General features: G+C 40.6%; 1 protein-coding gene and 2 long non-coding RNA genes across 3 annotated transcripts; 2 read left to right on the top strand and 1 right to left on the bottom strand.

The window, feature by feature from the left end:
* Positions 1–9,658: 9,658 nt before the first annotated feature.
* On the top strand, positions 9,659–39,016 carry LOC135749837 (sialic acid-binding Ig-like lectin 14). Its single transcript, XM_073813896.1, has 8 exons — positions 9,659–9,695; positions 10,220–10,579; positions 10,766–11,095; positions 11,180–11,446; positions 36,284–36,577; positions 38,513–38,609; positions 38,713–38,731; positions 38,804–39,016. The coding sequence occupies exons 1-8, from the start codon at positions 9,659–9,661 to the stop codon at positions 38,894–38,896; spliced, it is 1,497 nt and encodes a 498-aa protein (XP_073669997.1). The 3' UTR covers positions 38,897–39,016.
* Positions 12,574–14,739, top strand: LOC135749869 (uncharacterized). The gene is made up of 4 exons (XR_010532494.2): positions 12,574–14,048; positions 14,130–14,276; positions 14,366–14,431; positions 14,509–14,739. It is a non-coding gene; the product is annotated as an uncharacterized lncRNA (long non-coding RNA).
* Positions 23,302–25,454, bottom strand: LOC135749872 (uncharacterized). Its single transcript, XR_010532495.1, has 4 exons — positions 23,980–25,454; positions 23,752–23,898; positions 23,597–23,662; positions 23,302–23,519 (listed from the first exon to the last, which is right to left on the bottom strand). It is a non-coding gene; the product is annotated as an uncharacterized lncRNA (long non-coding RNA).
* Positions 39,017–52,529: the final 13,513 nt, after the last annotated feature.

The raw sequence follows: 52,529 nt of genomic DNA on the forward strand, positions 1-52,529 counted from the left end.
AGAGCGCATTAGTAAAATGCGCCTATACACGGGAGGACAACGCGGGTTTGCTTATCACAAGGTACATGAATGCGCAGCAGCACAAAAATGCTTTTAAATATGAAAGATTAAAGGATTGAATGTAAAAGATTATTATTGAGTCTCTTGGACATAAATGAGGACTAATTATGAGACGTTAGAAGGCGCAAAGAGCTGCTTCACCTGCAGCCTGGTAAGTAAATAAATGCTTTGCTTTAAACAAATGCGTCTGTTTTTAAATGTTGTTTTTAATGCTACCTCACGGATTTATTGTATATGATGACTCTGTACCTGTGGATATGGTGAGATGAGAAACATTTTTAAGTAATGCTTAAAAAAACTCTTTGCTAAAAAAACCGCTGTCCAAAGTGCTGAAACGTGAGGAGAGCCGTTTGTAAATTCTTTATCTCCTGTTTGTTACAAATAAAGTATTTTTAGAGTACAAACCTTATCTTACATACTTGTAAAATATTTTTTGATGATATTGGATAGCCATACATTTAAAGCAATTACAAGCCTGCTTTTTACTTCCATGACTAAAAGAAAACGGGTTTTAAAGGTTTTAATAAAAAATAACAATTTCAATACAAGTGAAAAACAACACAATTATTTAACATTAATCTTAAACTGGGGATCTTCTTCCTCCGCTTAGTTTTTCAGTTTACAAAGTCCGTCATCTAAATAGGGATTAGACATAACGCCAGCGCAACTGGCTTTTAAAGGGGATGAGAGCTGTGACTCTCATTGGTTTACTGCACGTTACGCCCAAAATACTCCCATTACAATAGGACCAACCCTTTTCGACCATGCGCTCGGCGCAAAAACCATTTTTCCCGTCGTTAAATTAGCAAAAGTGGATTCGGACACGCCCATTTAGACGTTGCGCTGTGCGCTTTAGACAATGCGCTTAGATCGTTAAAATAGGGCCCCAAAAGTTTTTAAATGCACGACTGACATTATTATGGCGCTCGGAGCCTTGGGGCCCTATTTTAATGATCTAAGCGCATTGTCTAAAGCGCACAGCGCAACGTCTAAATGGGCATGTCCGAATCCACTTTTGCTAATTTAACGACGGGAAAAATGGTTTTTGCGCCGAGCGCATGGTCGAAAAGGGTAGGTCCTATTGTAATGGGAGTATTTTGGGTGTAACGTGCAGTAAACCAATGAGAGTCACAGCTCTCATCCCCTTTAAAAGCCAGTTGCTCTGGCGATGTCTAATCCCTAAGACGGACTTTGTAAACTGAAAAACTAAGCGGAGGAAGAAGATCCACAGTTTAAGATTAATGTTAAATAATTGTGTTGTTTTTCCACTTGTATTGAAATTGTTATTTTTTTATTAAAACCTTTAAAACCCGTTTTCTTTTAGTCATGGAAGTAAAAAGCAGGCTTGTAATTGCTTTAAATGTATGGCTATCCAATATCATCAAAAAATAATTTACAAGAATGTAAGATAAGGTTTGTACTCTAAAAATACTTTATTTGTAACAAACAGGAGATAAAGAATTTACAAACGGCTCTCCTCACGTTTCAGCACTTTGGACAGCGGTTTTTTTAGCAAAGAGTTTTTTTAAGCATTACTTAAAAATGTTTCTCATCTCACCATATCCGCAGGTACAGAGTCATCATATACAATAAGTCCGTGAGGTAGCATAAAAAAAAACATTTAAAAACAGATGCATTTGTTCAAAGCAAAGCATTTATTTACTTACCAGGCTGCAGGTGAAGCAGCTCTTTGTGCCTTCTAACGTCTCATAATTAGTCCTCATTTATGTCCAAGAGACTCAATAATAATCTTTTACATTCAATCCTTTAATCTTTCATATTTAAAAGCATTTTTGTGCTGCTGCGCATTCATGTACTTTGTGATAAGCAAACCCGCGTTGTCCTCCCGTGTATAGGCGCATTTTACTAATGCGCTCTTTAAATAACATAAAACACATTGCACATTGGTCAATGGCGTAGTCTTTTTTAATTGCCTCAAAATAGCAACGCGCCAACAATGCGCCTGAACACACCTTGTTTTCAGACCAGAACGCCCATGGGCGCAAAAGGGGGCGCAAATGCATTTGCTATTTAAACAACACAGCGCTAAACGTGAAAATTAGGGTGGAAACTAGCGAAAGACACTTGCGTCGCGCATTGCGCTGCATTGCGCCGGGTGTAAGATAGAGCCCTTGGTGTTTAAGAGCTGCCTTCATGAAGCTGTTCAGACTGTCAAAGCCAGAATCATTCCATGTCCCTTTACTCGTATTAAAAAGTAAACACGGCCAACAAAATAACTTCTTGTGCTGGGGCAACAAGATCGCGTGTATCTGCAACAGCGGATGTCATTTTCTTTAATAATAACTGAATTTCGCGCTCGCTTTGGAAATTGATGACAGACGTAAGGGGTAGCGCTGGGCACGTCGCTACACCCAGAGGATGTGCTGTTAATAAACATCAAAATTTGATTGGTTGATGTTTCTGTCACTAATGATTGTAACAAATCAGATGTGTTGTCCTTCAACACAAGCCTAGCAGTATCTGTAGAGCTGGCCCCAGCTGAATAAGCTGACTTTTATGTGAATTTTTGAGGGTAATCCGGTTCAACCTTAACAAAACTAACGGATTTTGTGGACATTAATGGAAAAAATAAATAAATGGCATACTAAAGAAAAACATTTAACACTTTAAAAATATATATTTTTATTTTTTATAGGGCCAGCAGAGAAGGCCCTGCTGGTCCTGACGGCCCACCACTGTTAGACACTATTTGCAAAACTCATGGCCTTTTGCAAAACACAAGCTTCTTACTTACAAAACCACATTTCACACTGCAATACAGTGGTGTTTAAAAATGCAACAGACCACAAAGCTGAACACAACTACAACACAGTTTCATAGAGTAAAGACAACAACTAAATATTGTTTATACTTTTTTCTAATAATTATTTTTGTACCAGTTGTACACAATATAAACCAGCTGAAAGTGTACTGGTGTGTTGAGTTTTTATACCAACAATGGATAGAAACAATCTGAGAGGCAGATGAGAAAGAGTAGAGGATGATGAAGATGTGGTGGATTAGGAGGAGATGTTGGATGAGGAACAGTATGATGAAAAGGTGGTGTATGAGGAGGAAGAGTATGAGGAAGAGTAGGGCCTCAGAGGAAAAGCAACTGGCCTGTGGTGTGGTAGGTGTAGATTTTTGTCTACAGTTATTATATGTTGCTAAAGGAGTGTCAGCAAGAGGAAGACCCCTGAGTAAAGAGGAAGAGGAGTTCAAAACAATGAAAATACAATGTTTTGTGTCATGACACCTGTTTGATCGGTAGCATGTGTTATGTTACCTTTGTTTTGGTGACGGTCCCTTATGTGTGCACTTGCCCCTCCCTCTTGTTTTTCTCATTGTCTGCCAGCCGTGTCTTGTCATCTTTTTCCTATTTAAAGCCTTTCTGTTTTGTCCTGCTTCACGTGCTCGTTGTCTCCGGTAGATCACTGCCTCGCTGCCAGTCCAGAGAGTTTGTTTATGTTTGTTTGCCGTGTTTCACGCTCTTCTTGTGTTCTCGCTCCCAGGACCGGTCGCTGGTTTCCGGACTATTTGTCTCTGCTTCAGGTTTCATTATTCCTGTTGCTTCAGTTCTCTGTTTGGATTTAGTTCCTGTTTGGACTCCTGTCTTCACTCTTCGGCCGGTTGTTGGTTGCTTCGTTTTTAGGCAGTACACCAACAATCGCGCCGGATTGCTTTGTGGCTCGTGATTCGCATCGGCTAACGTGTGTGGATTACGTCAGCGAACGTGTGTGGATTACGTCAGCGAACGTGTGTGGATTACGTCAGCCATCTGTGTGGATTACGTCAGCGATCGTGTGTGGATTATTGCTACGATCTCTTGTGGATTTATTTCCTCTCCAGTGGACTTGTGGGGTGCTTTGACTTTAAGCAGGAAGCCTACGGACACTGGCTGTGAACATTTACTATTTGTTGCACTCTTTCTCTCTTAATAAATTACTCACTTGCATTAGACTCCGGCTCCTGGTATTTTCCCCTGACAGACGAGCACGTCAAGATGGAGTCTGCGAGTGAGGAGAGTTTGAACACTTTGCATTCTGCACTGAGCCAGCAGGGGGCAGTACTAGACCAACATTCCACCTTATTGGCTTCGGCCTCTCATGACTTTCAGCTCCTCTCTGGTCGGCTCACGGAGCTAAGCGACCGCCTGGAGCAAGTTAATCTGTCAGTCAGAGAGCATCAGCTTCCATCACCCAGCGAGACTTCTCCCAGCACTGATCGCGAACCTCATACTGCTACACCACCCACCTATGACGGTGACCCTAACACCTGCCGGGCCTTCCTAGCTCAGTGTTCCCTGGTCTTCGCTCTCCAACCCCGGAGGTTCGCTTCACAGACGTCTAGAGTGGCATTTGTCCTCACGTTGCTTACCGGGAGAGCGAGAGACTGGGGAATGGCTGTCTGGGAGGCCCAGGCCCCGTGCACGACCACATTCGAGACCCTCAAGAAGGAGATGGTGAGACTTTTTGATCGGTCATTGCAAGGCGACATGGCAGCCGCTGAACTGGTCAGATTATTGCAGCGTGGGTCTACTGTTACGGACTACGCCATTTCTTTTAAGACCTTGGCAGCCACCTGCGGCTGGAATGATGCTGCACTTCGCGTTCAATTCCTTGAGGGTCTCGACGCCCACATCCAAGATGAGGTTGCCGCACAGGATCTACCCACGTCTTTAGAGTCTGCAATCGATTTGGCGTTGAGAATAGAGACCCGACATCGTCAGCGAAGTCTCCGCCGATCGTTTCGTCAGGCCATCTTGTCTCCACCCGAGGCTCCAGTCACGTCGTCTTCACTCGAGTCGGAGGGGGAACCCATGCAGCTGGGCAGGCTTCGTCTTACCAGCAGCGAGAGGCAACGTCGCCTGTCCAATGGTTTATGCCTTTACTGCGGCAAGGCGGGGCATATGGTTATTTCGTGTCCGGTAAAAGGGGTTGCCCGCCGGTAGTTTCGGGAGTATCGGTGGGCATTTCATCTTTTAACAAATCTCCCGTGAGCCGCACCTTGTTACCTGTTATTATCAAGTTTAATAACTCAGACTTCTCCTCACAGGCACTGCTGGACTCTGGGGCCGAGGCAAGTTTTTTGGACGTCAGTTTGGCTGAGTCCTGGGGCATTCCTGCCATTCCTTTAGTCTCTCCGCTTTCTGCCTGGACATTAAAGGGTCAGCACATGGCAGTGATCTCCCATCGCACACCCCCTGTGAGTTTGTTTGTTTCTGGCAATCATCGTGAGGTAACTGAATTTTATTTATTAAAATCATCCCTTTCTCCCATCATTTTGGGTCATGATTGGCTAATAAAACATAATCCTCACGTTGATTGGCAGAACAATATTGTCTTGTCTTGGAAATCTTCGTGTCATGTCTCGTGTCTTGGTCCTGCTCCTTCTGCTTCTGTCTGTTCTACCTTTCAGATTCCTGCTGCTGATCTCTCAGGGGTCCCGACGGAGTATTCTGGTCTGCACCGGGTGTTCAGTAGGGCTCGGGCTACCTCCCTACCTCCTCACCGGTCGTACGATTGTGCCATCGATCTTCTCCCAGGTACTTTTCCGCCTAAGGGTCGTGTATTTTCCCTTTCTAAACCAGAGAGAGAGGCTATGGATAAATACATTAATGAAGCTTTAAATGCCGGCCTCATTCGCCGCTCCTCGTCTCCAGCAGGTGCTGGATTTTTCTTTGTTAAAAAGAAAGACGGTTCTCTTCGTCCGTGCATTGATTATAGAGGGCTAAACGACATTACTGTTAAGAATAAATACCCCTTGCCTTTAATGTCTTCAGCTTTTGAATCATTACAGGGAGCACGCGTGTTTACCAAATTAGATCTGCGCAATGCTTATCATTTGGTACGTATTAGGGAGGGCGATGAGTGGAAGACAGCATTTAATACTCCATCTGGACACTGGGAATACTGCGTTCTGCCATTTGGTCTTTGTAACGCTCCAGCTGTCTTCCAAACTATGGTAAATGAAGTGCTGGGAGACATGATTAATAAATTTGTCTTTGTGTATCTCGATGACATTCTCATCTTTTCTCCCTCCATGCAGATACACACCCAGCACGTTCGCCAAGTTTTGCAACGGCTTTTAGAAAACCAACTTTTTGTTAAGGCGGAGAAGTGCGAGTTCCACAAGGAGTCGGTTTCGTTTCTGGGGTTTATAATTGCGGAGGGAGAGATTCGTCCTGATCCCGCAAAGGTTAAAGCGGTCGCCGAATGGCCTGTCCCCGACACTCGTAAGGAGCTTCAGCGATTTCTGGGGTTCGCCAATTTTTACAGGCGTTTCATCAGAAACTTTGGTCAGATCGCTAAACCTCTTACCGCTCTCACTTCCTCTAAAGTGTATTTCCGTTGGAATAGAGAAGCTCAGGAGGCCTTTGATGAATTAAAGTCCCGTTTCATTTCTGCTCCTGTGCTCTCTATTCCTGACCCGGCTAATCAATTTATAGTGGAAGTGGATGCATCTGATGTCGGGGTAGGCGCCGTTTTATCTCAGCGGTCGTCCATTGATGGGAAAGTGCATCCATGTGCTTTTTTCTCTCACCGGTTAAACCCAGCAGAACGAAATTACGATATAGGTAATCGGGAGCTGCTGGCGGTCAGACTTGCGCTGGGTGAGTGGCGTCACTGGTTGGAGGGAACCTCGGAGCCCTTTCTGGTCTGGACGGACCACAAGAATTTGGAATATATCCGTTCAGCCAGAAGGTTAACATCTAGACAGGCTCGCTGGGCACTTTTCTTCGACCGTTTTAACTTCACTCTCTCGTACCGGCCCGGCTCTAAGAATATCAAACCTGATGCTCTCTCTCGTGTGTTTGGTAACTCAGAGTCTGAGCAGGCCGAGACCATTCTTCCGAAGGGGAAGGTGGTCGGTGCTCTCGTCTGGGGAATTGAACAGCGGGTGAGAGAGGCCGGCCGAGAGGGTGAAGTCCCGGAGGGGTGCCCGGCGGGTCGTCTGTGGGTTCCCGAGTCATTACGTTCCGATGTCATCCGGTGGGGTCATGAATCCAGGTTTGTCGGCCATCCTGGGGTTCGGAGAACGTTGGCTGCCGTCCGCCAACGTTTTTGGTGGCCCTCTATGGCTACGGACGTCAGACAGTTTGTATTAGCCTGTCATGTTTGTGCTTGCAGTAAAGCCTCCCATCAAACACCTGTTGGTCTGCTTAAACCTTTGCCCGTGCCCTCCCGCCCCTGGTCTCACATAGCCCTTGATTTTGTCACTGGCTTACCGGCATCTGAAGGTAACACTGTTGTTCTGACGGTGGTGGATCGTTTCTCTAAAGCGGTTCATTTTATTCCCCTACCTAAACTCCCTTCTGCCAAGGAGATGGCTCAGATTCTGATTAATCACGTTTTTCGGTTACATGGTCTTCCGACTGACGTGGTGTCAGATAGGGGTCCTCAGTTCATCTCTCGTTTTTGGCAGGAGTTTTGTAGACAGATCGGCGCCACAGCCAGCTTGTCTTCTGGTTATCACCCGCAGACCAATGGGCAATGTGAACGGGCTAATCAGGATCTCGGTCGAACTCTCCGCTGTCTGTCGTCTCGATATCCGAACTCTTGGTGCCAACAGCTTCCGTGGGTTGAGTATTCACATAATTCTCTTCCCGTCTCCTCTACTAATTTATCTCCATTTGAGTTGTCCGTCGGTTTTCAACCTCCCCTGTTCCCTTCACAAGAACCCGATGCAGCGGTTCCGTCTGCTTTGGCTTTCGTTCAAAGGTGCAAACGCACTTGGAGGAGAGCTAAGACCCTTTTATTACAGACTTCCAGGCGAACCAAGGCTGCGGCTGATCGCTACCGGCGACCTCCACCCCGTTATATTTGTGGACAGAAAGTATGGCTTTCCACCAAGGATTTGCCTCTCCGTGAGCCTTCTCGTAAGCTGGCTCCTCGTTTCATTGGGCCATACAGTATTGTTAAGGTCATCAGTCCGGTAGCAGTTAAGCTTAAGTTGCCACCTACTCTTGGTCGGGTTCACCCTGTTTTTCATGTATCCAGGGTTAAACCAGTGATTTTTGCCCGTATTAATACCCCTGTGTCTGCCCCTAAGCCCCCCACTCCACTACTAGTGGACGGTGCTCCTGCCTACACGGTTAGGAGATTACTAGATGTTCGTCGCAGGGGCAGAGGTCATCAGTATTTAGTGGACTGGGAGGGTTACGGTCCGGAGGAGAGGTGTTGGGTGCCGGCTCGTGACATACTGGATCCTGGTCTGATCGAGGATCTTCGTCGGCGACGAGGTGAGCCTCCTCCGGGTCCGTCTGGTGACGGTCGTGGGGGAGGGGGTACTGTCATGACACCTGTTTGATCGGTAGCATGTGTTATGTTACCTTTGTTTTGGTGACGGTCCCTTATGTGTGCACTTGCCCCTCCCTCTTGTTTTTCTCATTGTCTGCCAGCCGTGTCTTGTCATCTTTTTCCTATTTAAAGCCTTTCTGTTTTGTCCTGCTTCACGTGCTCGTTGTCTCCGGTAGATCACTGCCTCGCTGCCAGTCCAGAGAGTTTGTTTATGTTTGTTTGCCGTGTTTCACGCTCTTCTTGTGTTCTCGCTCCCAGGACCGGTCGCTGGTTTCCGGACTATTTGTCTCTGCTTCAGGTTTCATTATTCCTGTTGCTTCAGTTCTCTGTTTGGATTTAGTTCCTGTTTGGACTCCTGTCTTCACTCTTCGGCCGGTTGTTGGTTGCTTCGTTTTTAGGCAGTACACCAACAATCGCGCCGGATTGCTTTGTGGCTCGTGATTCGCATCGGCTAACGTGTGTGGATTACGTCAGCGAACGTGTGTGGATTACGTCAGCGAACGTGTGTGGATTACGTCAGCCATCTGTGTGGATTACGTCAGCGATCGTGTGTGGATTATTGCTACGATCTCTTGTGGATTTATTTCCTCTCCAGTGGACTTGTGGGGTGCTTTGACTTTAAGCAGGAAGCCTACGGACACTGGCTGTGAACATTTACTATTTGTTGCACTCTTTCTCTCTTAATAAATTACTCACTTGCATTAGACTCCGGCTCCTGGTATTTTCCCCTGACAGTTTTGATTGTTTTGTCTTTGCTGTTTTATGTTTACAAAAAAGTAAGTTACAGAGAACCACAACATCAACTTTGATTTAAAGCAAATATTTAAAGTGGGGAAAAAAATCCCCAAAATAATATAAAAATCCCAGTGTATATTATTTTTTTAATAGGGGACTGAAGTATATGTTTGTTGAAGTAAATGCATTTATGTATTTGACAATTATTTACCTTACTTACCTTAATTACTTACCTTAACATTTGCTTTTGAACAGAATGTGTGTTTAAGATGATACAGGAAGTACAGGATTAGTACTGATCTCATATCAGTAGCACTGACATCACACAGCACAGTTTTACTTGGTTTCAAATCATCAGCAGTTGCTTCAGTACAGAATCTACAGGATCCATGAATGAGACATTTTAACAATCTGCTTTCATCAAAAATATTACACTGGTTAAACCAATTTTCTTATTTCTTATTTCTGGTTTTGCACTTTAATATATGACATTCATTTGTTCATTTATTGCATATTTACAGGTGTGTTTTTCTCCAAAGGGCTGATCTTATTTTAATGAAGAGATGGATAAACTCATTCTTTTTATTTTTTTGTTACAAGGTTTGTTATTCTTAATTTTTTTAGCATAAATGGTTTTCACTAACAAAAAAGTGTGACATGTTTATTGTGCTGTGGCAATGACATCAGTGAGACGACCGAGCTATAGCTGTAAATTCAAGTGCTAAATCTAGCCTATGTTTGGTGTAAAAAATACATATTAAATATTACATATACATACAAATATTTTAACTATGAAACTTGGATATAATTTAGAATAAACAATTTCACAACAATATTTATTACAGCAGTTTAAATTAAAATGCACAAATGTATTTTATGTGAGGTAGATTTGACTGCAATTGAATGTTCTGTAATTTTTTTTACAAAATATATAATGTATTATGTTTGTAACATTTATAAAGAAATGCCTAAATAATAAAAACAGATGGAGGTTATGTTATGTTATGGTTATGTTATGGTTATGTTATGGTTATGTTAAATTATATTGGTGTGTTTAAATGCTTTACACTAGTAAAAACTATACAGTATTCTAGTTTGTTCTTCTCATCATTTTTGTATTGAAGGTGTTTGGTGTGGAGATTGGAGCATCAGTCTGCCAGAAAAGATTGAAGCTCTGAGTGGATCCTGTGTGACTATAAACTGCACATTTACTATTAATAACACATATGACAAAGATCTCACTGACAGTGCTGCAGGAGTGTGGTATAAAGATGGGAGTCAAGACAACAAAAATATTGTGTTTAACTCCAGAAAGTCCAATCTCTCTTTTAAAGGGAACATAACTGGAAAATTAAAAGACAAGAACTGTACTACCATCTTTTATAATGTTACTTCAAATCATGCAGGTACATTTTACTTCAGGATTGAGGGTAATGATGGACTGAAATATACCTACAAACAAAATTCTTCTTTAGGTGTGATCGGTAAGTGACAAATCTAAAAATTATTGTTAATATCAAATTGTAAACTTGTACAGTAAAAAAATCAGTTTTTGCATATGTAGGCAAACAATGCAGAATGCTTAGATGGGGAAATAACAAGCTGGAGTTGAGTTAGCTTAAGTTTTTTGTGACCTTTTCTAATATGAAATACACATCTGTACTTTTCAGACTCTCCCCCTAAACCCACAGTGCAGATGTTTAAGGATCAGATGAAGGTTCAGGAGGTGTTAGAGGGGAGCTCTATGTGTCTGCGCTGCTCTGCTAAGACTCTCTGCTCCTCTTCTCCACCAACTCTCACATGGAGCTCCACTGACAGACTCCACCTCAATGAGAGCAGCAGACTACAGCTGGATCAACAGAAACAAACTGAGATCATCTCTGATCTGAACTTCACTGCTACTCACCTTCAACATGGAGTCACTTTCATCTGCACTATAACCTACCAGATACAGCAGAGGATCACAACAGCACAGAACAACATCACATTACGTGTTCTGTGTAAGAGGAAATCAATTTGAACTCGCTGAACAAATTATTGTAAATTACAGGACATATGATGCTCTAAATTTGTTTTTCCATCAGATGCTCCTGAAAACACATCAGTGTCTGTTTCTCCATCTAACTCTGTACTGGAGGGCAGTTCAGTGACTTTGATCTGCAGCAGTGATGGAAATCCAGCAGTGTTTAACTACACCTGGTACAGAGAGAATAGAGGACAGCTGGAGGAGCTGCAGACTGGATATAATCTCACCTTCAATGTGACTAATCGTACACACACAGGACGCTACTACTGTCAATCCAGAAACCAGCATGGTACCCAAAACACATCAGTGTTGCTGGACATTCAGTGTGAGTACTAACTATCTAATTTACTTCTATTTCCCAGCATGCACTGTGACATGAATGAATTATGCAGCTGCATTTTTACTGTTTACATTACTGGTTCTCACCTTGTGTTGCTAATGTCACATAAACCATGGACAATACAACTTGGGTGCAATTAGCAACAGCTTGTGTACAGCAGGGGTGATGCCAGAAATGTTTTACACATATTTTTACAATATAGTGGTTAGACGGATTACATCATGTTTTTAGAGTCATGGATTCACTGGGTTAACACCAGGCACATATTTTGACATGATGCTTGATGCACAGGTTCACATGACGCAGCAAACACATATTTTGACATGACGAGCCACACATACACATTTTGCAAGCTAAACAAGCTAAACATATGGGCAACATACACATTTTGCAAGCTACACATTCGTGCCTCCCCAAAAGAGAAGTCACCGCACACCACTGGTTTTAAGGTACACTCTGAGAAAGGTTTTGTTTCATTTTCTTTTGTTATGCTTTAAACACATTATAGGGGTCTATCATACACCTGGCGCAATGCAGTGTCTTTTGCTAAATTCAACCCGGCGCAATTATAATTTTCACGTTTAGCGCCATGTTGTTTAAATAGTATAAATGCATTTGCGCCCAATTTTGCGCCCATGGGCATTCTGGTCTGAAAACGAGGTGTGTTCAGGCGCATTATTGGCGCGTTGCTATTTTGAGGCAACAAAAATAGACTGCGCCATTGACCAACAAAAACCTGGTCTAAAGTCGCAAGTCAGTAGTGCAATAGTGTTTTTGTTATTTAAAGAGGGCGTTAGTAATATGCGCCTATAAATGGGACGACAACGCGGGTTTGCTTATCATACACATGAATGCGCAGCAGCACAAAAACTCTTTTAAATATGAAAGATTAAAGCATTCAAATATAAAAGATTATTATTGAGTCTCTTGGACATGAATGAGGACTAATAATAAAATGTTAGAATGCGCAAAGAGCTGCTTCACATGGAGCCTGATAAGTAAAAAACAAATGCATCTATTTTTAAATGTTTTTTAAATGCTACCCCAAATATGATGACTCTGTACCTGTGGATATGATGAGATGAGAACCGTTGTTAAGTAATGCTAGTAGTTATATGGGACCACCATTCGTCAAACTTTTATGACCCCCTCCCCCACCCGGTGACAGTTGCTGTCTGACAGGTCGTTTTTATGACCCCTTGACAGATGGCGTTTTATGACCCCTTGACAGATGGTGTTTTATGACCCCATGACAGATGGTGTTTTGACAGGTTGTGTTTTATGACCCTTAACAGATGGTTTTATGACAGTTTGTGTTTTATGACTCCTTAACAGATGGTGTTTTGACAGTTTGTGTTTTTATGACTTGTTTGACAGGGGGCGGGACCATCAATCAAAATCTGTACAAGTTGTCAACTTTAGACAGAAAGTATTTAATGGTTTTATTGCCGGTCATTTAGAGTGATTGTTTTTCCTGAGTGTGTTTTATGTCAAGCGTATGGTGTCATGTTTAATGACGGCTCGTGTTTCGACATTTGCTGTTTATTGACATTTGATGTCAGATCTCAACCATCCTCCCTCCTTTCGCACAAGACATGCATTCTTTCACAGGGGTGCGTGTTGTAAAGCGATTAAAGATTTCTAAAACTCAATGTTGGTAAAACAACCCCCCATTACGGTGTCAAAAAGTAAATGTTTATTTTAGATTTAGACAAATCATGAACAATGCTACGATTAAAACTTTTGATTGTAACATCACAAGTTATTTAATTAAATATTCCGTATACGGGTATAGTTTAAGCAATGATCTGAGCCAATACTACAATCTTTAGACGATAGTCTAAACTAAATAAATTTTTAAACGGTTCAGGAATTCCGTGAATCTTTTCATAACCTGCACTATAGTTTCACGCGTATTAAAGATCCGGCGGTGCCTGACAAAGCGCCGGGTGAGCGTTCATATCTGCCATTTTAAAATAATGTTAATAAATGTAATTCTGTCCACTATGGCAAAATAGGATTTTATTTTAGATTTAGTGGAATCTTTAACCAAGTCTCTGATTAAGACATGTGTATACGTGCACAGATGGTGACAGAGAAACTTATATATGACGTTAGTAATCTTTTAAATGTTTTTAAGACGTATTCACCCCATTTTGGGGTTTTATTTTTAATTAAAGGCTTCTTAAAACATGTGTGAATATGTGTATATTATACAAAGAGTCTTATATTGTCTGCTCTGACAAAAATAAAGTATTATTTTAGGTTTAGGGGAATTGACTGCGTGTGTCTTATAAATACAACTTGATAATACGTTTGTTTTGTAAAGAGACTTCTTTAAAGTCACGCAAAAATAAAATATTTTAGTTGTAACTGGTTAAACTTAAAGCCGATATTTTCTATCGAACTAGTCTATTTTCTGTTCAGACACAAAGTTTTCTGATGCTGATATTATGTCAGTGTGTGTTTGTGTGGGGGTCGTGTGCTGTAATCTTTGAAAGTTTATGACCGAACCTTTATTGGGGAGCGACAAGAGATCTCCGGCATCAGTTTGGATGGAGCAGAGCTGTTATACTCAAGTCTATTGGTATGTATGTGTTTCGCTGTGTTCGTTTCATTATTTTGTCTGATTATTTAAAAACTAAAAATTCGATCTCTGGTCTTGCAGCGAAATTGTCTAAGCTGGTATTTACTATTCCTGGTAAATCGCGGAGAAGAGTGGAATGAACAAAAAAGTCAGACCGTGACTAGAACCACCAGCAGCGTAACAAGGAAATCTTGGAGCAAAGAGACGCCGAGTGGCTCGTGTTGTCCGGTGTGTATTTATTTAATCCTGTTACAATAGATTTAAACAAACTGGTTTGTTTTAATATTTTCTAATAACATGTGTTATCTGTTTTAAAGGTTTGGATATCAGCGGCAAAGCGAACGTTGCGTGTACTATTGCAAAATATATAGCGGATCTCCACGGTACGTTTATATTGCATAAGAAAAAAGTTGTTTTATTTAGATATTTGTCCTAATAACTTGTTTTTATCTGTTTACAGGTTAGGATACAGAACACAACGCTTTGGACGTATCTTTAAAAAAGAGAAAAATCAGAGACTTTTTGGATTTGTCTGGGACATTTTAAACATTTTGTGGCAAATTGGATTTAAAACGTTTCGGATACTGGATACATGTGTTTGATTTGTCCACAGAGCTTGTTTAAGACATCTTCACCTCATTTTAGGGTTTATTTTTAATTAAAGGCTTCTTAAAACATGTGTGAAAATGTGTATATTATACAATGAGTATTATATTGACTGCTCTGACAAAAATAAATTATTATTTCAGATTTTAGGTCAATTGACTGCGTGTGTTTTATGTCAAGCGTATGCTGTTATGTTTAATGACGGTTCGTGTGTGACAGCTCGTGTTTTGGCATTCGATGTCAGCTCTCACCCTTCCTCCCTCCTTCTCACAAGCATGCATTCTTTCACAGGGGTGCGTGTTGTAAAGCGAGTAGAGATTTCTAAAACTCAAAGTGGAGTCAAATAATTCCCCATTACGGTATCAAAAAAGTAAATGTTTATTTTAGATTTAGACAGATAATGAACAATGCTATGATTAAAACTGTTTTTTTGTAACATCACAAGTTATTTAATTAAAATATTCCGTATACGTGTATAGTTTAAGCAATGACCTGTGCCATATCCTTCGGCGCCGTCAATACTACAATATTTAGACGATAGTCTAAACTAAATAAAATTTTAAACGGTTTCAGGAACTCCGTGAATCTTTTCATAACCTGCTCTATAGTTTCACGCGTATTAAAGATCCGGCGGTGCCTGACAAAGCGCCGGGTGTGTGTTCATATATGCCGTTTTAAATTAACCTTCATAAAATGTAATTCTGTCCACTATGGCAAAATAGGAGTTTTTTTTTAGATTTAGGGGAATCTTTAACCAAGGCTATGATTAAGACATATGTATACGTGCACCGATGGTGACAGAGAAACTTATAGCTGACGTTAATAAACTTTTTAAATGTTTTTAAGACGTCTACAACTCATTTTAGGGGTTTATTTTTAATTAAACGCTTCTTAAAACATGTGTGAATATGTGGATATTATACAAAGAGTATTATATTGTCTGCTCTGACAAAAATAAATTATTATTTTAGATTTTAGGAAAAATGATTGTGTCTATCTTATAAATACAACTTGATATATACGTTTGTTTTGTCAAGAGACTTTTTTTAAAGTCACGCAAGAATAAAATCTTTTAGTTATAATTGGTTAACATTAAATGTACTATTATCTATTTAACTATAAGCTATATTTTTCTGATCAGATATTTTTCTGTTTCTGATGATGGTCTTATAACAGTGTGTGTGGGATGATGATGGCTGTTCACAGCAGGTGGCGGGATGTAAACTAGGGTCTTTTTAAAACTGTAGTGGTAAAAATGTAATAGCACACTGACAAAAATAAAGCATATGGTTGTAACAAATTATTTAATGAAATATTCAGTATGTGTATAGCGATGAACGGTGTCAAAATCACCGGGGACCCAACAATACTATAGTCTTTAGACTAAAGGGTATTTATTTTAATATAAATAAAATCTTAATCTTTTCGTGCACAATATTCTGATCAAGCCATTAGATTGTGTTCCAGCGTTTACAATAGAGAACATACGCGGATGCGTGTTCATATACACCGTTAAGAAACTTTAAAACGATTAAAAAATTCATATCTTCGGGGTTTTGTTTTAAATTAATGACATCTTAAAACCAACTGGGAATATGTGTTTATTACACAATAAAATGTAATTCTGGCCGCTCTGACAAAATAAGGGTTTAATTTTAGAATTAGGGAATTCTTTAATCAAGTCCCTGATTAAAACACATGAATGCGCGAACCACAGTTGCCAGAGAACGTATGCTGAGGTGCTCTTATGGCGTTAAGAACCTTTTTATTGTTTAAGACATTTTGACCCCATTTCCTGGTTTTGGTGTCCGCTGTGGATCCCATTCCCAAATCTATGTGTTTATTATACAACAAATGCAATTCTGTCAGCATTTCTAGTTTAGAACGCCTCTGATTTAAACATGCGGGTTTTAAAATGAAACGGCCATGTGACTTTTATGACAAAAGCTATTCGATCTTAATTTTTTGTTTTAACATCCAAAAGTTTTTATACACATTCCATAATTAAACATCTAGGTGTGTATGAGTAAGTTTATATCTAATGTCACACGAGCAGCACCAAATCGCGCTTGTGTCTCTGTGTGTGCATACAGGCTGTTTATGTGGGGGCGTGTTTATGAGCCTGTGTCTTTGCAAGGTGTGTGTGCGTGCGTGTGTGTGTGTGTGTGTGTGTGTGTGTGTGTGTGTGTGTGTGTGTGTGTGTGTGTGTGTGTGTGTGTGTGTGTGTGTGTGTGTTTGCATGGGGGTCTATGATGTCTCTGTTTGTTACTAAAGTTTTGACATTAAGTCTGTGTCCTCATTGACAATAAGTAAGGGTTTTTAGATGTAGGCTTCATTACACAGATACTGATTAAATCATGTTATCCATTATTTGCGATTTAAAGAAACTTAAAAGGTTTAAGACATTTTATCTCACATTGTGGGGTTGTTTTTAATTAATGTAACCTTAAACCCCTCTGTTATCCATTTAGGGAACAATAAAATGTTAGCAAATATTATTTATCAAAGTTGACGATGTTATAAGCCAGGATGTCACTAACGTGACAACAAACATTTATTTAAAGACAAAACATTTTAACAAATTGCCATGGCTTACAGAGACACACTAGACTTAATAATAAAAATAAAAATATACTATTCGAACATCCTAACCTGATATTAGGTTAGATTAGGTTTAAGGTCAATCAGCGTCTTTAGCTTTACAACTTACAGCACAAAACCCCCCCCAATGACAGGATTTTTATGAAGTGAAGCAGACCCTTGGTATGCCTGTGGGGTTAGGTTCAACTAAGGTCAACATCTATCAGTGCATAATAAGCAAACATGAAATTATATTTTACCTATGGTTTGTTAATGATGTTGCTAGGTTCGCGTATTTTTTCTGAAACAAACTTTTCTTTTCAAACTTAGTTAGGATACACATGTTGTCGCCTCAAACACCTGATCAAAGTTTTTCTTCGCTAGCGACAACTAATGACAGAGATTTTGTAAATTCATCAGATGGTTTTACGTGTGTATTTCTTAAACAAACATGTTGCTTTTCAATCTTAGTCAGAGTTCATACGTTTTGTTTTTTCATAAGTTGTTCATAGTTTTTTCTTCGCTAGTGTCAACTAATGTCTGAGATTTTGTAAATTCATCAGATGTTTCTTACTTGTGTATTTTCTTAAACAAACTATTCTTTTCAATCTTAGACAGTCTTCATACGTTTGTCTTTCGATAAGTTGTTCATAGTTTTTCTTCGCTAGTGGCAACTCATGGCTGAGATTTGTAAATTTCATCAGATGTTCTTACATGTGTATTTTCTGAAACAAATTTATGCTTTTCAAACTTAGGTAGTCATCATACTTTTGTCTTTCGATAAGTTGTTCATAGTTTTTTATGTGGAAGTGTCAACTTATGTCTGAGATTTTGTAAATTCATCAGATGTTTCTTACGTGTATATTTTCTTAAACAAACATTTTTTGTTTTTCAAACATAGTTAGGATACACACTTTTGTCGCCTCAAACACTTGATCAAAGTTTTTTCTTCGTTAGTGTCAACTAATGTCTGAGATTTTGTAAATTCATCAGATGTTTCTTACTTGTGTATTTTCTTAAACAAACTTTTCTTTTCAATCTTAGACAGTCTTCATACGTTTTGTCTTTCGATAAGTTGTTCATAGTTTTTCTTCGATAGTGTCAATTCATGTCTGAGATTTGTAAATTTCATCATATGTTCTTACATGTGTATTTTCTGAAACAAATTTATGCTTTTCAAACTTAGGTAGTCATCATACTTTTGTCTCTACATACATTTGTTCAAAGTTTCTTGTAGCTAGTGTCAACTAATGTCTGAGATTTTGTAAATTCAACAGATGGTCTTACGTGTGTATTTCTTAAACAAACATGTTGCTGTTCAAACTTAGGCAGAGTTCATACGTTTGTCTTTTCATAAGTTGTTCATAGTTTTTATTTGTTAGTGTCAACTAATGACAGAGATTTTGTAAACTCATCAGATTCAAACAAAACTCATTCATTTCTGTAGTTTATGTAACACCTTGTCAAACTCTTAAAGGTAGTACTAACTGTTTAAAACAACAATGCAAAGTATTTTAGATTTACTTGATAAATCTTTTACATCAAAACAAACTAGGATAGCAATATGGCTGAATCTGTAACAGGTGATACCACCAAAAGCGTGTTGTACATAACAAAGTTTGCAAAATAATAAAGATTGATTAGGTTTTTATTTAGTAAACCTTTTAACATAAAGTGTAGAGTCTTTTGTATGTAACAACAAAGATGCGATGAAACAACGCAAAACAAGAGAGGATGCATACATCTACAAATGGGGCAATGTCTTTAATCTATTGGTCCCGAATTTAGAGGCTATACGGGGAAACTATTTCAAACATTGCCCCATTTGTAGATGTATGCATCCTCTCTTGTTTTGCGTTGTTTCATCGCATCTTTGTTGTTACATACAAAAGACTCTACACTTTATGTTAAAAGGTTTACTAAATAAAAACCTAATCAATCTTTATTATTTTGCAAACTTTGTTATGTACAACACGCTATTGGTGGTATCACCTGTTACAGATTCAGCCATATTGCTATCCTAGTTTGTTTTGATGTAAAAGATTTATCAAGTAAATCTAAAATACTTTGCATTGTTGTTTTAAACAGTTAGTACTACCTTTAAGAGTTTGACAAGGTGTTACATAAACTACAGAAATGAATGAGTTTTGTTTGAATCTGATGAGTTTACAAAATCTCTGTCATTAGTTGACACTAACAAATAAAAACTATGAACAACTTATGAAAAGACAAACGTATGAACTCTGCCTAAGTTTGAACAGCAACATGTTTGTTTAAGAAATACACACGTAAGACCATCTGTTGAATTTACAAAATCTCAGACATTAGTTGACACTAGCTACAAGAAACTTTGAACAAATGTATGTAGAGACAAAAGTATGATGACTACCTAAGTTTGAAAAGCATAAATTTGTTTCAGAAAATACACATGTAAGAACATATGATGAAATTTACAAATCTCAGACATGAATTGACACTATCGAAGAAAAACTATGAACAACTTATCGAAAGACAAAACGTATGAAGACTGTCTAAGATTGAAAAGAAAAGTTTGTTTAAGAAAATACACAAGTAAGAAACATCTGATGAATTTACAAAATCTCAGACATTAGTTGACACTAACGAAGAAAAAACTTTGATCAAGTGTTTGAGGCGACAAAAGTGTGTATCCTAACTATGTTTGAAAAACAAAAAATGTTTGTTTAAGAAAATATACACGTAAGAAACATCTGATGAATTTACAAAATCTCAGACATAAGTTGACACTTCCACATAAAAAACTATGAACAACTTATCGAAAGACAAAAGTATGATGACTACCTAAGTTTGAAAAGCATAAATTTGTTTCAGAAAATACACATGTAAGAACATCTGATGAAATTTACAAATCTCAGCCATGAGTTGCCACTAGCGAAGAAAAACTATGAACAACTTATCGAAAGACAAACGTATGAAGACTGTCTAAGATTGAAAAGAATAGTTTGTTTAAGAAAATACACAAGTAAGAAACATCTGATGAATTTACAAAATCTCAGACATTAGTTGACACTAGCGAAGAAAAAACTATGAACAACTTATGAAAAAACAAAACGTATGAACTCTGACTAAGATTGAAAAGCAACATGTTTGTTTAAGAAATACACACGTAAAACCATCTGATGAATTTACAAAATCTCTGTCATTAGTTGTCGCTAGCGAAGAAAAACTTTGATCAGGTGTTTGAGGCGACAACATGTGTATCCTAACTAAGTTTGAAAAGAAAAGTTTGTTTCAGAAAAAATACGCGAACCTAGCAACATCATTAACAAACCATAGGTAAAATATAATTTCATGTTTGCTTATTATGCACTGATAGATGTTGACCTTAGTTGAACCTAACCCCACAGGCATACCAAGGGTCTGCTTCACTTCATAAAAATCCTGTCATTGGGGGGGGTTTTGTGCTGTAAGTTGTAAAGCTAAAGACGCTGATTGACCTTAAACCTAATCTAACCTAATATCAGGTTAGGATGTTCGAATAGTATATTTTTATTTTTATTATTAAGTCTAGTGTGTCTCTGTAAGCCATGGCAATTTGTTAAAATGTTTTGTCTTTAAATAAATGTTTGTTGTCACGTTAGTGACATCCTGGCTTATAACATCGTCAACTTTGATAAATAATATTTGCTAACATTTTATTGTTCCCTAAATGGATAACAGAGGGGTTTAAGGTTACATTAATTAAAAACAACCCCACAATGTGAGATAAAATGTCTTAAACCTTTTAAGTTTCTTTAAATCGCAAATAATGGATAACATGATTTAATCAGTATCTGTGTAATGAAGCCTACATCTAAAAACCCTTACTTATTGTCAATGAGGACACAGACTTAATGTCAAAACTTTAGTAACAAACAGAGACATCATAGACCCCCATGCAAACACACACACACACACACACACACACACACACACACACACACACACACACACACACACACACACACACACACGCACACACACCTTGCAAAGACACGGGCTCATAAACACGCCCCCACATAAACAGCCTGTATGCACACACAGAGACACAAGCGCGATTTGGTGCTGCTCGTGTGACATTAGATATAAACTTACTCATACACACCTAGATGTTTAATTATGGAATGTGTATAAAAACTTTTGGATGTTAAAACAAAAAATTAAGATCGAATAGCTTTTGTCATAAAAGTCACATGGCCGTTTCATTTTAAAACCCGCATGTTTAAATCAGAGGCGTTCTAAACTAGAAATGCTGACAGAATTGCATTTGTTGTATAATAAACACATAGATTTGGGAATGGGATCCACAGCGGACACCAAAACCAGGAAATGGGGTCAAAATGTCTTAAACAATAAAAAGGTTCTTAACGCCATAAGAGCACCTCAGCATACGTTCTCTGGCAACTGTGGTTCGCGCATTCATGTGTTTTAATCAGAGCCTTGATTAAAGAATTCCCTAATTCTAAAATTAAACCCTTATTTTGTCAGAGCGGCCAGAATTACATTTTATTGTGTAATAAACACATATTCCCAGTTGGTTTTAAGATGTCATTAATTTAAAACAAAACCCCGAAGATATGAATTTTTTAATCGTTTTAAAGTTTCTTAACGGTGTATATGAACACGCATCCGCGTATGTTCTCTATTGTAAACGCTGGAACACAATCTAATGGCTTGATCAGAATATTGTGCACGAAAAGATTAAGATTTTATTTATATTAAAATAAATACCCTTTAGTCTAAAGACTATAGTATTGTTGGGTCCCCGGTGATTTTGACACCGTTCATCGCTATACACATACTGAATATTTCATTAAATAATTTGTTACAACCATATGCTTTATTTTTGTCAGTGTGCTATTACATTTTTACCACTACAGTTTTAAAAAGACCCTAGTTTACATCCCGCCACCTGCTGTGAACAGCCATCATCATCCCACACACACTGTTATAAGACCATCATCAGAAACAGAAAAATATCTGATCAGAAAAATATAGCTTATAGTTAAATAGATAATAGTACATTTAATGTTAACCAATTATAACTAAAAGATTTTATTCTTGCGTGACTTTAAAAAAAGTCTCTTGACAAAACAAACGTATATATCAAGTTGTATTTATAAGATAGACACAATCATTTTTCCTAAAATCTAAAATAATAATTTATTTTTGTCAGAGCAGACAATATAATACTCTTTGTATAATATCCACATATTCACACATGTTTTAAGAAGCGTTTAATTAAAAATAAACCCCTAAAATGAGTTGTAGACGTCTTAAAAACATTTAAAAAGTTTATTAACGTCAGCTATAAGTTTCTCTGTCACCATCGGTGCACGTATACATATGTCTTAATCATAGCCTTGGTTAAAGATTCCCCTAAATCTAAAAAAAAAACTCCTATTTTGCCATAGTGGACAGAATTACATTTTATGAAGGTTAATTTAAAACGGCATATATGAACACACACCCGGCGCTTTGTCAGGCACCGCCGGATCTTTAATACGCGTGAAACTATAGAGCAGGTTATGAAAAGATTCACGGAGTTCCTGAAACCGTTTAAAATTTTATTTAGTTTAGACTATCGTCTAAATATTGTAGTATTGACGGCGCCGAAGGATATGGCACAGGTCATTGCTTAAACTATACACGTATACGGAATATTTTAATTAAATAACTTGTGATGTTACAAAAAACAGTTTTAATCATAGCATTGTTCATTATCTGTCTAAATCTAAAATAAACATTTACTTTTTTGATACCGTAATGGGGAATTATTTGACTCCACTTTGAGTTTTAGAAATCTCTACTCGCTTTACAACACGCACCCCTGTGAAAGAATGCATGCTTGTGAGAAGGAGGGAGGAAGGGTGAGAGCTGACATCGAATGCCAAAACACGAGCTGTCACACACGAACCGTCATTAAACATAACAGCATACGCTTGACATAAAACACACGCAGTCAATTGACCTAAAATCTGAAATAATAATTAATTTTTGTCAGAGCAGTCAATATAATACTCATTGTATAATATACACATTTTCACACATGTTTTAAGAAGCCTTTAATTAAAAATAAACCCTAAAATGAGGTGAAGATGTCTTAAACAAGCTCTGTGGACAAATCAAACACATGTATCCAGTATCCGAAACGTTTTAAATCCAATTTGCCACAAAATGTTTAAAATGTCCCAGACAAATCCAAAAAGTCTCTGATTTTTCTCTTTTTTAAAGATACGTCCAAAGCGTTGTGTTCTGTATCCTAACCTGTAAACAGATAAAAACAAGTTATTAGGACAAATATCTAAATAAAACAACTTTTTTCTTATGCAATATAAACGTACCGTGGAGATCCGCTATATATTTTGCAATAGTACACGCAACGTTCGCTTTGCCGCTGATATCCAAACCTTTAAAACAGATAACACATGTTATTAGAAAATATTAAAACAAACCAGTTTGTTTAAATCTATTGTAACAGGATTAAATAAATACACACCGGACAACACGAGCCACTCGGCGTCTCTTTGCTCCAAGATTTCCTTGTTACGCTGCTGGTGGTTCTAGTCACGGTCTGACTTTTTTGTTCATTCCACTCTTCTCCGCGATTTACCAGGAATAGTAAATACCAGCTTAGACAATTTCGCTGCAAGACCAGAGATCGAATTTTTAGTTTTTAAATAATCAGACAAAATAATGAAACGAACACAGCGAAACACATACATACCAATAGACTTGAGTATAACAGCTCTGCTCCATCCAAACTGATGCCGGAGATCTCTTGTCGCTCCCCAATAAAGGTTCGGTCATAAACTTTCAAAGATTACAGCACACGACCCCCACACAAACACACACTGACATAATATCAGCATCAGAAAACTTTGTGTCTGAACAGAAAATAGACTAGTTCGATAGAAAATATCGGCTTTAAGTTTAACCAGTTACAACTAAAATATTTTATTTTTGCGTGACTTTAAAGAAGTCTCTTTACAAAACAAACGTATTATCAAGTTGTATTTATAAGACACACGCAGTCAATTCCCCTAAACCTAAAATAATACTTTATTTTTGTCAGAGCAGACAATATAAGACTCTTTGTATAATATACACATATTCACACATGTTTTAAGAAGCCTTTAATTAAAAATAAAACCCCAAAATGGGGTGAATACGTCTTAAAAACATTTAAAAGATTACTAACGTCATATATAAGTTTCTCTGTCACCATCTGTGCACGTATACACATGTCTTAATCAGAGACTTGGTTAAAGATTCCACTAAATCTAAAATAAAATCCTATTTTGCCATAGTGGACAGAATTACATTTATTAACATTATTTTAAAATGGCAGATATGAACGCTCACCCGGCGCTTTGTCAGGCACCGCCGGATCTTTAATACGCGTGAAACTATAGTGCAGGTTATGAAAAGATTCACGGAATTCCTGAACCGTTTAAAAATTTATTTAGTTTAGACTATCGTCTAAAGATTGTAGTATTGGCTCAGATCATTGCTTAAACTATACCCGTATACGGAATATTTAATTAAATAACTTGTGATGTTACAATCAAAAGTTTTAATCGTAGCATTGTTCATGATTTGTCTAAATCTAAAATAAACATTTACTTTTTGACACCGTAATGGGGGGTTGTTTTACCAACATTGAGTTTTAGAAATCTTTAATCGCTTTACAACACGCACCCCTGTGAAAGAATGCATGTCTTGTGCGAAAGGAGGGAGGATGGTTGAGATCTGACATCAAATGTCAATAAACAGCAAATGTCGAAACACGAGCCGTCATTAAACATGACACCATACGCTTGACATAAAACACACTCAGGAAAAACAATCACTCTAAATGACCGGCAATAAAACCATTAAATACTTTCTGTCTAAAGTTGACAACTTGTACAGATTTTGATTGATGGTCCCGCCCCCTGTCAAACAAGTCATAAAAACACAAACTGTCAAAACACCATCTGTTAAGGAGTCATAAAACACAAACTGTCATAAAACCATCTGTTAAGGGTCATAAAACACAACCTGTCAAAACACCATCTGTCATGGGGTCATAAAACACCATCTGTCAAGGGGTCATAAAACGCCATCTGTCAAGGGGTCATAAAAACGACCTGTCAGACAGCAACTGTCACCGGGTGGGGGAGGGGGTCATAAAAGTTTGACGAATGGTGGTCCCATATAACTACTAATGCTTTTTAAAAAAATCCATGGCGCTGTCCGATCCTGAAATGCTTTGGCTCTTCGCACGTTTGTATATTATCTCTTGTTCATGAGTTCACACATACATATACTTTATAGAGTAATTTTGAATGCGTGTTTGGCATGCTGTCTGGGGGAGGGCTTTGAGCTCTGACTTGGCCCGAACCCAGAATACCCCCCACCCCCCGTATATAAGTGTGTTTAAGGACTAAAAATGTGTGGAGAAGGGGTGGTGGGGGGATGCTGCGAACTGACAATCTGAGGACCATTTCCCGAGAGCTTGGATCTGCTGTTGGGAAAGGCCTTTTTGGGCTGTTGTAGTTGTGGCCCCTATGCGGAATGAGTGGCTTGAAAAGCGCTCTGCTGGGACACCTGACTGCTGGAGGACAGATTTGAGGTGTTTCTGGAACCAAAAGCGTGTCACGGGTGTGTTTGATTCGTCTATGAACAGGGGTTCCACGGGAGATTTGGCTTGGGAGCTTCTCCATTGAAGATATGCCCAAACTGACTGGTATGGATGTATTGGTGACGGAAGGGTAAAAATATAGATAAAATGGCCTTTTTTGGTTTGGTTTAGTTTTGCTTAATCAAGAAGGAGATTGTTTCTCCATCTAGTACTTATAAGTCTGAGATGGTGGGGTTGTTTTTTGGGTTGAATTTAGAAGTGATAGCAAGTTCTGAGCATCTAAGAAAGCCGAAAAAGGCTAGGATGAACATGGCGTCGAGTGTTTGCGCGGTATTGAGAGGTTGGTAGTCTGTGCGGAGGGTACGAATGCATTTGTTGAGGATGTCTAGTGTTATCGGTTGTTGGTGTCGGGTCGGGTGGGCTGGGATCTTTGAATACCTTTAAGCAGGAGGGAGGTTTGAGAATTATTTATCTCCTGCAAGGGAGCGCCGTATATTAGTTTATGGAAAAACTGAATGCCCCTCAGGTAACCTTTAATGGATCCAACTTGGAGGCCTTTAATGGTATTAAGGTGGGAAATAAATGCTCTAAAGTTTCTCCAAGCGGTCACGTAAGATAGAGGGTCCTGGGAGACACTGCTTGGAGGATGGTGTCGAGCGATGCGTCGAGGAGGGGTTTTAGCAGGTGGGTTATGGGAATATCAGTTGCGAATAGTGAGGTACCGGAGTTGGGGATTTGTCCGCCTCTGGAGCCAGCATCCTGAATTTCTGCGAGAATCTGTGCACGGATGGTTTGGGACACTGGTGGTTACATGGCGAGGGCGTTGGATGGCACGGGCATCTGTGTTGCTGTGAAGAGAGAGTGCTGTTTAGTTTGAGAGCTGGGAAGGTTGTAAACCAGGGCTGTGAATGTCAGTGATGGCCTCGCACTTTGGGTACGCTCTGTGGAAAGAAATTTAGTTGGAGGGAAATCAGAAAATGAAAGATGATGGAGTGGAGTGTACTTGCTTGCGCCACTGGAGCTGCAGGCTACTGGATGTGGGCGAGATTATCACTTGTTGGATAGAACTGTTGGAAAGTTTGCGCCTGTACTGCTAGCTGATTTTGCCTCAGGTTGGCATCTGCAACAGGCGCTGGAGGCCACTGAAAAGGAAGAGTGATATGAACAGCGGGAGCATTAAAGATAGAAGCTGAGTGGTCCTGCTCTGGTGGAATCTGGAGAGCGGCCGAGCCTTGCTGAAGGCCTGTTGCTGCGACTCCATTGGCAAAGCGAGCCGTGTTCTGAATAGGCAGACGATGGAGGTGGCTGGACAGGTGAATTTTGGGCCCTGCGGGCTTTGCTCTGTCTGTGGGTCTTCTGGGGAATAGCCTGTAGGGAGACATACAGATCATACAACTCAGCTTTATTCATTTTTCTTGAAGCCTGTATGTCCGAGTTACCCAGCGCTTGTCTCAGGCCGGCTACGGTCCACTTCCCGATGGGTGGGATTGTCGGGGTGGCTGAGCGGTAGGAGGAAACCGGGGAAGAAGATGGAGGTCTTTTCATGGGCGGCGAAGGCAGGCCTCAGCGTCTTGGAAAACGCTGGGATGATCGGGCTGGTGTGCGGCCGCGAGAAGAAGCCTTGGGTTCAGGTGTGACATCCGGCGTAGCAGGAATGGTTGTGGGACTGGCGACATGCTAAAGTGCATCCCTGGGGATGTTTACGTCTTCGTCTGATGAAGAGCTTGGTTGAAACATAGTAGCTTAGCCAAAGTTTCTACTAATGCTGCAAACTGACAACATAATGAGGTAAGACTGCTGAGTCTATTTGTACCCTCTTAACGTTGATTGCTGAGTACTTCCACCTGTGTTTGATTATCTGAGAATGCTTCCACCTGTGTTTGATTATCTGAGAGTGCTTCCACCTGTGTTTAATTATCTGAACGTGCTCCTCCCGAACCTTGTTAATAAAACATCATTTTGTATTTTTAGAGTAGCCTACAAACCTTTGCTTGCATAATTGCAAATTATTTTATGAGATTAATGATTAGGCATTAAACTTCCAGAATGTGAAAATTGTCACAGGTCGGAGCGGACCACCGATTAGGGGGGTCAAGCTCCTCCCCCTGTTTCCACCCCGAGGAGGTCCCAAAACACCCCAATGACCAGACAGACGAGAAGAATAAAATTTAACAAGTTTTATTAAATATTAAAAACAAGAAAAATTGGGAATTTAAATATTTAAAAGAGTTCCTAGCGGGCATCTCCTCGCCTCGCACATGGGCCGGCAGGCAAGTCCTCTGGCCTTCGTCTCTTAAGCTCGCACAGGGGGGAATTTAGATAGGTATACAGGTGAGTACACTAGGCTCTTAGCTTTGGGCGTACAAGAGATCTACAGGTGAGTACACTGGGATTTTAACTTTGGGTGACAGGAGATCTACAGGTGAGTACACTGGGCTTTTAGCTCTGGGCGTACAGGTGAGTATACTGGGCTCTTAGCTTTGGGCGTACAGGTGAGTACACTGTCTTTCAGCTCTTGGGCCGTACAGGAGAAGTATACACATGTACACAGGCCTTTGGCTTTTCAACGTGCAGGTAGGTATACCGGTGAACCCCCAGGCGTTGACTTCCCAACACACAGTGGAACAGTCCAACGACAATACGGAGCCCTTAGCTCAGGACCTGCAGGCTAGTAGCAGAGAACGTCTCGGTTACGTATGTAACCCTCGTTCCCTGAAGGAAGGGAACGGAGACGTCACGTCGTGACCGACGAATTGGGAACTCGCTTAGAGAGACCAATCTGCTTCGTACTCTACTAAAACGACAATGAACTTGGCATTGAGATATTTGCATAATGCTGGCGCCGCCCCGCCAGGTGCGTATATAAGCCACAGGTGCAAATATGGAAATTAGCTTCATTTCGCTGAGAAAGCCGGAAAGTGTGACAGGCCGATAAACAGCAGGGAGCAGCCCTGTGGCGACGGGACGTGACGTCTCCGTTCCCTTCCTTCAGGGAACGAGGGTTACATACGTAACCGAGACGTTCCCTTTCAGTCGGTCACTACGACGTCACGTCGTGACCGACGAATTGGGAATCCCTACCAAAACGCCACTGAGGGCTGACCTCTTCCAGTGACTGCGTAAAGCCCTCCGGTTCCACTTAAGGATAAGGAGAATTAGGTTTTAAGGCAGAAGGCCGGGCACTAGATGTTCCTTTAACCCCACAGTAGTGCCAGCGACTGGGAAGTGCCCTATCTGAGCGGTATAGGAACGCTGCGGAAGCCACCGCCCCGTTAAGGGCTATTGGTGGGCGAAAGTCAACCGTAGTTGAGGTATAATGACAGCCGTGGCTGTGTAAGCAAAGCAGTGCTCTGCTGAGGGAAACGTGGGCTAGTAGGATTAACCCCACGGAAAATACTCACAAAGGAACCCGGTGGGACGCAATGTGGATGCCCGAGCCAAACACAGGTTCGCAAGGATGCAGCTAGTGAGAGGCTGGCAGCGGATGCTCCGCAACATCAGGCTGCCAAGGCAGCGGAGGAAGGCAAAACAAAATATTACGCGTTTTTGCCTCGATGGCCTTCCATACTGAGCTCAGTTTGGAGCAGCAGTCGGAGGCTGCAAGCCGACCTGCGAGCCTGTTCTCTGTGCTTCCCCTAACGAGGAAAGGGCACGAGAGGAGACAGGCTCGACACGAACACTAAAATCTAATGAACGTATTAGGTGTCGCCCAACCAGCAGCTCTGCAGATGTCTGTTAGCGAGGAACCACGAGCGAATGCCCAAAATGAGGCAACACTTCTAGTAGAGTGAGCTCTCAAATTAAATGGACAAGGAATGCCCTGCAGATTATAAGCAAGGGCGATAGTATCAACTATCCAATGAGACATCCTCTGCTTAGTGACAGCTTCCCCTCTCTGCTGACCACCATAACAAACAAAGAGCTGATCTGAGGTCCTAAGGCTTTGTGTGCGATCCACGTAGATGCGTAACGCTCGTACGGGGCAAAATAAAGCCATGGTTGGGTCTGCCCTCCTCCGGGGGGCAGCGCTTGCAAGCTCACCACCTTATCTCTGAAGGGAGTGGTGGGAACTTTGGGCACGTAGCCTGGTCTGGGTCTCAGTGAGACAGCAGGACCAAACTGAAGGCACGAATCGTCAACAGAGAATGCATGTAAATTCCTTACTCTCTTCACGGAGACCAATGCTAGCAGGGTCAGAGTTTTCATTGACAAAAACTTCAGACTCGCAGACTGCAAAGGATCGAACGGGGGACCTGTAGGGCTTCAGCACCATGGACAGGTCTCAGGAGGAATAGAGGGAGGGCGCGAGGGGTTTAGCCTGCGAGCGCCTCTTAAGATCTAATAACTAAATCATGCTGGCCGACTGATCTGCTGTTAATAAGCGAGTGATGAGCAGAAATAGCGGCGATATCAACTTTAATGGTGGAGGGTGACAGCCTACCATCTAACCTATGTTGAGGATATATAAAAGCACAATGTTAAGCATTCTCTGGGGTCCTCGCGTTGCGAAGAGCACCAGGTGACGAAAAGGGTTTCATTTAAGCGCGTAAGCCCGTCTTGTGGACGGTGCTCGTACCGCGTCGATGGTGTTAGATACCGCTTGCGATAAATCACCTAAACCTTGCGCGCACTCAACGACCATACATGGAGATCCCACAGGTCGGGGCGCGGGTGCCATAATGTGCCCCTTCCTAAAGAAAGAAAGTCCTTCCTAGGGGAATTCGCCAGGGAGGGGCTGTCGCGAGGAGCGTTAAGTCTGAAAACCAATTCCTGGTCGTCCAGTATGGGGCGACTAACGAAAGGCTCTCCTCGTCCTGCCTGACTTTGCACAGAGTCTGTGCAATTAAGCTCACTGGAGTGAATGCGTATTTTCGCGTCCCCCGCGGCCAGCTGTGTGCCAACGCATCCACGCCGAGGCTGCCCTCGGTTAGTGAATAAAAACCGGCGACAGTGGGTATCGTCCGGCGACGCAAACAGATATATCTGCGCACGACCAAACTTCTTCCAAATTAGCTGGACCGTCTGGGGGTGGAGTCGCCATTCACCGGGGCGCGCAGCTCGGGAAAGCGCGTCTGCCGCTGTATTGAGCGAACCCGGGATGTAAATGGCACGAAGGGACCTCAGATGCTTCTGACTCCAAAGGAGGAGATGACGAGCGAGATGCGACAGGTGACGAGAGCGCAAAAACCGCCTTAACGGTAAATTACGCAACAGTCGCAATGTTGTTGGTGTCGGCTAATACATCCTTCCCTCGCATCTCCATAGCGGAGCGTACAAGTCCCAGATATACAGCGCACCGCTCGCGGCAGTTGGGGTGCTATGCACACCCCTGAGACTGCAAGCCCGTCATACGTGGCTGCTCATCCCGTGCTGGGGGCATTGTATGTGCTACAGAATGCCAGGAGACCCGACTCAGGGGCATATCTTGCTATCAGAAATGCTGGGTCTGCCACGGGGTAAAATTGAAATGACACGCAGGTGTAATGGTTACACAGTGTATGCCGTTGCGCCACGCTCTCCTCGAGACTCGATCGTAAAACCAATGCTGAAGCGGTCTCATATGAAGCAGCTCGAGCAGTGTCACACAGCATGCTGTCATATGTCCAGGAGCTTCTGAAATTGTTTCAGAGGGACCGCGTACTTCCCTCGAATTAAACCGAGGCAAGTCAGAACTGGCTGGTTGTGCGCTCTTGTAAAACACGCCAATAAATCGATCGAGTCTATTTCCATACTGAGAAAAGGATCCTCTGCACGGGGCAAAGTTGCTCTTTTCCCAGCTGACCTGATAACTTAAACGAGCGAGATGCTGAAGCATTAAATCTCTGTGTTCGCGCACGTTCAAGAACGAGCCATTATAGTTGACGTAAATATAAGCAGAATGCGAACAACGCTCTCTCTCTCTGAGATTTTAATGCCATGACTAGCACTTTCATGGAGACACGGGGAGAGAGAGACAGCTCGAATGGTGTACTTATTAATATGCCCACCCCACGAACGCAGAGCGAAAAACGGTCTAGGCGAGGGGAGATGGACACAAAGTACACGTCTACAGGTCTAAGGCTGCAAACCGATTTGAATATTGAAATACAAGCCTCGGCGTATCATCCTAAAGGATCACACTTGTAGAGCCGGAGCGTAAATAAATCGGTCGTAACCCACCGCGTATTTTGGGTAATATGAGATAAAGGCTGGAAAAACCTTATCATCATTCTCGGTAAGAGGGACCGGCTCGAAATGTCCTTCGCCAGCAGGACATCGACTTTTGCACGCAGTACATGTGCATCGGACGCTTTCGCTATAGTGAAACGAATGCCCGAGAATTTGGGGGAGTGCCGGTAATTGTATTAGGTAACCGAGGCGGATAGTGCGTAAAACCCAACGAGACGGGCTGGGAACTGAAGCGAAGCATCCCGGGACCGTACGAGGAGAATTAACGACACTACCGAAGTACCCGCGGTGGGGCAGCGAAGCGAGACAGGTGAGACTGCCGGTGCGTCTGCCGTGACAGCATAAACATCTACAGTATGTGTGTGTGTGTGACACTGACCTGAGCCCGCTGAGGGTGACGGTCGTCTGGTCTCCTCTGCGGAGAGCGCAGACTCCGCATGAGGGTGCTGGTGGTCCGGTCTCCTCAGTGGAGAGCTCGGACTCCTCAGGACACCCGCTGGCGATAGAGGAGAGGTAGAGTGAGCAGGTGTACGCCCACGGCTCTCTCGATCCTCCGGAGACCTGGAGAGGAAAGAGGAATGCACTCTTATGTGTGGTTTAGTGGGTACCGGCTGGACAGCCGGTGGAACATATGCAAACCAAGGATTTTCCACCCGACCCTCTACCGGGGGAAGGAGCGAATCACTGTCTCCTGAAGAGTGATCCTCTGCCACTCCGGGACGGTTCGGGCGGAGAGGGATTAACCCCTCCAACTCTACCGTTTCCGCCGCTCGAGCGGGCACGGCCGCCATCTCCGGGACGACTCCGCCTCGGAGGGAAAAAATGGGCACCCCTCTGATGCTGCAGAAGTGACGGGACCAGAAGGAGGTCCAATGGATTCGGCAGAAATCGCAGAACACGACTCTGCAGTCTCCACCGGAGCCTCAACCGGCTGAGGATGAGAAGGCCGGTAGGTGAAGGACGCATCCTCCGTCCTACTCAGCGTAGTGATGCGAAGAGCGTCCTGCGAGCGCTTGACAGCCGCACCATGACGGCGTTCAGCACTGCAAAGGCGCGGACGTCGTTCCCGTAGAAACGACAGTCGTCTCCGCAATCCAAGAGGGTTATGCTCTCACAGAGAGAACAAAAGCTCTCCACGAACGCAGCCTCGGAGTGCTCGATGCCCAAGCACGAAGACAGCGCTCGTGACCGTCACTGGAATCCCTGTACTTCACGCATCCAAGATCGCACGGAGGAAAAGCTATCCTGAAAAGGACGCTGATCTCCGAATATACGAGAGAGTGGCTGTCTTTAAAAAGACACAGAGCTCTCACGTATCACTCTTTAGGGAAATCACTCTTTAGGTGCTCAGCTGATGATGCGCACAGGGAGAGGCAACGCACACACTAAACTCAAAACAAAAAATATGCAGAGCAGTGGAATACTGCGAGCGTCCGCTGTGTCAGTACTGCTTGTCAATCAACTTCAGCAACCGTTCAAAGAAGAGCAGAGAGTAGCTTCTCAGTAGCAGATAATGCCGGCTTTCGAAGCGAAAAAAGCTAATTTCCATATTTGCACCTGTGGCTTATATACGCACCTGGCGGGGCGGCGCCAGCATTATGCAAATATCTCAATGCCAAGTTCATTGGCGTTTTAGTAGAGTACGAAGCAGATTGGTCTCTCTAAGCGAGTTCCCAATTCGTTGGTCACGACGTGACGTCGTAGTGACCGACTGAAAGGGAACACACAATTTCATTCACCATTATTACTCCAATGTACATACGGCGAGAGATATGACACCTCTTTACACAGGCAGGAAGGGCAGAAGGGAACTGGGCATAGGCTTACATTCTCCACAGCCACAGCGCCACCACCAAACGGTGTTGAGAGTTGGACTGGTCCTTCGGTCGTGTACGTGTATGGAACGGCTGTACAACACCACCACTCGGCTCTTTTCACACAGGGCTCTTTCCTCGGCCTAGAATATGACCACTGACATACATTGACAAGAGCACAGCACTAGTGCACACACTTCAAATGAGTCACACACCGCACTCCACACACTCACAGTGAGATAGGGTCAGGGTCACAGCTTCGGCCCGGGCTCAGAGTCCTGGATAGTCGAGGACAAGCACGTTAAAGCGTTGAGGCCACAATCCTAGGGCTCCTCCTTCCTCTCTTCGGCCAGCTCCAGCACATCAACAGGGCCTCAAAACAACTAGATGGTCAACAACACTTAATCTGGTGGACAGAGATACACTGGGATGATAGTATTAACAGAAATACAGATGGCAGTACAATAACGGGGGGGGGGGGGGTCCAAACGTGACGCACTGTTCCTTTAACTGCTCAATACCTTACTCTTCATTACAGATGTCCCATATATCCGAAGCACACAGTCGAATCAATAACAACACTGCATGAATTAATGGTTTAACACTTAGCTCCGTCTCCGTTTTCAGCCCAAGTCTCCGTCTTGATTTCGCCCAGCCTGTAAATCCACACAGACATGTCTCCTCTAGCACACCGTAGTTTTCCGCTTTGCTCCCCGCGAACACCGGAACAAACGTTGCTTTCCAAACTCCTTCCTTGAAGGCTACTTCTTCTCCACCATTGGCCTCTTCATCCAGACACTTGTCTTCACTCTCGGTTTTGATTTCGAGCTTTCCCTCACCCGCCCCCCGTTCATATCAATCCCAGCGTGCTCCCAGAGCGAACTCTCAAACGCCTGTTTTATACACCTCCTCTCTTCTCCAAGGCCCAATCATTGCACGCCACATTCGCTTTGCACACCTGATACTGATTTGTTTTGATTTTCTGCCCGGAGTCGACCGGAACCAGCCAGGTGTTTCATTGAAGTCAGTCCGGGCTGAAATATCTCCGCCATTTTTGTTCCACCTGCATAAAGTCACTCCGTGACAAAATCATGAAAAACGCTGGCGCTGGCTGGCAACTTTTTTTTTAAACGCTGGCGGTGAAAGAGTTTATAACAATTTCAATACAAATAAAAGCAACACAATTTTTTACATTAATCTTAAACTGGTGGTCTTCTTCCTCCGCTTAGTTTTTCAGTTTACAAATTCCGCTTTCTAAATAGGGATTAGGCATGGCGCCAGGCACAACTTGCTTTTAAAGGGGATAAGAGCCGAGACTCTCATTGGTTTATTGCACGTTAAGCCCAAAACACGGCCATTACTTGTTACGAAAAAAGGAACAACCCTTTTAGGCCGTGCGCTTGGCGCACAAACCATTTTACCCATCCTTAAATTAGCAAAAGTGAGTTCGCACATGCCCGTTTAGACCGTGTGCTTTAGACATTGCGCTTAGATCGTTAAAATAGGGCCCTATGTGTCATTTTGTGTTGATTTGGTGTTAAAATAAAACACAAGTTGTGTTAAAAATAACACAAAATGTGTTGTTGCAATAATAACACAGAGATGTGTGTATTCTGGGACAACGCATTTAGTGTGTTGTCCCAAAACTAACACTGATTGTTTTGTTTTTAACTCATCTGTTATAAGAGTTTATCAAATTATTAACCACAGGGTGACTTTAAAACTTTTGTTGCATGGCAAAATATCAATTATTCTTAGTAATGATTCTATAAACAAAAACATTTCTTTAAATTCATATTTGTCTTCCACAGACAAAATATTAGTGAACTGATTTTAAACGACCAACGTTTTAACGTGCTAAGCATATGATTGTTATTGACAAAGTGATGCTGCAAAATTGCTTTCTCATCAGATGCTCCAAAAAACACATCAATGTCTGTGTTTCCATCTAACTCTGTACTGGAGGTGCAGTACAGTGACTTTGATCTGCAGCAGTGTTGGAAATCCAGCAGTGTTCAACTACACCTGGTACAGAGAGAATGGAGGACATCCGGAGAAGCTGCAGACTGGATATAATCTCACCTTCAATATGACTGATCGTACACACACAGGACGTTACTACTGTCAAGCCAAAAACCAACATGGCACCCAAAACACATCAGTGTTGCTGGACATTCACTGTAAGTATTAAAGGTACGGGAGTAGATCGCTGCGATTAGCAATTAGCAACACGACCCATCAAACAATCCAATTACAACTCAATGGACAAATTCAAACCCAGCCCTGCCTTATTTCACTCGGATATACCTCACCACTTAGAAAATAAGGCAATAGCTACTTCCGCTTCATGGCTCCTATAACTGTCTATTTTGCACAAAAAAGCACAAAGCAGCATATTATTGATCTTTCTTCTTCACTTTCAGATGCACCAAAAATCTCTCTCTTCAGTTGTAACAGAACTGATGTAACTGTGTGTTTGTGTGAGGCTCATGGGAATCCCTCTCCTAAAGTGGAGTGGTTTCTATCTGGACGTCCTGTCAGTAACTCTACAAACACATCCATCAGTGAGGAGCGATTGAGCAGCACAGACTTGAGGAGCTTCATTTCTCTCCATCAGTCACTTACAAACACAGACACTCTGCAGTGTGTCATCATCAACACTCACAGCACTGCCAGTCAACAGATTCAACTGGTTGCCAGTCCTCAGGAGATGATAAGTAAGGAATCCCAAACTCACACAAAAACATGTTTTATTTACATACACTGTACATAATATTTATTTAATTTTTTAACCAAAATGTAAAATAGTTTGGAAATATATTATTAACTTTCTACGGAAGCCGAGAGAGGACATGCACTATTATTATTTTTGCTTGCTTGTTTTCTCGTGATCATGACTTAATTTCTCGTGATCTCGAGATAACGAAAGTTGTTTTCTCGTGATCACGACTTAATTTTCTCATGATCTTGAGAAAACGATCTCGTTATACTGCCATGAATGTCATAATGTAATTTCCTGTTCATAATATTTAGTCTATTTTGAAGTGGACTGCTAATGTATATGAATTGGGGTATTCGCCGTTACCACACTAATGTGTAGATAGACTTACAGTAATATATTAATAAAGTTGGACGTTCATGTTCGTGAATTTAGGGACCATCTCTAAAGTAATACTGTACACGTTTCTATCTTCAATAGTATTTAACAGTTTATTTAAATAAATATCAACAATCTAAAAAGTGTGCATTATAGCTGACAACAACATAAACACGTCGGTTTTGTGACTGTTTGTTGACTTTCAGTCATTCCATTTAAATGCTGTTAAAAGAAGAAACGTGTATTGAGTAACTTAAAGACAGTCCCTAAATTCACCACTGTAAAATTGTAATTGACAAATCTATTTCAGCTTGAGCGAATCTCTGATCCAAGTAAAATCTCATTTGTTCATCCATGCTAATTTAGCAAAATATGTTTTTGCTGTTTACAAACAAAACAACAAGTTCTATTGAGTACACGTAAGCTTTAATCACATCTCAAGAATGCAACTTTTGTTATGTCGTGATCACGAGAAAACAACTTTTGTTATCTCGAGATAATGAGAAATTAAGTCGTGATCACGAGAAAACAAAAATAATAATAGTGCATGGCCTATCTCGGCTTCCGTAACTTTCCCATCTAATAGTCATTTTAACATTAAACAAACCCCATATTTGAAAACCATAACAGATTAAACATTATACGTCTTCTGGTTTCAAAAAGTAGAATACTACTAGTGTGTGTTACATGTTCTTTAAAGGCATAATATGCATGATTTTTACATTAAAGCAGGCATCACAAGCAAATAAATGAAATAATAATTGGGTGGGTTCCCTACAGGATGCAAGGAAAAACTACAAAGACAAGACGTTTAAATGTCACGAACACATGTACAGTTTTTGGGTTAATCATTTGTAAATATAATGTTAAATATAAAAGACATATTTATATTTAACTGTTGTGTAATACTGTTGAAACTGTTCCTGTCAAAATTATTTGCAGCTTCCGGGTTAGCGTTTTTTATTAGTTTCATGCAGTTGTTATCTCGCAATAACCTACCATGAAATGTTGCGATTTTAGAGCATTTTAGAGCAGGGGTCTTTTTTAAGAGCAAGGGCCACCACTACGGATAAAACAATCTGGAGGGCTACTTTTTGAAATAGTCTACTCAAACTTTTTTGTTTTACTTGTTGATATGTTTTATCATTGTTTAAATGTTAACATACATAATATTAGCCAAGCTAATATAAAAAATATGTAATAAATAAATATTAAAATTTAAGTTTTTAATAGAATGTGCATTGGTGTGCAACTCACAGACCACTTTTTGTGTAAAAAGATGCTTTGTTTACCTTGCAGTGCAGCAGGCCAGTGATGCTAACTAAAACGCCTTATTCAGCCTGCCATTTAAAAATTTTATCAGCTAACAGTGCATTTAATTACTGTGCATTCCCTGAACCAATGCCCTTATCATGCTCTTCCGCTAACAGGACCACTATACAATGAAAACAAGGTCATATAGTACTTTGGCACTGCAGTGTAAGGATTTATTTTTTCTCTTGTATTACTTTGATTTTTTATGTTTCTTTTCCATGTGCATGTTGTGTGATTTTAGATTGTCAACAGACTTTAATTCCACTCCAGTTCATCATAACACTGATTCTTTTCCTGTATGCTCTGACTGTTGGATTTGGACTTTACAGAATTAGACAGTAAGTTATTGACATAACAATCCATTTATCTAGATAAAGATTTACAGTAGTTAGTGATGCTGTGTTCTGCTGGGTTTTAATAACGTGATTTACTTTCTTCCAGATTGAGCAGCAAGCTGAAGGTGAGTTTGTGATGTTTTACTATAATAGATGATAATGAAAGTGATGATGTTTGAGATTGTTTTTGTTTTCAGGTTCACAATGATGCAGGCACATATGCTTCTCTTCAGCTCTCTGCAGTGTCTGAATATGAGACTTTGAATATAAAGAAAGATGACACACAATAAACAACAAATAAACATTTGGTAATATCATCAGATTTGTCCCTACATGTATATGAATAATACATAAATAAAAGGTCTCGGTTACAACTGTAACCTATCTGAGATAGTGAATGAGACACTGCATCATGAAATGACACTTTGGAGAAGAACACCACAGCATTCCCGCATCTGAATACTCATTAAAACTAGCATGTCTTATAGGTGGAAAGTGATGACATCATGAGTGCTGCTGAACCGGAAGTTATAAAACGGGGGCGCCAACATTGCATTACAGCTTCTGGAAAATGAAGCAAGCACTACAGGCACAAGGAGTTATGGCAATGAGATGCAGCATCTCGTTCCCTATCTCAGGGAACAGAGGTTACAGTCGTCACTGAGACATCCCCTTTCGAGGTAGCTCAATGCTGCATCATGAAATAACACCTTGGGGATCAAATGCCCACTGTGCCTTAAGGATTTGTGTCTGTCCTGATGTAAAGAGTGATCTTGCACAGATCAGGACATAATAACCTGATTTAGACTTAGGCTGATTTAAGGGGATCGCACACCGGCCGCGCAGCGCCGCGCCGTTCTAAATCAACTGAACACATTGTTTTCTATGAGTATACGCACACCGGCGCCGCCAGGTGGCATTGCACTGCCTCAACAAACGCGTGGAACATAAATATTGCCATCCAATGATAAATAGGGATGCTCGGTAAAGGGGCGACTTTAGTGTGAGGCACTCGCAATGGCTACAGGTCTCTCTCTCAAAAAGCTGCATGATCATGCTCCGCCCCCAAACACTGAACCCATAACTCATGATTAGGGGTGTCACGATTCTCCAAATCCTCGATTTGATTACATTTTCGATTCTAAGGTCACAAATTCGATTCAATTCTCGGTTTTTACTTTTTTTTAAAAGACAAAAAATGCTATGACATTAATATTTATTATTATTATTATTATTATTATAGTTTCATATTAACATGCACATTGCATGCTTTTCCTCACATGTGGGTTTGTGGGCTTTACTTTATGTGAGAGAGCTTGTAGAGAGGATTCGTTCTTGCACGCACATGGACTTAATGCGTGCGTCTTGGACTGGCATCTGAAATAAATCCAGCGTGTCAAGCAGCTGCGGTTCTCTCTGTCTCACGTGCACGCGCTCTCACATCTGTCCGAAGTCTAAACATAAACTAAAGTAGTAATCTTTACAAAATTTGTTCGGTTTTATGCGTTTCATGCGAGCTGAGGCAAACTATCCCTTTTGTTTAAAATATAATCCTCTGCATTGGCGCCTCACTCTCGCGCACGTGCAGAGAGCTGCGCTCTGTCCGAAGTCAGAGCACTAGGTAGTAATCCTGTTTATGATATGCATTTCAAGGAGTTGTAGCAATACATCCCTCATGTTTAAAATATAATATCTGAGAGTTTTTCCCCGCTTGGCAAGCCGATCGGACGTGACATGGGGGCGTGGCAGCATCACCGATCCCATTTTTTAATTCGAAGTTCGAGGTTGTGACTTAATTTTGATCGATTTCGATTTCAAATCAAAATCGTGACACCCTTACTCATGATTGTCCCCGCCTGTTATGAAACAAGGACAGTGGAACACACACTTCCTGAACTGCTCATTAGCCATTTAAACTATCTCCTAAACTAGTTCTGACTAAGACACAGTTTTGACACACAATTTTGACAGACAATTTTTACATAGAGCGCTCGCTGAATGACAGAAAGCTGTAATGCGCTGTTGGCGCCTCCATTTTATACCTTCCGGTTACGTCACAGTCGTGACGTCATCACTCACCGCCTATAAGACCGGCTAGTTTTCATATGCCGAACGCTGTGGCATTCTTCCCCAAAGTGTCATTTTATGATGACACGTTGAGTTACCTCGAAAGGGAACTTACTGTCTACTCACGCAACAGTGCAGCTTTGAAGTTAGTATTTTAGTGATTAATCTTTGATGTTTATATCTTTTGAAAAAGACAGAAATACCGGCACTCTTAACATGCTTAAAGGGACCACATAAAAATATTTATGCCCTTCATCTGTTATCACACTGGGATCTGGCAGCAACAAATAGATGTTATTGAACTTTAAATGTTAGTGGCAATGCATTTATGCACACAATTATTAATATATGGGATACATACAGTTTCTTTATGTTAACATTTTCCCCGCCAGTGTTTTTTTTTTGTCAGCCAGCACTAGCATTTTTAGTATAAATTTTTATATAAATAAATAAAACAAATGTCATCCTACCTTCATTTGTTCTCTTTTTATCACTGCTCAAATATTCAGAGCGATGATGAAAACATACACAAAGTTCTTACTCTTTGCCTTAAGGGGTTGCTTCCGGGTTTTATAAGTTGGGTAATGAGTAGGGGAAATGCGAATTGCCAGAATTGGCAGGGAAGCGTTTTCTCTTAATTTAAGAGTTAACTCGTCAACGGCAGGGAAAGAGTTGAAGGGGACCTATCATGAAAATCTGACTTTTTTCATGTTTAAATTCTATAATTGGGTCCCCAGTGCTTCTATAAACCTAGAAAATGTGAAAAAGAACAACCCAGCAACTAAGTTTTGGTAAACCATTCTCTGCAACCATGTGAATTTTTTTTTATTGAAATCCCCCCTTGTGATGTCAGAAGGGGATAATACCGCGCCTTAATCTGCACTTTACAACCACGGCACTGCCATTTAGTGCAGAGATTAACTCATTTGCATTTTAAAGGACACTCCCAAAACAGCACATTTTTGCTCACACCTACAAAGTGGCAATTTTAACGTTATAATAAATTATTTCACATACATACTCTGGGGACACCAAAGGTTTATTTTATGTCCCATAAAAATGTAAAAAATAATTTACTTGTTTAAATGCTTTCTGATTTTGAATGTTGTAGAAAAACTAACAATTTGTACTAACAAAAAATTATATATGATATATGTATATTCACTTTATTTGTATTATTATGTTGTCATTAAAAAAAAAATCAATTTTCTGATTTCTGTATTTATCTTAGCCAGTACTTCAATAAAGAGATAATTCAAGTATGTTAAATAAAAAGTTTAATTTCTCTTTCTCGCTGTCCTAATTGTGATGCGCCCGGTGAACAACAATCCACGCATTATGAACTGTTATGCTTATTTATGGTCATATAAATAAAAGTTGATCAACTCTTATTTTGACAACTTTTGAAGATATCAGTGTTTATATCCTAACAATTAAGTACTAAATCTCACAATTTCTGTGATAATTTGAATTATTGTAACACATAAATGATTATTCATTTGATTATTTATTTGGTGTAACAGCAAAGAAATGGGTACAGGAACCCATGATAAAGAGTTTAAAAGAAACTCTCACATGATGCTGAGGATACACCAATGAAAAGGGCAGTTTATGTAACTCTGGAAAAGCATCTTTAGGCTTTGCAAGTTTTTGCACTAAGCTGACTGTTTTACCAGGAAACTGTTTGATAGGTCTGGCAACAAGAATTTTACCTGCAGTTCCAGCAAGCAAATGTAGAAGGCTTAACAATGTGACATCTAGAAATGAACTAGAAGTTGGCAAGATATGTCTAAATAAATGTCTATATGTCCAGATGATTGCCTGGAAAAAACTGTTCCCTTCACTGGTATTTAAAGAAGTACAAACAACTTTATATGGCAGTATATATCAATAAATGTATGTTAGGATTCGACCGGGGGGATAGGAGGCAAAAGTGACACAGAAGCCGCTTGGATTCAGGTGAAGGGTGATTTATTAATGACACACGGTGAAAAAATAGAAAAATAATCAAAAAGAAAATAAACTGTACAAAATATACACTATATACAAAGTATTTACATGCTAGTTCAGCTAAATCAACTGATCTGAACTGCATCAACAAGAAATTCGCAATAAACTTTGTATAAAGCAAAACACAAACTCCTACAACAACCCACACTGACTGACTGTGTGGGAGCCATTTTATATTCTTAGCTCCGCCCCTGGACCAAACCATTCTGAAATTGTTGGGGGTTTCTCTTCTAACTATAAAAACATACATGGGCAACAAAATATACATTAATGAAAATAAATAAGTACAAGTACAAAATTCCACAGACATATCAAACCATTAAGACTTTAAACAGAAAAACAAAACACTTTTATACAGGCATGAACTGGTGACCCATATGATGTCACAACCAAAATGGCTGCTCAGCATGGTAAGTGTATAAAAGTCCCAGATTGTATATTGCACAGGTTTGGTTCTGGAAAATGGAAACTGGTGAGTGTTTGTAATCTTTGTATACGTGTTTCTTGCCCAATAAATGATAGTAGAAAAAATAATATGCGTGTGGTTATTTCAATGTTTTATGGCAGATGAAATGTAGTTTTGTTCATGAAGTAACAAACAGTGATAAACATTAACATTAAACACAGATGCACAATACACTACACCACTACACAGATCTGTGTATACATTAAATGCCGGCATTCGAATCGTGCTTGGTGTTAATGGTGGCTGTGTAATAATAATAGCTGTGTATAAGGTTAGTCACAGTGTCTCAACCTCATACTACACTGTGACATTTCCTCCCCCTTCTGGTGACACCCCCTGTGGTTTTCTAGACAAAAAATCAGCAGTACAATTTTCAGGGCCCGACCTATAATACACTTTAAATTGAAAGGGTTGTACTGCTAGAAACCACCGTGTAATACGGGCGTTTGTGTCTTTCATTTGGTTTAGCCACATCAAGGCTCTATGATCAGTCTCTAGGTTGAATTCTCTACCAATGAGGTAGTACCTAAATGAGTCCAAGGCCCACTTAACTGCCAGACACTCCTTCTCCACGGTTGAATACCGTGTTTCACGGGGAAGAAGCTTCCTGCTAATATAAGCAATTGGTTGAAGCTGTCCTTGTTCCCCTTGCAAAAGTACAGCTCCCAGACCGCATTCTGACGCATCAGTCTGGACTGTAAAGAGTTTATCAAAGTCTGGACTCAACAAAAAAGTGTCACTGCACAAAGCATCTTTTAAGTCTATAAAAGCACTTTCACAGTCAGTTGTCCAGATGACAGTGTTGGGCTTATCTTTTCTAGTAAGTTCAGTAAGTGCTAAAGCCCTTTTCGAAAAATTGGGGATAAATCTTCTGTACCATCCTACTAAGCCAAGGAAAGCTCGTACCTGCTTCTTGGTCGTAGGACGCACTGCTTGCCTGATGGCATCGACTTTCCCCAACTGCGGGCGTATGACTCCATGTCCCAGCACATGACCAAGGTAACACACTTCCTCCTTTGCAATAGCACACTTGTCCGGACGAATGTTGAGTCCTGCAGACTTTATCCTGGACAGTATTTCCTGCAGATGTTGCAAATGGTCCTGCCAGGATTTACTAAAGATGATAACATCATCCAGATATGCTGCAGCAAAGGCCTCCGTACCCCGGAGGATCAGATCGATCATCCTCTGGAAGGTGGCAGGTGCCCCATGAAGTCCAAAAGGCAGAACACGGAAATGATAGTGGCCAAATGGAGTTTTAAAAGCTGTCAGTTCTTTGCTGACTGGACTTAGTGGAACTTGCCAGTAACCTTTGCATAGGTCTAGTGTTGTAAGGAACTTTGCATGACCAAGTTTCTCAAGTAGTTCGTCAACTCTGGGCATAGGGTAAGGATCAAACTTGCTGACTGAATTAAGTTTTCTGAAGTCAAGGCAGAATCTGAGGGACCCATCCTTCTTTGGTACAAGCACAATGGGGTTGCTCCACTCACTAGATGATGACTCTATAACTTCCAGTTCCTGCATTAACTCCAACTCTTTCTTCATGACTTGTAAGAGTCTTTCCGGCACTCTGTACATTGGTTGCCTTATGGGTTTGGGATCTTTTAAATGTATGTGGTGTTGGACAAGGTCTGTTCTTCCAGGTGTGTCTAGGAACAGTTGGTCTGGGATGCATTCCAGCAGTTGTTGGCGTTGTTCACTTGACAAATGTTGAAGTTCTAAGTGGCACTCACTTTGATGAACAGGTAAGTATTGCTCCTCCATTTCATCCTCTTCCTCTACAACTCGAACCAAGAGCTCTTTCACCGCATCTTGTGGTGAATGTGGCTGAGAGGGACGTTCATGCCACTGTTTCAACATGTTAATGTGGAATGTCTGTAATGGATGTTGTCTGGAAGGCATTTCTATTTCATATGTGACTGAACCAAGTTTCCTCTTCACCTGATATGGACCTTGCCATTTTGCTAGGAGCTTGTTCTCTGATGTGGGGAGCAGTAACAGAACTTGATCTCCTGGTTGAAAGGATCGTGATCTGGCTTTTTGGTCATACCAAACTTTCTGCTTGACTTGAGAATCTTGCAAATTTTGTTGGGCCATAACAGACGATCGTTGCAGCAGATCTTTCATTTTTAGGACATAGGACAGGATGTTTTGTTTGCGTGGCTTGTCATTAGCTTCCCAGCTGTCCTTCAAGACATCCAGAGGACCTCTGACGTGGTGGGCGAAAAGGAGTTTGAAGGGCGAAAATCCAGTGGATGCCTGGGGTACTTCACGGTAAGCAAAGAGGAGGTAAGGTAGCCATTGGTCCCAGTCTTTGCCGGACTCCGACACAAATGTTTTAAGCATTGACTTTAATGTTTGGTTAAATCTTTCAACCAGTCCATCAGTCTGGGGGTGGTAGGGAGTTGTTCGTACTCTCTTGATCCCTAATAACTGATAGACTTGCTGCAGTGTGTGACTCATGAAATTGGGACCCTGATCTGTTAACACCTCTTTGGGGATGCCTACGTGTGAGAAAAAGTGTAACAGTGCTGTTGCAATCTGTTTGGCCGTTACTTCTCTAAGGGGATAAGCCTCAGGGTATCGAGTAGCATAATCACAGATCACCAGTATAAACCTGTTACCTCTTTGGCTTCTTTCAAGAGGCCCAACAATATCAACCCCTATTCTCTCAAAAGGCGTTTCTACCGCAGGGATTGGAACTAATGGTGCAATGGCAGGTGATCTGACTTTGGTCAATTGACACTCTGGACAGGATTTACAATACCCCTTCACATCAGTGTACAAACCAGGCCAATAAAACCTCTTGGAGATTCTCATTAGGGTTTTCATGAAGCCCAAGTGGCCTGCCCATGGAATAGCATGCCCTAATTCCAATACTTTGTTGCGATATGCTGTGGGTACCAAAAGCTGTGTTCCTTCTTCCTTTGTCTGTCTGTATAGAAGGCCATTCGTTATCAAATATCTTTCATCACACAGAGAATTCAAAACTGACTCATTGTCAACCTTTTTGAAGCATTCAGACAATGTAGAATCATCTCTTTGGAGTTTGGTTAATTCGTTAGGTATGATTAGCTCACTTTCACTGATTTCAGGCTCTGTCAACTCAAACTGTAACTGTTCTGAGCGGTCAATCAGATCTGCAACCCAATTTCGTCTTTCCTGCAGTCTGTGTTCCTTTGAGACCCCTGTCTCACCTACACTTTCCTCAGTGAAAAATGGCATTTCTCTTAGGGTGCTCTGTACAGACTCTTTGGATGACTGGATTACATTTTGTGCCTGAGCTCTAGTGACCACTCCACACCATGCTGTCTCCTGCACCAAATCTGCTAGAACTGGCATATCTGTACCTAGCAGAACTGGGTAGGGCAAATTAGCTGCAATACCAACATTCATTAAGTAAGGCTGCTTGTTTACCTCAATATAAACTTCAGCAGTGGGTAAATCTGCTTTGTCCCCATGGACACAACACACTGCCACTGTGTCCTCAGACCACAAATCTCTGGGAACGTACTGAGCCTGTACTAAGGTCCTTGTACAACCTGTGTCTACCAGGGCTGTTACTGGTTTTCCGTTTAATAACACTGTAAGGGTGGGCTCTCTGGTGGCACTATCATCAGTTGTAGGGGTGGGTCTGGGTACATAACACAATCTTGCTGATTTGGGCTTTTTAAGTGGGCAATGTGGGCTAGTGTGACCGGGTTTACCACAGGTATAACAAATAACATCACTGTTGGGCTGGTTCGAACGTGTGTCTATGGGTGCTGTAGCTTTAGGTTGTGTGGGCTTAGGGTGGGTGGGATATAAAATCTGGGCTTGGCTATGAGAGTACGAACTTCCCCCCGACCCCTCAGACTTACCCCTTGCTGCTTGAAGGCTGCCCGCATATCTGAAGTTCTCAGAGAATCCTTTACGAGCTGCAACATAGGCTTCAACTAGTTTAGCTGCTTCTTCTGCTGTAACAGGATCTCTCTCTTTCACCCAAGTTCTCACCTCTGGGTACAACACACGCATGTACTGCTCCAACACCATCGTCTCCATCAGGTCCATCTTGCTGCTTTCATTAAACTTCACCCACTTAGAGAACAGATCCTTTAGCCGGACATACAACTCCATCGGTGACTCGTCAGCAGGTGTGTTCAGTTTTTGAAATCTCAGCCTGTAGGTTTCTGCGTTGATTTCATATTTCTTGAGGATGTCTTCTTTGACTTTCTCATAGTCCGATGTATAGGCAGGTGACATGGCAACAAAGGCACTTCTTGCCTTGCCAGTGAGCAGGGGAACCAGATGAATAGCCCAGTCTTCCTTCGGCCACTTGTACACTTCTGCCAGTCTCTCAAAAGTTGTAAGAAAATGTTCAATATCATCAGTGTTTTGCAACTTAGGCAATTGAGGTAGATGATCAAAAACTCGAGCCACTGACCGTTCAGAAGAGAGAGCTCCTTGTCGGGCACGCTCCAGATCCATCTGCATCTGAGTGACTTGATGTGTGAGGACCTTGTACTGCTGTTCCCGTCGAGCTGACTCTCTCTCTTGCCTCTCATCCCTGTCCTTCTGATATTGAAGGAATGATTGGAACATTCCTGCAAGAGCTGCAAGGGCTGAATCACCCGTAGGGTTAGGGGGGTCCGCAGGTTGAACTGGATCTCCACATGTGGCACCTTGCTCTTCCTCCACATCCATGTCAGCTCCTAGCTGTCCCCTCCTCTTCGGCGGCATATTTCTATGTCACTTTATATCCTACTTCTGACACCAACTGTTAGGATTCGACCGGGGGGATAGGAGGCAAAAGTGACACAGAAGCCGCTAGTGATGTTACCAGTGACACCGAAGCTCCGAAGCGTGTGTCAAAAAAACGAACCGATTTTCATTGAAGCTTTGTATCGAAGCTTGATTCGTTCTGGCAAAATCACGTGACCAATGACGTCCGAAGCTTCGTTTCACACACACCCACGTGACTGCTTCGTTATCTGATTCAAAGGTTTAGAATTGTGCGATGCGCGGCGCGCCCTCATGGGTTGTATTGGAGTATTGCATTACACGGAATCGATTACTGTATAGTGAGTTTATGATATATATAGAATATATTAGTAGTAAAAAGCCTTTTCTGCACCACTTAATACCATGATATATTTTTTAATTGGTTCACACTTTATACTTTTGAGACAAGGTCTATCCTTAATTTGTTATTTTTGTTTGAAGTACCATTCGCATGAAATGGAACATGCTTTGGTCATGTATTTAATATAGTGTTACATTTATTTATGAATCTATCCTTAATTTGTCAATCCATTAAGTTTTGCTTTTATAATTAAATAATACGTTGTTTGGTTGTGGAACATGTTGTGAAACAGCACTTTCACCAGCAGAGGTCCTCATTGAGCTCTGATTTGAAAAGCTTTGAGTAATGAACCTTTTTCCGATACAATTGGGTTGAAAGCTTCACTGCTTCAAGAAAGCTTCACTTCGCCATCACTAGAAGCCGCTTGGATTCAGGTGAAGGGTGATTTATTAATGACACACGGTGAAAAAATAGAAAAATAATCAAAAAGAAAATAAACTGTACAAAATATACACTATATACAAAGTATTTACATGCTAGTTCAGCTAAATCAACTGATCTGAACTGCATCAACAAGAAATTCGCAATAAACTTTGTATAAAGCAAAACACAAACTCCTACAACAACCCACACTGACTGACTGTGTGGGAGCCATTTTATATTCTTAGCTCCGCCCCTGGACCAAACCATTCTGAAATTGTTGGGGGTTTCTCTTCTAACTATAAAAACATACATGGGCAACAAAATATACATTAATGAAAATAAATAAGTACAAGTACAAAATTCCACAGACATATCAAACCATTAAGACTTTAAACAGAAAAACAAAACACTTTTATACAGGCATGAACTGGTGACCCATATGATGTCACAACCAAAATGGCTGCTCAGCATGGTAAGTGTATAAAAGTCCCAGATTGTATATTGCACAGGTTTGGTTCTGGAAAATGGAAACTGGTGAGTGTTTGTAATCTTTGTATACGTGTTTCTTGCCCAATAAATGATAGTAGATAAAATAATATGCGTGTGGTTATTTCAATGTTTTATGGCAGATGAAATGTAGTTTTGTTCATGAAGTAACAAACAGTGATAAACATTAACATTAAACACAGATGCACAATACACTACACCACTACACAGATCCGTGTATACATTAAATGCCGGCATTCGAATCGTGCTTGGTGTTAATGGTGGCTGTGTAATAATAATAGCTGTGTATAAGGCTAGTCACAGTGTCTCAACCTCATACTACACTGTGACAATGTATATTTTAGAAAATAAGACAAAAGAAAAAAACATGTTGCCTTGCCCTTGAGGCAACATTGTACCATAATGAAATCACATAAGGCCATATCATTACAAATAAAATACTTGTATTCTAACCTAGTATGTAAACTAGTAAAGTAAACTAATGTGTTTTGAATGAGCAGAATGCAGTGTCAAGCGGTATGTTAAGATTTTCTTTAAATTATAGGATTTTACCAATCATGTTACCGTATGGTTGTAACACTCATGTTTAAGATGTTTATTTAGCTTTGTGTAGCTGTTGTGACTTTAACAGTACAAAATGATGTGGAAAGTTGAATTACCTTAACAAATGCAAGTTATGTTGGTGTGTCTGAATGCTATAGGCCTACACTATACAGTATATCAGCCTTGTCTGGTGCTATGTAGAACCTTAAGTGTTGACTATAGCACCATTTGACAGCACCATATGGTATACAGGTGCTATTGCTATTATAATCTGACACATAAGGCAAACAACATCAAAATGTCATAATATGATGCTGGCAGCTATAGAGGGCACGTTTTCTTCAAACTTAACTGTAGTTCATAATAAGATGTTTCCACATACAACTTTATGAGGTTAAGATAAATTAAAATTTTCTAATTATTCATTTGAATATCTTTAGTAATCTTGCCTATCTGGATTACTTGTAGTTTATAGAAAGAAATTATAGGGCACATTAATGAGCTTTGAAAATAAACTGTTTCTTGTTTCTTACTTCACACATTTTTGTCTTATCTTCTCTCCTTAAAGTGTGAAGCTGTCAGACGTTTCATTTTTTTCTTTTAGCACAAACCATTGTGGTATACCCTGGGACAAGATGTTTCTGCAAAACAAAAAGAGGAAATAGCATCACTTGCTTTGCTAAATGAATTGCTTTCTGTTGATTTTCATCCTCCTCTTCCTCATAATAATAATAATAATTATTATTATTATAATAAACCAAAAACAAAATAATAATTATTGGCATTAAATGTTGAGAACATGGCATCTGGCTGTAATGAGGAGAAAGTAGACACAGCTTATAATCCCCCCCAAATCTAAAGTTAAAGTAAAATGGACTTATGTATCTTTTTTTATGGGAACATGGCAACTTTTAAAAGACAAAACAGCAGCTTGTCAGTCAGATCCAAAACAAAAAGATATTAGTGGACTTAATCTGACTGATAGGGTCAATTCAAACAAAACCTCACTACTCATCCTCAAATATGACAAAACATTGATTCTGTTTTGTTATTTATATCCTGTTATCTTTTAAATGTCACATACAACACGCTGTTTCTGCTTATTTCATGTTAATCTTAAGTACCAGAGTAGTTTGACTACCTTCATATATCCAAAGAGTCTTTTAATCAGATTTATAAAAGACAGATCAGCTGTACTGATTCTTTCTGAATAAACCCGAGCTCTTGGAGGCGTACAGCATGCGAAGTGAATCACGAGCAAGCAACACACACAAAACATTATCCCACTTTCTCTAAAAAGATAACTTATGATTCACTACACATCGTTTACATTATGCACTTACTGTATGTGCCGATGGCCAACAAAAAACGGAGATTTTATGCACTTTTACTTACCGCCTGCGATTCATGACCCAGATGGGACTGCCACATTGCAATGATATCAAGCATTAAAAAAACACACGCATAACTACGCTGCTACCCCAAATAAACAAACTATACTGTACAAACTTAAACTTTACAAGTAGAGGATGATAAAAAGAACGTAAATTTAAATGATAAAACAACGTTTTTGCAAAATGCTAAACACAGTTCTCTACATGGCCACATCATTCAAAATAAAGCTCTTGTGTTTCATTGGGAAAAAAACTGACATTTAAAATGCTACACTTATTTACAGACACCAAGTACTTGCATGTGAAAACACTTCTAGCTCATTTGTTCACTTAGACATTGCAGTTGTAATGTAGTGGCCTAAACCCATTTGTCAATAAATTACTCTTTTGCAAAACCTTTAGGTAGTTAGACACTATTTGCAAAACTCATGGCCTTTTTTTGCAAAACACAAGCTTCTTACATACAAAACCACATTTCACAATGCAATACAGTGGTGTTTAAAAATGCTACAGACCACAAAGCTGAACACAACTACAACACAGTTTCATAGAGTAAAGACAACAACTAAATATTGTTTATACTTTTTTCTAATAATAATTTTTTTACCAGTTGTACACAATATAAACCAGCTAAAAGTGTACTGGTGTGTTGTGTTTTTATACCAACAATGGATGGAAACAATCTGAAAGGCAGAGGAGAAAGAGTACGGGATGAGAAAGATGTGGTGGATGAGGAAGAAGATTATGAGGAAGAGTAGGCCCCAGAGGAAAAGCAACTGGCCTGTGGTGTGATAGGTGTTGATTTTTGTCTACAGTATGTTATTATATGTTGCTAGAGGAGTGTCAGTAAGAGGAAGACCCTTGAGAAAAGAGGAAGAGGAGTTGAAAACAATGAAAATACAATGTTTTGATAGTGAAATGTTGATGAAAAGTTGTAAAGAGAAAAGAGGAAATGAACAATTATGGGAAAATACATAAATAAGATCCAGTGTCCAGTCTTTGCTGTTTTATATTATGTTTACAAAAAAGTAATTCAGTTACAGAGAACCACAACATCAACTTTGATTTAAAGCAAATATTTAAAGAGGGGAAAAAATCCCAAAAATAATATAAATATCACAGTTGCGTATATTATTTTTTAATAAAGGACTGAAGTATATGTTTGTTGAAGTGAATGCATTTATGTATTTGACAATTATTTACCTTACTTACCTTAATTACTTACCTTCAGGCCAGCTGACAGTCTTGCCTGGGCCCGGGACAAGATAATCTTAGAGGGCCCCCCACCCCTTACTTTTTACTGGTAACAAGACATTTGGCATTATCAGATTCAGGACCAACGAATATTGCATATTATACATTGTATAAAACATTTAGTTAAAGGTGCAGTGTGTAATTTTTAGAAGGATCTCTTGACAGAAATGCAAAATAATAAACAAAACTATATTATC

This window comes from Paramisgurnus dabryanus, chromosome 1, assembly GCF_030506205.2.
Source record: "Paramisgurnus dabryanus chromosome 1, PD_genome_1.1, whole genome shotgun sequence".
Lineage (NCBI taxonomy): Eukaryota > Metazoa > Chordata > Actinopteri > Cypriniformes > Cobitidae > Paramisgurnus > Paramisgurnus dabryanus.

Bases quoted from the DNA above. Each gene is read 5' to 3' on its own strand.
- LOC135749837 (XM_073813896.1), top strand. From the start codon at position 9,659: ATGGATAAACTCATTCTTTTTATTTTTTTGTTACAAG. The intron at 10,580-10,765 runs GTAAGTGACAAA...TGTACTTTTCAG, and splicing joins TTCTTCTTTAGGTGTGATCG to ACTCTCCCCCTAAACCCACA. The intron at 11,447-36,283 runs GTGAGTACTAAC...CTTCACTTTCAG, and splicing joins AGTGTTGCTGGACATTCAGT to ATGCACCAAAAATCTCTCTC.